At 37.8% G+C, this 72089-nt stretch overlaps 1 long non-coding RNA gene and 1 other non-coding gene across 4 annotated transcripts; both read right to left on the minus strand.

Moving 5' to 3' along the window:
- Positions 1–27093: 27093 nt before the first annotated feature.
- TRNAK-UUU (transfer RNA lysine (anticodon UUU)) lies at positions 27094–27166 on the minus strand. Its single transcript has one exon. It is a non-coding gene; the product is annotated as a tRNA-Lys (tRNA).
- A 3193-nt stretch (positions 27167–30359) lies between these two features.
- Positions 30360–34585, minus strand: LOC142547241 (uncharacterized). 3 transcript variants are annotated; one of them, XR_012820628.1, is made up of 4 exons: positions 34285–34515; positions 32196–34191; positions 30675–30786; positions 30360–30600 (listed from the first exon to the last, which is right to left on the minus strand). It is a non-coding gene; the product is annotated as an uncharacterized LOC142547241 (long non-coding RNA). The 3 variants fall into 3 exon arrangements; XR_012820630.1 differs by lacking the exons at positions 30360–30600; positions 30675–30786 and having other exon boundaries at positions 31971–33112; positions 33172–34191; positions 34285–34585; XR_012820629.1 differs by lacking the exons at positions 30360–30600; positions 30675–30786 and adding an exon at positions 31971–32077.
- Between the last annotated feature and the right edge of the window lie 37504 nt (positions 34586–72089).

A 72089-nucleotide genomic window follows, 5' to 3' on the forward strand; every position in this document is an offset into this window, starting at 1 on the left:
ACAAAGATCGATGTTTAAATACTATAATATGAATTATTTTTTCTAATTTAGGCTAATCAAATTCAAGTGAGATGAGATAAATTAATTGAAGTTAAATTAAAAACTTTAAATAAATTAACTAAAGCAAAGTAGTCCAAACTATTAATTTAGACGGAAAATCAATTTATTTAAAACGATTAAGGCGCACAATGATACCGAGACAAACTTATAATCTACGTGTCAAATTCATATTCAACAAATTAATTATTTATTTCACGAAGAAATTTCCAAAAATTTTTATTAAACGATTTTTCGAATTAATAAACCTAAGTAAATCTAACAGTCCAATTATTTCTAACAGAATTTAATTAGATTCAACTACATTAAATCGCTGTGAAATTTCATATTTTCAACCTAAAGTCGCACACTAAAACCGAATACTATTTTTAGTCAGTTTAATCATGTGTTAGTAAAGCAAATATTAATCTATCACCTTCCGATTTTAGATTAACCAACGAATATTCAATTTAATTGGCCATATTAAAAGAACACATATTAAAACGACATCAATCAATGAATAAAAATAAGTAATAGAATTGAATCAAACTCAAAATATCAAAAATAATTTGTCTCGGCCCTATCATGGCCTTAGTCTATAAAAATCTGCTTCATAAATTTAAAATAAAAGTTCAAACCCATGTTCAAATTCAATGAAGAAAACATAATTAAAAAAAAAATGAATTCTCAGTGATTTGTGGCGTGTATTGTGAAATTCCTCCCGCTTCTGCCTTCTATCTCCATCCATTCAATTATTCTTTCGCTCTCCCCTTACGTCTCTGCCTTCACGACTCATTTTATCCTTCTAAATGGGCATCATCCTTCAAATATTTTAAGCCCATGTCAAGTTAAAAAATGTAGATAATATTGTAGATGTTTTATTTTCAAGTGTGAGGCTTTATCTTTATCAAAATCTACATAGATTTTTACCAAAACTTCAATATTCTCAATAAATATAAGAATATTTAATTTCCTTTCTTTTGGTATTTTTTCTGTTGGAATCATAATTTCGGAGTTTGAAAAATTGAGCATTTGAAGATTACAGAACTGATCAACTCAAATGAACGTAACGTAACTGAAATGACTTGAACTGAAGTTGCCCAACTGATAATTAATGCACTAAACAATCGAAGGCAACTGAAGTGGTTAAAGCTAACTGAAGATGTATAGCGAACTGAACTATCAGTTAAGACTGATCAGTTACACAGTCAGTTCATTGATTCGGCTAGAGTCAACTGATAAATCAGCTTGACACGTCATCAGTTAAGGAGCGTAGCCAACAACTGAAAATTTGTAAAAGAGCAGACTGCAACTTGTAGTGGGAGCCCCGCATATCAGAATGCCACAGTGTACGATTGTCATAAGAATGATGACATGACAGATCAACGGATATATGACATTTAAACACCTTCAATATTACCGTTGGGAGCAAAGCCTATAAATAGCCGAGAAGATCAGCTGAGAAGAGATAATAGAGCAATAGCAAAGAGAAACAGTTATCGAGTTAGCAAGAACAAGAACAAGCAAATCGTTCTCAGTACAAAAAGCTCACGCTTTATCAAATATATTAATAGCTTTGAAGTCTTTGAAAGAGGCAATCAGAATATTCCTCGCCTATGCCTCTTTCAAAAACTTCAAAGTATATCAGATGGATGTCAAGAATGCATTCCTGAATGGTCAGTTGCAGGAAGAAGTGTCAATTGAACAACCACCATGTTTTGTAAATCACTATTTTCTTTATCATGTTTATCACTTGAACAAAGCTTTGTATAGTCTTAAACAAGTTTCCAGAGCATGGTATGAGACTTTATCAAAAAAATTTTAACTGATCATGATTTTACCGTTGCAACTGTGGATAAAACTCTATTCAATTTTTCAACAAAAGACCATATTTTACTTGTGAAAATTTATGTTGATATATTATTTTTGAATCAACTAACCACAAATTATGCAAGAAATTTTCCAAGTTGATGCAGGATAAATTTGAAATGAGCATGATGAATGAACTAATGTTCTTTCTTGGTCTGAAAGTGAAGCAACTGGAAACTGGTGCATTTATCAGTCAAACAAAATATGCGAAGGAACTAAAGAAATTTGGCATTGAGACATGTTCAGTTGCAAATACTCTCATGAGTTCATCGATTAAATTAGATAAAGATGAAGGGAGAATATCAGTTGAGACGGCACTTTACAGAGGTTTAATAGGTTCTTCACTTTACCTAACTGCTAGCCGTCCTGATATTGTATTTGTTGTTTGCATGTATGCTAGATTTCAAGCTGATCCTAAACAATCGTATTATACAGATGCCAAACGAATATTGAAATATCTTAAAGGCACAAAAAATGTGGGCTTATGGTATGCTAATAACTCATCTTTCAATTTATTTGGCTATTCAGATGCAGATTATGCAGGATGTAAACTTGATCGTAAAAGCATTTCTAGGAGACGAACTGATTTCTTGATTCAGCAAGAAGCAAACATCCATAGAAACTTCCACAACTGAAGCAGAATACCTAGCTGCTGGAAGCTGTTGTGCCCAACTGCTCTGAATTCAGCAACAACTGAAAGACTTTGGAGTCATTGCAAAAGAATTACCAATCTTATGTGATAATACAAGTACCATTGCAATTATATACAATCCCATTCTTCATTCAAGGACGAAACATATGATGTCATATATCATTTCATCAGAGATCATGCTCTCAAGAAGGAAATCAGATTGGAGTACATATCAACTGAACAACAAGCAGCTGACATCTTCACCAAGCTACTTCCCGAGACTATCATTTCTTACTTTCGCAATATTCTTGGCTTAATTGATTTGTCTTAATATTATTCGCATTATTATATATTCTTGTTGTTATTCAGTTATTACCAGTTTGAATGCAAAATAGTAAAGCAGTAAAACAATGAACTTCAATGAACATATGAATTTTATTGATAATATCGAGCTGCTATTACACGATTCAGTTCCCTTATCTATAGCATCTTGCCAAAGGGACATCTAACTGGATATCTCATCGGAGGAAGTTCTCTTGAAGCCTTCTGAAAAGGCAATTCTTCCCAGAACTATATGCTCCTTTATGAGCATTAGTTAGTAGAGACATTCATCTGTGGCGAGGTATGAAGTATGAATAATGGAAAGACGCCATTTAAATTTGATTTCAGTTGCCTTTTGTTCATTTGTGGCAACTAGTCCATATCTTCGGATAGACTGGAGCTCCTGAACCTTAGTACAGTTGGACATTGTTTTCATGAAGACATAGTCTTCGATCTCTTTCTTCCAAGATGTCTCGAATGCAAGCTTCTTCTTCTCCGAAGGATTGGGTTGCTTGGAACTGCTAGCTTGATCCATCTGCTCTTGATTAATATTGTTCGCTGAATTATTTTTTCATCTAATGAATTTGATCTTATTTATAGAGAAATTCAAACCGACTGAAAAAACGAACATAATATGGAGAGACTTCAGTCAACCGTCTACATTTAGATTATCCGAGGATGAGATTCTCTTGCTCTATTTTATTTTGTGCATTTATTTAAGGGGAATGTTGGTTTTTAAATTGGTTAACTAATAAAATAATTATCAGTTTGTCTTAAACTGAAATGAATCAGTTTTTAACTGATCAGTTATTGACCTAACTGATCTTACAATGTAGGTTAGCTGATTATCGATAAAATTCTACATTAAATGTTGTGACTGTCAAAATTACGTTGTTAATTATAATTCCTTGTATAGTGATTGACAACGTGGCCCCACATAGTCCAATCGACTCTTTTTACAGTTATACCTCACGTACACGTTTTTCTTTATTCAAATTAATCTTGGACTAACACGTGTCCAAAAATTTGAACAGTCACCAACATAAATAATCGTTCCGCCCTTATTCAGTTTTTCTTCACGTCATTTCTTTTTCTCAGAGCTTCTATTCACTCAGAGCCTTCAAACTTTCAGAATTTTCTTCTTAGCAGAAATTCACAACTCGAGAAAATGGCAAGCCAAACACCAGCTTTCATTCTCAATTCTATGGTTATCGAATTTGAATTTGTTTTATCGATGACATATGAAGCAGTTCGGAGTGTATTTCAGAAACTCGAAGGTGCTGGTTTGAAATAATTTCTTGGGCTAGCCAACTAGGCGATGTACCCAAAGGAGATTCAAGAAATATATGCCAAAAGCACTATCTCTGATGACGGTAAAATCATCTCGACTATCAACAATCATATGCTGATCTTGGATGAAAACTCTTTCATCACCCTCTTCCAACTACCCTCTGACGGTTTATCTCATTTCTCTGAGATAAAATTTGCTTATATTGAGGAAATGCAGACTCTGCTATCTGCTGATGGGAAGAAGATCAAGGTATCTGATCCCAAGAAAGAACTGAAGCTAGAGATACAGTTGCTGGCAGACATAGTTGCCAAATCCGGTGAAAAACTGACATTAGTCGGACTTCGTGCACCACCCATCATTCTTGACAGACCAATTGTTCTACCAGTTGCTCAACCTAAGGGTGTGGCGATTCGAGAAAAGGTGGATGCCACCATCTCAGGCCTGAGCATTTCTCACTCCCTAACTGACCCAAAAGGTAAGGGCAAGTTGATTGAAGAGCCTAGACCGACCAATCCGATTCAAACTCACATCGATCTGATACGAAATGAAATAAATAAGTTTTCTGAATCGAAATTGGAAATTTATGATGAATGTGTCAGATATAGGACTGAAGTGTTTGCCAGGAGTTTGAGGAAGACATCAGTTTTAAACAAGTTCATCGCCCTGGAAACAATAGTCATGAAGACAGTTAAAGCTGTCACCACCGCGCAAGCACTGGACAAGAGAACCTATTTTTTTGATCTTATGCCGGTGAAAAAGCTAGTTGAAATAGCAGCTCAGCTAAGAAAGAATTATGAACCGATCAGTCCAAGTGCCTACAATGACGGAGCAGTTTTTCAACATTGGATTCTGATCTCTTATCATTACAAATGAGGATCAAAGCTTGAGAATTAAATCAACAACTGTACATACCAGTTAATTCCCAAAGCCCAATATCCGCGGAGCAGGCTGAAACATCTTCAGTTCAGTCAGAGCCATCCAAGGAACCAATTGTTGAACAAACTTCTGAACAAGTGATTGTTCCTACTTCTCAGGATGCTCAACCATCATCTTCTTCTGCTTCTACTAAATCTCCTCCAGTTAGTCTTCAGCTGTATACAGATGCTGAGTTGTCACTGGCAAATGTCGACGAAGTAATACAATCAGTTGCCACTTACATCCAGCTGAATCTTATAACTTATCAAATAGTTGAAGACCAGAGCACAATAGTAGAACTAGCCTCAAAGGTTGTGATACAAGAAGCTGAAGAACTAGTTTAGATGACTGCCACGACTGAATGATGCATCATCCATCTTAAATGGCTCAGTTGCACTCAGACCAAATAGAAGATGTGCAAGTGCCAAATGAAGAGACAACCAGCCCAACTGCTGCTCAAACTTCTACCTCTGCACAAGACACTCATCAGGAACCAGTTGAAGAAGCTATCGCTGAAATAGCTAAAGCTGAGACTGAAGCACCACAGTTGGCCATGGTTATTTTCAATGAAGAAGACAAGGACGAAGATATAGATACACCTAAAACCCTGTCTCCTGAGATACCTATGGCTGCTGATATTATGATTGAAGAAATCTAGTCCAGCTTGCACAATCTAATTTCAACTGTTTCTGATATGAAGTCAACCCAACAACTGCATACATTAAAGATTGATTCTATGAAGGAGAATACTATGAAGAGCATACATTAGGTTACTAAATATATTATTTCCTTATTTCTCCTAGTAGATCAGTTGAAGAAGGACAGAGTGACAATGCCAGCTCTTTTCCAAACTCAAGACATGTTTATCAATCGGATTGATTTCATACAAACAAGCATGACAAAGAGAATGGATTTGATGCAGGAACAATTGTTAAATGCTATATCCCAAGTCACTTCAGAAGTCCGCATTTTATTTAAGCGAGTTGGTGGTGTTGACAAAAAGGGGGAAGAAGAGCATCAACAGAAAAAAAGAGTCCAAGTCAACCAACTGATCAAGAACCAGCTGATAAAAGAGCTAAGAAATAAATATCAGTTAGAAGATAGTCTCTATGAATTTGTTCTATGATTTGGCAGAATATCAGTTAGAAGACATTATTTCATTCTTTGTATGAATCTGTACAGTGAAAGATTATTTGCATTCTTTCATTTTTTATTTAATTCTCTGTATGAATCTGTACATAGTGAAAGATTATTTGCAAATGAAATATTATGTTATCTACGAGGTTCAGTTCATATCAGTTCTTGAATTCTAAATTTTGTCAAACCCTAAGAAGGAGGAAATTTTTGGAATTAGAATTTCGGAGTTTGACAAATTGAGAATTGAAGATTACAGAACCGATCAACTCAACTGAACATTACGTAACTGAAATGACTTGAACTGAAGTTGCCCGACTGATAAATAATGCGCTAAACAATTGAAGGCAACTGAACTGATTAAAGCTAATTGAAGCTGTATAGCGAACTGAACTTTTAGTTAAGAATGATTATTTACAGAGTCAATTCATCGAATCAACTATAGATTCAACTGATAAATCATATTGACATGTCATCAGTTAAAGAGCGTAGCCAACAACCGACAATTTTAACAAGATCTGGCTACAACTTGTTGTGGGAGCACCGCATATCAGAATGCCACAGTGTACGATTTTCAAAAGAATGATGACATGACAAATCGACTGATATATGACATTTAAACACATTCGATATTACCGTTAGGAGCAAAGCCTATAAATAGTCGAGAAGATCAGCTGAGAGGAGAGTAATAGAGAAATAGCAAAGAAAAGCAGTTATCGAGTTAGCAAGAACAAGAACAAGCAAATCGTTCTCAGTTACAAAAAGCTCTCGCTATATCGAATATATTCATAGCTTTCAGGATATATTTCGAGCACTAGCACAAGCACTTATTGTTACTATATTCGATCTTTTTAGATCAGTTGTGCTTAGAAAAATATATCAGTTGCGTACGGATAAAATTGTAAAGATACTAAGAGTTTCAGTTTGGAAGTGTTTAAGACCAAACTAAAGTGAGTTATTATAGCTACTGTAACTAATCATTCAGTTTGGAAGTGTTTAAGACCAAACTAAAGTGAGTTATTATAGCTACTGTAACTAATCAAAGTCTTTTAGTGAAATTCATATCATTTAGATAGAAGGGGTGACGTAGGAGTATTTGAAGTCTCCAAACATCCATAAATCTTCGTGTCTCTTATTTCTCAATATTCAATCTGTCTTTCAGACTATTTCCGCACTTTTAGTTAACTGATTGACATTGACAACAAGATTATCGAGTTCAATTTATCACTTAAACTGATTCACCCCATCAAAAAAATTTGAAAATCGTAAAGTGTTTATTCAATCTCCCTTTCTGAACACTTTCACTCACCCAATCAATCCTAACATTTTACTTTGGAGTCTTGTAAATTTATTTTATCTCCCAATTTAAGCATTTTTCTTTTTTATTCAAATCTACAATTATTAACTCAAATAAGCACATAATTAGGGATAAAAATTATAGATAATCACAAATAAAATCCCTAAATATCTATAAGATTTGGGCTTATCAATCTCCCAAAGCCTTTGTTCGTCATCGAGCAAATCAGAGAATAAAAATATAACGAATGAATATTCAATGATTCACCACAAAAATGACATAATCAACAATTTTCAACCTTCCAAATTCCGTCACACTCAATCAATTATCACACTTCAAAAATCATAAAATTCACAATCGTTGCAATTTCAAAACTCAAGCATTCACTAGAAAAGATCAAAATAATGAGACGTGTGTAGTGTGGAAGTCAAAACTCATATTCCTCAAAGATGTTTTAGTTCAACGGGTGTTCATATCTTCTGATTTTTTAGAAACTCTCCATAATCTTATCTTTCATACCTTTCTCCACTAAATGTTGAAGGAATATGACTTGGTCAATAGATCTTTTCAAGCTTATAACGTTTAGGCCACGGCTCACGCCTACAATAAAGGTAGGGAGATTCAAAATGAGAGAAAATAAACAATTTAATCATACAGCTCACTTCTTCATCTCTTATCTTCCTCCTCTTGTTGAATTTCATCATCCTCCATTTAATGCGCTAGAAGGGTTTATTTCTCTCAAAATTAAGGTAGATGAATATTATATGAGCAAAATTTGGGTAGTTGATGTAGGATTTCGAAGGAATACGACTGGGGGATAATTGTATGTCTTTGACACATTTCATTCAATTTTTTGTAGGCTCAAAATATGATACTAGGGATATAAATGATGCATTGTTCGGGAAAAATTTTCAAAAGAGTACCAAAAAAATATTTTTCGGAGCGTTATTGGGCTTGATGAGTTTGTTTTAATGCTTAATGGGCTCAAAACTCTTTTAAATTTTAATTAGGGCCCATTAGTAAATGTTTTATTAACTTAAACATAACATAATCAAACCCTAAACCTAATACACCCCTTGGTCGCCCCCTACCCTCATTCAGCAGCCTCCATCCCCATGTTTTATAGTAGAAATCCAGCAGCAAGCTTCAGTCCCCATAGTTCTTTCAAGCAAGCATCTTCCCCGCCTCTCCGTTTCACGTCCCTCGCGCATATCTTTGAGTATTTGAACTCTTAAACGCTAAGACACGCCATGTATCTTTATTTTTGCATCATTCATACTGTATTTATACTGATATGTGTGCTATATATGTATAATGCTCGGTCCTTGCATGGTTTTATGATTATGCTTTCGATTTGTTCATGAAAACGCATGTTTATGCATTCAACTCACATTTTTATGATTCTTGTACAAGGAGACTGCCGAGTTTGGTTGTTAAGAGGTTTCTTACATTGAAAATTATGGTGTCATAGGGCCGGATTTTGATGAGGGTCAAGATATTTCATAGGCCAAAGGGTGCACCTTGGTTGCTTGAGTTGGAGATGGCTAGATCGGAACATTTGGGTTCGCCGGCTGTGCAAGGATCGTCCCTAGCCCTGGAAGACCCTGTTGGGTCTGATTCATGGCCTAGGGTGGCTCGAACATGGCTGGAGTTAGTGTAGAAGCCGATCGAGGGTGAGTGAGTCAAGTGTGTCGCGGGTAAGGTTTCCTTGGTGGCTCACGACTGTCGGCATGTTGCAGCATGCATGGGGCTATGAGCTTGGGTTAGGTTGGTCCAAGAAGGTCCTAAGGTGGGCTAGGAAGGGTCGGTCCAAGGCTGGTCAGAGCCGGTAGGGCCTAGGGTCGAAAATTTATAAGTTTAGGGTACTAGGGTTTGAAGATGTATTGTGCAGGAAATTCCGGCAACCTTTGGGGATTGTTTTATGTGTCATAAGTGGTCTGGAATAGGTGGTTTAGAGGCTGGTCATTTAGGTTTAAGTTATGGTTGAAGTTGGGAAAAATTTGGTTAAGTTTCGGGTTAATTCAGGTTAAAACCGGGACCCCGGTCCAAGTTTTAAAACGAATCGTATATTTTTTGGAATGGGCTTGAGTTTATGTCTAAGAAATGATTGTTAATTTAAGGAGTTTAGTAAGCTTTGATCGAAATTTTGAGGTCCAAGGGTAAAACAGTCATTTTGGGTTCCCAGGGGCAAAATGATCATTTTGCACTTGGGTCGATTATTTAGCCCTGGCAGCGCAGTAAACATGTTTTGACATGTTTTAAATATTTATGTTATCATGAATATGACTTTTTATGAAAATATGAAAAATAAGTGCATTCTTGATTTTAAGAAAAATTTACGTATATGCATGGTTTTATTAAGTGATGAATATGATGACATGTTTTAAGGATGGGAGTTGGTTGTGACTAAAATGATGACACGATGACACTTAAGGCCAGGGCTCAGTGGACGGGTAATGCTGTCGATGATGTCCCCGCCGTCAGGTACCACGGTTATACGTAAATGGATCCATCGAATGACACGATGATACAATAGTCACAACTAATGAACGAAATTTAAATCAAGAAAAAACGAACACGTATATGCTGATATGATGTGATATTTCATTAAAATATTTATGCTTCGACAGGTTATTGTTATGCATGCGACTTTTACGATCATGAAATGTATTTTCATTACAGTACTTTTTACTGTTGCTTGTTATGTATGTGTACTTGCTATAACGTTACAGGTGTTGAGTCTTTAGAATCACTAGGTGTGAATGATGTAGGTTAGCATTTCGATGAGGAGACGAGGGGGGCTGAAAACTGAGTAAGCGGGGCTGGATGTTCGCACGCTAACCCGAGGACCTTATTTCTTCCGTACATCATGTTTATGATATAGGAATGATTTGGATATTTATTTTTATACGCTATCGTTTTTATATGTTGATGGTTGGCAGAAACTTTACACATATTTTAGATTTGAAACATTTTTAAAATGTAAGCCTTGGGATGGCGATTTGTTATGATTTTTAACTGCAGTATTTTACTTGCTAGTTGATTACGGATATTTTAATAATGTGAATTTTCAGCAGTATTGCATACATGCATTTATATATAAATTACGAGTAGTAGCTTTAAAAAAAATTTCTAGTAGCATATTTTAAACAACAGACGTTTCAGAAACTGAGAGGTTTGGTCATTTCCTTCACACAGCTGGATCAGCTTCTCACAAATTTCTTTGACAGATTTGCATATTTTGATGTTGCTTAAGGTGTTCTTGTCCAGTATCTTGTAGAGAATATCCTTGACAAGATTATCCAGATTTGACTTCCTTTAATCTTCAGTTGTCTACTCATTGCGTACCTTCTCAATGCGATGAGGTGCTCCATCAGTTAGAGCAACTGTGGTATTCGCCTTCATTATTTTCTTTGGTCGGTCAGTTATAACGTACCACATATCATCATCTTGTGCAGCTAGATGAGCCTGCATTCTAATTTTTCAGTCATCAAATTCTTCTATGGAAAATATAGGAATTTTATTAAATGAAGACATGGTTATCAAATGTGAGTGTTTGGAAATGTTCAAGGCATGATTCTAACCGCTTTGATACCACTTGTTAAGATCGGTTAATATAGGTGATGTGTTTAGAAGGAGGTTGTTGAATAAACACTTCTGCTTTATGAAATTTTTTTCAAATATGAATCAATTCTTTAAGGAACTTATCCTGAAATCTTTTAATCTATATCGATAAGCTAACTAATAATAGTAGTGTGGAAAAAAACGGAAAGATAGATTAAATATATTATGGCTAGGATATCGTGATAACTGAATGAATAAAAAAGATGGACACAAAATTTTTTATTGATGTTTAGAGGTTTCAAATGCTTCTATTTCAACCCTTATCTCAAGTATAGGAATTCAAAAGACATTGATTAATTACAATGAAATGTAATAAACCCACATCAGTTGGACTTAAAAAATGCCAAACTGAAACTCTTAGCCTTATTTTTCACTTATCGGTTGATAATTGAATATCTCTAAAGAATAGCATGAATGCTACTAATATATCAATGAAGTATGAGCTAGAATTTGCGATTTTTAAACTGAATAGAATCGAAAGTGAATCACAACTAACTGATTGTTCTCGTTATTATTGTTGTTCGTAATCGCTAACCCTTTTCACAACAGAACTCATCAGTTATATATAGTTTTCGATTCCAACAGTCGTATTGAATGCATTTAATGATTAATATTCGTTGAATTATATTTGAGTCCATGTAAATGACTTTTTTCTGACAGAGGTACGATGTATCAGAATGTTATGCTTCATCTGTTCTGCTTTGGTATGGACTGTCAATTTGTCTGCTGATATTCAAATTGCAACTGATGACGTGACTAACTGATCAGGAGTCAAACTAGTCGACTAATGAGTTAAGCTGGTCTATATCAGTTCTAACTGTTATCCTTTCAGTTTGAGCACTTCAGTTTAGTTTTCGGTTATGCTATACCAGTTCTGCGAATAACACATTCAGTTCTTCAGATCTGGTATCGGTCAGTTTTTCAATCATCGAAATATTAGTTTGAGACTTTATTAATTCCTTTGAGAACTTTAGTTTGTTTACTTCAGTTCTACTTAGTCCATTAAATTTGATAAGTCTTCTTCAGTTTAGTTACGTTCTTTCAGTTCAGGTCTTTTGATCTATTACTGGTCTGTTTTTCAAACTCTGAAACTTATAAATTCCAACACGGTGTGGTAAATCATGCAGAAGTAGGTAATTTCAAAGTATTGTAATTTTCAAGATCTTTTAGTGAAATAATTTCATTGTGAAGAATGGGTAGAAGTATTGAAGTCTCCGAACATCCAGAAACAAATTTATGTCATTTATTTTCAGTTATTATGCCATAACTTTCAATTTGATATTCTAGCTTATCAGACACGCTTAAGCCATATCGTGTTCAAACTTAATCAGTGAGCTTATTTTTACGCAGTGTCAAATTACTGAATTATTGACACCCAACCGACAAGAATTACATTTCAGTGTTGCTAACCCAACCGAATATTTCCAGAATTTTTTTTCATCATCCTCTAAATCAATATCTAATCTTAAAAAACTATAATCGATTAACGCAGCAACATAGACCTTTCAACCTTAGAAATCGAGAGTAGAGCACCTCAGCTCCAATTAAAGATTTGGGAAAAAAGAAGCATGTGAGAGCTGTTGCTACGAAAGAAGATATGTTTCCATCGCGATTGTAGTTCTGGATTCTTTGGAAATGATGACAAAGGTAATGAGTGGATTTAAAAAGTAGCAAAAATGAAGTGTTAAATTAATTCGACAAACGATTTTGGTGATATCCTCATAAGAACCCGGGTCATGGATGACCCAGTATATTAAGTGGATATCCTAAATCAGGGTAAATTTGCAGGAAGAGTTCATCAGAAGCCGGGTAGGTGAATGCGCGAGACATCTTCTTCCCGGGTTATCAGAAACCTGGGCTCTCATACAAGTTCTCAGGAGGCATTCTACCCGAGCTACCTCGAAAATAACACCCCACTCAAGTGCACCAGTATGGGTTACCTTATGCTTGACAATCATTACTGTCAGAACCACAGAGTTTTGGCGTGTCAGAGAAGTTATCAGAGGTAGGGTGTGGACAGCCATCTTACCATAAGTAGCAACTGGGCACTGAAAACAAGGTAATAATGAGATTTCCTCTTATAAATAGCATGTATGCATTTCATTTGAAGGATTCTTGACTTTTAAGCATTCACGTATATTCACTCACATATACATTTTTCTTCTTCATTCTTCACCTGCTAACTTAAGCATCGGAGTGGCTACGTCAGACACCCCTCCGACGCCCATTCACGAGTTCTCTTCCTTGTTTTCAGGTTACAGTTGAAGTCATATTAGAAAAATATATCTTCTCCACAAGATATATCCCCATTATCATTTTTACCTTAACAAAAACTCTTATCAGATCCGGTGGGTGGGAATCTTGAGCTTAAGACGTAGATATGGCTCCTACAAGAAGGACAAATCAAGATACTCCCCGGGTTCTTGGAGATGATGCACTTATCTCTGGACAAGGTGGTACTCCGCCCACAGGACCTCCACCTGTTATTACTTTGTCCCCGGAGGATTTGGCACAGATTATATCCGATGTAGTGGAGAAGGCTGTAGCAATGAGGTCCCCTTATCATCATGCTACACAGCCTGAAGGGGAGCAGGAGCGAGAGCAGGAGGTGAGGGAGGAGGAAGTGAGGATGGAGGAGAGGGATTCTAGTGCCAGTTCTAAGTCTCTTACTGTGGCCGAGGAGTTGGAAGAATTGAGACAGAAGATGAGGGTTCTGGAGGGACAAATGGAAAGTCGGAATCATGCTTGGGTAATCATTAAATGATGCCTTTTTGCGGATGCCATTGTCCGGGAACCTCTGCCCGGGCATTTTAAATCAGAAAATATAAAGACTATGATGGCAGTGCTATTCCGGAGGAGTATTTGGCCCGATTTGAGAACATAGTCATGCTGCATTGCCATGGGGAAAGAATCAAATGCAAAGTGTTTTAACTAATCTGGTGGATTCGGCCCAGAGGTGGTTTGAAGGAATGTCCCCCCAGAGCATTCAATCTTTTGAGGATTTTCAAAAGGTGTTTTTACACCAATTTAGCAGCAGCAAGAAGTACAAAAGAACTGCTTTCAATCTTTTTGAAGTAAAGTAGAGCCCGGAAGAAGGTTTGAGGGCTTACATCCGAAGATTTAATTGTGTTGCTTTGGATGTTCCCTCCTGTGCCCCTGAGGCCAAAACTACTGCATTTACTCAGGGGCTAAGGGAGGGAGAATTTTTTCGATCTTTGACCAAGAAGACGCCCGGGGATTTTGAGGATTTTTTGTCCCAAAATATATTAATATGGAGGAGGCCCATAAGCAGTAGAGAGAAGATTTGAAGAGAGAGAGGCGTGACCGGGTGACCAGACCTGAGGAGAGAGGGCAGAGAAGGGGCAATATCGGGCATTTTTCTCAGCATGTGCCCTTAAAAATTGCCCGGGAACAAGAAGTACAATATGTGGTGCGGAAAGATCGCTAGATCTAAACCATACTCAACAGCTTGCTAAGCCCGAAAACAAGGGATACTGCACCCTTCACAAAGTATGTTTTCATAACACAGAGGATTGTCAGATGCTGAAGAGAGATTATGTCCCGCTTGTTGTCCAAGGATATAATCCACCAAATAAGAGGCCGAGATTGTCACCTCGGACAAATCGGCAGCCAGGACCCAATACCCAGGAAAGCTCAAAAGGTGCTCCTAATGGAAGAAGAGATCAGGAGCCCGGAAGGAAAAGAACTCCACCCCCTGTTTTGGGGGTAATAAAAATGATCTCTGGAGGTTCTACCGATAGTGATTCCAATCGGGCTCGAAAGTATAGGAGTAGGAGATATTGTATGGAAGTTGAGGGAGTAAAAAGGAATGAGGCGGTTATCAGTTTTGGCCCGGAAGACCTCAAGGGTGTTAATCTCCCTCATAATGATGCCCTGGTAATCCAGGCCTGGGTGGCCAATTATGACATCATGAGCGTTTTTGTTGATTCAGACAGTTTTGTAAATGTTATTTTTAAGGAAGCCCTCATCCAGATGGATTTGGAAGGGTACCAGCTGGAGACAGTGGAAACTGCCCTTTTTGGCTTTGCTGGCCACGCTGTCTACCCAGAGGCAGAAATTATCTTGCCTTTGACTCTGGATCCTCAGGAGTTGAGGAAGACTGTCATGACCAATTTCACTGTTGTGAATGCTCCATCATGATATAGTATTATTCGGGGACCATTGGCTATGAATGAGTTGATGGTCGTAGCATCCACATATCATCATAAGATAAAATTCCCAGTGGGAAATCAAGAAGTAGAATTCCGGGGAGATCAGTCTTTCCCCTAGGAGTGTTATGTGGAAGCGGTTCGCGTGGATCAAAGAAAGAGAGGAAGGAGGGAAAGAGGGTGTGCGGAGATAAGGAAGAAGAGAGAGTAGTGGAGAAAGGGGAGGTTCATTTTGTAGCGAAGGAGGGGCAGGAAGTGGTGGAGATTGGACCAGGCAGGAAGATACGAGTGGCTCGAGACCTTGACTCATCTACGCGGGTCAACTTAATAAACTATCTAAAACTAATGTTAATGTTTTTACCTGGTCCCAACAGGAATTGATCGGGATCTCACCCTTGATATCTGAGCATCATCTGAACATCTTTCTGGGATATCAACCTATTAAGTTGAAGAAGTGACACTTTGGTCTTGAAAAATACAAAGTAATTGATGTACAAGTTCGAGATTTTCTGAAGGCCGGCCATATTCGGAAAGTACAATTTCTTATCTGGCTCTCGAATGTGGTGTTCGTATCAAAGGCTGCCGGGAAGTGGATTATGTGTGTTGACTTTAGAGATCTCAGCAAGGCTTGCCCCAAAGACCATTATCCCTTGCCACGGATTGATCAGTTGGTAGATTCCACCTCTAGGTATGAATTACTCAGTTTCATGGATGCTTATCAGGGATATCATCAAATTCTTTTAGCCCAGAGTGGTCAAGATAAGGCCAGCTTCATTACCTCGGGAGGCACATTCTGCTATGTTGTCATGCCTTTTGGGTTAAAGAATGCCGGGGTTACATATCAGCATTTGATGAATAGGGTGTTTGATAAGAAGTTGGTGAGAAATGTAGAGGTGTATGTTGATATTTTGGGCAAGTCTAGAGAGATTTCGTGCTTCATTTCTGATTTGGAGGAGACTTTTGCCACTCTCATGCTTTATTAGATTAAGCTCAAGCTCAATCCAGCCAAGTGTATATTTGGCGTGAAGAGTGATAAGTTTTTGGGTTTTGTGGTTACTGACCGAGGGATCGAGGTAAATCCTGAGAAATTTAAATAAGTGCTAGACATGTCATCCCCTCGATCTGTCCGAGAATTGCAAAAGCTGACCGAGAGAATTGCTTTACTTTCCCGGTTCATATCACGATCTGCACATCAAAGTTATTCATTATTCTAGGTCCTTCAAAAGACACAAAAATTTGGGTGGGACGAGAAGTGTGAGCATGCCTTCAAAGATCTTAAGAGTCACTTGGCATAACTTCCTGTCTTAGTGAAGCCAGAGCCTGGGGAGAAATTGTTTGTGTATTTATCCACTACCGAGTATGCTGCCAGTTCGGTACTTATAAGGGAAGAAGGCTCTAATCAGAAGCCTGTATATTATGTCAGCCATGCTCTCGGAGGACCTGAGCTTCGGTACAGAGAAGTGGAGAAGATAGCTCTGGCATTGGTTGTGACTGCCCGGAAACTACGACCTTATTTTCTGTTACATCAAATTATTGTGCTTACTAATAGTCCTCTCGGGAGGATTATGACTCATTCAGAAGTGTCCGAGAGGATGATAAAGTGGACGGTGGAGTTGGGAGAGTATGACATTGAATACAGGCCCCGAGCTGTCATCAAAGCGCAGGCCCTGTCAGATTTCTTGTCTGAGATGATTCAGCCTTATAAGGAGAAGGTTTGGTGAGTATTTGTGGATGGGGCATCTAGCCTCTCTGGGTGTGGAGTGGGAGTTGTGATAATAGCTCACCCGGGAGAGAAGATTAAATTGGCTTTAAGAATTGACTCCCGGATGACCAATAATGAAGCAGAGCACGAGGCTGTTCTAGCCGGTATACTAGCTACCTGGAAAATTGGAGCTTCACGGATCATTTTATATTCCGATTCACAATTAGTTACCCAACAGATAAAGGGTGTTTACGAGGCTAAGAATGACAGAATGCTTAAATATCTAAAGGTCATAAAAGCCCATGCAGAATCTTTTGTGGGTTAGATTATTGAGCAGATCCCCTGGGATGAGAATGGGGAAGCAGATGCTTTGGCCAAAATGGCCACCTCTCGAGAAGTATTGCAAGTTACCCGGATAATTATTTCCACGGATGAGGAGATATTGTCAGCATCAGAGGATTCCTGGATGATGCCTTTGATCAAGTTCATTACCCGCAATGAATTACCTGAAGATCGAGCTCAGGCTCAAAAGATCAAGAGGCAAGCTCCCAAGTTTGTTCTTTAAATAATATCTTGTACAGAAGATCATACCAGAGACCTCTGTTGAAGTTCTTATCTATGGGAGAGGTGGATTATGTCCACCGGTAAATTCATGAAGGATGTTGTGGATAGCATATCGGAGGAACAGTGTTGGCCCGGAAGGGAATTCTTGCTGGATTTTTGTAAGGACCGTGTATCGTATTATCGTAAATCCTATATGATTATCGATAAGTCATGAATTTGATATGTGATTATGTATTTGATGTATATCGTGACAATGGAATTGAGAAAATGAATATTGAATATGAATTGACGTTGCAAGAGCTCGAGTGGAGAGGCCGGACGCCAATTTAGTACTAACATAAATAATTGTACAGAACGAGTGGCGTCCGGGCGGTAAAAAATGACCGCCCGAGCGCCAAGGTAGAAATTTTGAGTATTCAGGCAGAACACTTCGCGCCCGAGCGGTATGTTGCAACCGCCCGAGCGCGATGCAAGTGATAATCGAACAGGACATGCCGCGCCCGAGCGGTAGTTTTTGACCGCCCGAGCGCAGTGCATGTGAAAGCCGGGGGCAGAATGTCTCGCGCTCGGGCGCGAGAATTCTACCGCCCGAGCGCGTAGGCGGTGAGGATAAAGATTAGATTTTGTTCTTTCTTCCTTCATTTCACCTACCGAGAGTTCGAGAGAATACGAGGGAATTTAAATTTCTTTCGTCCGAATCGACTTCGAAACGCTGTCTAAACGCGAAACAAATTGTATATTTGTGATCGTCGCGTTGAGAGCTTCTGACTGAGGTAATTTTCTTCTAGTTCCAGCAGCTCTAAATATCAAAGTGCTGGAATAACATGTATTTGAAGTTGAATTTCCTATATGTAGTAGAATAACCGACAAGAAACTTATATTCGAAGTCGGAATTGAATTATGATATGATTTTGATTTGATAAGAATTTTTTGAAGTTTCAAATGATATTTGAAACTCATATTAATGATTTTGGAGTATGTTATTGATTGGAATGAGTATGCAATTGATGTAGATAAAGTGTAATATCAATATCTTCAGGCTACATCAACTGAAAACGAAGAATTGAGGTATGTTGCGACCGGGTAACATACGACAGGTATCTGTATTATATGATATATGTCGGATTGATTTGATTGATTGGAATGAGATTATGTGTATATATGCCTTATTTGTTGATTGATGTGGCATACATGACATTGAGATTGAGATATCGATGTATAAAATAAATATTTTGTTAACATACATCATTTTATGCATACATCGATACATGACATGCACGTTGAGCTATGATCCTTGGATACCTTGATATGATTGGATTGAATTCCGAGGTTTGTGAACACAATCGCTATGCCGGTATTATATGACCTGTAAAGCATAGACAATTGTGGCCCCATATGATTGGATGTGAGATTTGGGATTTGATGGCGCTTTGCCGACGCTATCATACGAGTATCCCATATTGGCCGGTGTGCCAGCTCGAGCATTGATTTGATAGCGATTCGTTTGATTCTGACATGTGCTCAGTGGATGGGCATTTGACCTGATACCTCCACGACATACATGCATTGCATACCATATATCATTGGTTAGATATCTGTGGTATATATGATTGATTGTTCCATACGGAGCTTTGCTCACCCCCAAGGGGGGCTGTTGTTGTCTTTGTGTGTGGACAATGGCAGGTACTCCAGGATATCAGGAGACCGGAGAGGGTACTTCTGGAGGGAGCCACATCTTGGGCTGAGGTTTTATGTTTATGTCTTGTTCCCAGTATATATGTATATGTATCTATATACCGGGGCATGTCCCGAAGATATGAGTTGTTTGTATATGATTGGTTTTGATTACGTGTGGGCATGTTTATGACATGAGATAAAACACTATTTTTAGTATTCAAATTATAGAAGAAATATTTTGGGAACATTGTAAAGAAAATTTAAACTCGTTTTCCGCTGTAATTAATTAATTAACCCTAATCAGATTGTGTTGTAATAACGATTAGGAGTTAAGGGCCCCAAAATTTTGGTGGCCGAGTATAAGCCAAGATTCTTCTTGAATGGTCCGGGCGTGTGATGGATGTCAACATCATTATAATTTTCAGCACAGCCCGGCTACTCTTGCGAAGCCCAATTGGGCATCTTTCTCTTTTGATCAGTGGGGGATGGACATTGTTGGTCCCTTTCCAGTTGCCCGGGCTCTGAAGAAATTTCTCTTTGTAGCAGTCGACTATTTTTCCAAATGGGTAGAAGCTGAGCCCTTGGCGAGGATTAATGAGAAGGAAGTGTTGAATTTTTTGTGGAAGAACATCGTATGCTGGTTTGGAGTTCCTAGGAGACTAATTTCAGATAATAGAAGGCAGTTTCAGGGAAAAGAGATCACGTCCTAGTGTCAAGAAATGAAGATCAATCAGTCTTTCATTTCTGTTGCTTACCCTCAAGCAAATGGTCAAACAGAGGTCATAAATAGAATTATTTTGCAGGCCTTGAAAACTAGGCTGCAGGGCAAAAGAAAAGTCTGGGTGGAGGAGCTGTCTAGTGTTCTCTGGGCATACAGGACTATTCCTCGAACACTTACTTAAGAAACTCCCTTCAATCAGGTGTATGATTTTGAAGCAGTTCTTCCTGTCGAGATTGGGCAATCTTTTGCCTGGGTAGAATCTTACCCGGATGATAATGATCAAAGTAGGGCGATGGAATTTGATCCGGTGGAAGATAATAGAAAGCGGGCTATGATTCGAATGGAAGCTTACCGAGGTCGGGTTATGAAATCATATATCAAGCGAGTCCGAATCTGAGACTTTAAAATAAGTGATCTGGTGATGAAAAAAGTCAATCCAGTTGGGGATGTTGGTAAATTGAAATCTCGGTGGGAAGGATCTTTTAAGATAATCTGGAGAGTTAGCTCGGGAGCTTTTTATCTGGAGGACGCTCAAGGACGCTCTCTCAAGCGACCTTGGAATGTATTTCATTTGCAAAAGTATTATAATTAAGATGTAATTATTATTTGGTGATATAATGAAGTCATTTTATTCTCAGAAAGTGCATTAAATATATCTAAACACGTGAGGTACAAAGCCCCAGTTAATCTATAAGTCTCGGGATATAAATTCCGGCCCAGGGCTCCGCACCCTGGTTATTCATTAAGCCCAGGGCTCTGCGTCCTGGCTCGGGGCTCCGTACCTCGACCACTCCAAGTCTCAGGATCTACTCCCCGGCCCAGGGCTCCGTAACATGGTTATTCATTAAGCCCAGGGCTCTGTGGCTCGGAACTCCGCACCTCAACCACTCCAAGTCCCGGGATCTACTCCCCGGCCCAGGGCTCCGTGCCCTAGTTATTCATTAAGCCCAGGGCTCTGCACCCTCGCTCGAGGATCCGCACCTCGACCACTCCAAGTCCCGGGATCTACTCCCCGGCCCAGGGCTGCGTACCCGGGTTATTCATTAAGCCCAGGGATCTGCACCATGGCTCGGGGCTCCGCACCTTGACCACTCCAAGTCCCGGGACCAGTTCCCCAGCCCAGGGATCCGTACACTTGTTCTTTATCAAGTCCACGGCTTTTTACCCTAGCTTGGAGGCTCTGCACCTCGATCGTTTACTAAGTACAGGGATTCATACATGTCTCAGGGCTCAACATACCGATTAGTTATTGAAACTATCGACTGTTTTACAACACTTCGAAAAATTCAGAGATTCAACATTCACAAGCAGTTTATGATTAAGAAGAATAGCCGGATTATTATGACTTAGAGAAGATAGTTAAGAAAGAATATTTCATTGATAAAAGCCCAAAGGCAAAGATTACAAGAAAAAGAAAAATATTTACAATCATATTCTACATCTACGGGACTTGTCTCTGGCTGCTCTTCTTCTTTAGCATCCTCTTTCTCCTCTCCAGCATCCTTGGGAAGGGATGCTATGGCTCGCTCAAAATCAGGGACGTCTTCCCTATCCTTAGGTAGGAGCCCGACCTCTGCAAATTGCTCCTGGCATTTGTCAAAGCCGGTCTTGAAAAGAGGATAGGAGCGATCTTCAACTGCCGCCTTGAATTCTGGAGACTGGAGGAAGGAGGCATGCCACTTTTCTCTGCTATATTCAGCCGCAGCCAGGGAACTCTCGGCTCTTTCTGCTCGGGATTGCTGTAACTCTACCTGCTCGGATAGAGAAATATTTCTCGACTCCAAGACAGATACAGTACCTCGTAAAGTTTCCTCCCGGACGAGGCCCTCATCAGCATCATCTCTGGCCTTCACCAGATCTGCTTGGGCCGCTAAGAGTTGCTGATTGGCCTTATCTAAAGCAGCACGGAGGCCGGCCATTTCTTCAGCATGGGCGGATCGGGCACGGGACAATTCCCCTTGCAATTGTTCTTGAAGATCTTGGGATGTCCGGGCTCAATTATTTGCAATGGTGGCCGCTGCAGCTACCTCTTCAAAGGCCGATACTAGCATTTGAACACCCTTTTCCATAAGGAGTTAGTAAAAAAAGGGAGTTCAAGAAGTACACTTACAGAGAAAATCCGGTTCGAAAATAGTTTGGGGGTCGGGAAGGAGCTCTTCAAATGTGCCTCCTCGACAGGAAGCAACATCTGTTTGAGGAGCAGGAGTCCAGTTGGAGTAGCTCCCTCCGAGAAGATGTTTGCCCTAGTAGGCGGGTTGGACTGAATGAGCTCTCGGAGTGCTTGAGTTTGGAGAGGAGGAGATGAGTGGGAGGCTCGGGAGGTGCCCTGCTCTCCATCTTGATTATTCCCGAGGAGGACTTGCTCTGGGCTGGTCAATGCTTTTCTTTTCCTCTGGACGAGATGAACGTGATCTTCAAATTCTTCTTGGAAGCTTGCTTGAGTTGCCTCCTAGTATGGTTGAGTTTCTTCCGGACAGACTCATGTAGCCGGGCGCCTCCTCCTCATCCTTTTTCTTCTTCTCGACAGCCACTTTCCGGGCTGCCAATTTCCTCTCTTTTGTCGTCTTCTCGGCTGACCACTTCCTTGCAAATGCTTCTTGCATCTCTGAATTATCTGCACAAGGAAAAGAAAAGTGTTCAATATGATTACAGAATGATACAGAACAAGATAGAAAGGGGAAAAGTTCGGAATAGGAAGTTACCAGGGTGAGGGCCCCAGCCAGCTACTTCATCAACTACCCGGTCTATAGGGTCTTCAACCCGGGAACTCAACCCGTAGATAACTAATTTTTCCTCGGATATGAGGGTAGAAGAAGAAAATTTCTGACCCTCCACCAACTCTTGGCTTCGGGTGTATGGATCCTCAAATTTATATGATCAGGGAAGAGCGAGTTGTGTAGGAAGATAAGGGAGAAACCCGGTCAAGCAAGAGACGGGAGCCGGGAGTTGTATGTAAAAATAACGTCCTTTCCATCCCTTCTGGGAAGAAAGAATATCATCAAGGAATCGAGATTTTAGTCGGGCAGATAATGAGAAGGCATTATCTCTCATCAGACAGACAAAAAAGTAATGAAGAATGATAAGGGTGATGAGAAGGTCATGCATTTTAAAAAATATATAGGCCAAGGCCATAATCCAAAAAGAATTGGGGTGGAGTTGGTTGATGAGTACCCCAAAAAACTTGGCAGTTTCAATGTAAAAAGAAGGAATGGGGAATCGAAGGCCATTCTTCACTTGGTCTCGGAAGAAAATATTGAAACCCGGTGGAGGGTGGTCAGCCTTATCAGAGGGACTGGGGAACAGGATAGGAAAAGAAAGAGGAATAGATCCGAGAGTTCTAAGCTCCTCATCCGCTCCAGAGCGCAGTGTGCTTCTCATTAAAGCGAACCAGGGAGCTCCCGGGATCTTAGATGGAGGAGGGGAAGAAGCCCGAGATTTTCCCTTGCCCTTGCGCTTTTTCAGGGCTCGGGAGGAACCAACAGAAGAGGGTTTTGGTTTTTTGGTTGGGGGTTTTGAAGAAGATTGAGTAAAAGAGTGTTTTGGTGGAGACGAGGGTGAATCGGAGTGCATCGCAGTGGACTCGTAACTAGGCGAGCCTCGCGCATTTGCCCCAGAGGTGGATGAAGTTGAAACAGACATTTTGAAGGAAAATATGTAAAGGAGACCTCACGAGGTTAATAGGAAGAAGGGTCCGTTGACTGGGATCATCGGAATGGAGGAGCGCCGCACGATGGAAAAGCTGAGGAAACTTGGGAGAAATTTTGAATTTGTAAAAGTGACAAATTAAGGGGGTGTGTTGTTTTATATAAGCGAGAGAATAATAATCTCAACCGTTGATCTAAAGGCGAATCGGACGGATATGATGCATCTTGGAAATTGTGAGGGCAGATGAAAAGACGTGCATGAAAATCGAGTTATGTCAGACTGATCACGTGCTCGGAATACGAAACGTTTCGAACCGTTCAAATTCCGGGGCATACGTCATCATTATATCCTCCCTATTACCCGAGAATACTAAACGACAAAATATTCTCAAGTCCAAGAGACATGAGGCCCCGGCATCTTATCTCAAGTCCGGGAGACATGAGGCCCCGATATCTTATCTCAAGCCCAGGAGACGTGAGGCCCCGACTCTCATCCCTTCCCTGGGAGAAATAAAGCCCCTGATGTCTTTATAGCTAGAATTAATCATCTCTATGTCGAAGTCCAAGACTGACTGATCGGGACAGCGAGCAAGACTCTAGCCCGACTATTTAAAGGAAGGGTGGTGATATCCCCATAAGAGCCTGGGTCATGAATGACCCGGTATATTAAATGGATAGCCCAAATCAAGGTAAATTTGCAGGAAGTGTTCATCAGAAGCCGGGCAGATGAATGTCCGAAACATCTTCTTCCCAGGTTATCAATCGGGCTCTCATACAAGTTCTCGGGAGGCATTCTACCCAGGCTACCTCGAAAATAGCACATCACTCAAGTGCACCAATATGGGTTACCTTATGCTTGACAATCATTACTGTCAGAACCACAGGAGTTTGACGTGTCAGAGAAGTTATCAGAGGTAGGGTATGGGTAGCCATCTTATCATAAGTAGAAAGTGGGTACTGAAAACGAGGTAATCATGAAATTTCCTCTTATGAATAGCATGTATGCATTTCATTTGAAGGATTCTGAACTTTTGAGCATTCACGTGTATTCACTCACATACAAATTTTTCTTCTTCATTCTTCACCTGCTAACTTAACCATTGAAGAATCTACGCCAGACACCCATCCGATGCCCATTCACGAGTTCTCTTCCTTCTTTGCAGGTTACAGTTGAATCCATATTAGAAAGATATATCTTCTTCACAAGATATACCCCCTTGCTCATTTTTCCCTTAACAAAAACTTTTATCAGATCTGGTAGATTGTCCCGATCTTGCTCACCCAATTCACCCGGATCGCATCAGGTTTGATTTTAAATTCTCAAGTCCATTGGACTGCCAAGCAAGTGTAGAAAGGATTTGGGCTGATTCCCAAGCGGACTCATGTGTTTGGTTGTTTGAGAAATAAGGTTTGGATTCAGACGTAGAATTGGATTTTAAAGTCAAGGATTTAAAATTTTTATTTGGTGTTTGGTTTGAAATTTACAAATGCTATTTAGAAATTCATTTTTTGTTTGAGAAAATTGGATTTAAATTTAGAAATTTAAAATTTTGCTAAAATAACATTTGATCTTTACATAAATAATTTTTTAGATCATATTATTCACAATTTTAAAAATTTAAAAACTTAAAATTAATCTTATCATATATTTTCATACAAAATTTCAATTATATATTTGTTATACAAACTACATGTAATAAATTAATTATTATTAGCGAAAAGAAAATAAATTATTAAAATAAAATTATCAAACATCACATCTAAGTTTTCGAATTTAAATTCAGTTAAATAAATTATTTCAAAATTAAATATTCAATCAAATCTTAATTTTGTAAATAGAAAAAAAAAATTTATTGAATTAATAATTGTTCAATCTTCATGACAACTATGAGAACAGATAGAATTCGAGTTGATTGATCACATATATATGCATCTAAACATTTATTATCAAAACAAATATTGAACTTTTAGGATATATGTAAGCATCCAAATACAAGATAGAGGAACCTTGGTCAATCTGAATTATGTCGGTGGTTTAAGGTAAAAGAGTGACTCCCAAACGCTGTTAGTGTGTGAGGATAGGATATTAATGTTGTGGTTGCTCAAAAAAGAAGGTGAATGGAAGAAAAGTGACAAATGATTCATTGAAATCCAAATCCTACCAAATTTTCTTAAATCGGTAGAGATTTGAGCAAACAGAATAAAATCATTGCAAATCCCATAGAATATTTAAAAATCGATTCCTTTTTTAAATTCCATGAGACCAAAGAGTGAAAACAGGATTCACAAATCCAAATCCCATCAAATCCAAACTTCGAAACAATGTGTAAAGGATTTTATGATATTCCATTCTTTTTTTTTTTTTTTTGCCAGATTATTTTAGCCAATAATCGGCTACGTCTCTTTTTTGTTAGAGGGCCACGGCCCATCTTCGAGAAGAAAAACCCATGTATTAATTATTATAATACATATTTCAGTAGCATATACACAAATATATCTTACAATATATATATATATATATATATATATATATATATATGTGTGTGTGTGTGTGTGTGTGTAGAGAAAAATAAACACAAGAAGTAGAAAAACAAACATAAAATAAATAATATTTTTACCATATTAGCTAGCAAAAAGAGGATATGTAAGAGGGAATAGATCCTAAATTGGGAAAAAAAACATTTTTTATCTTTCATGACAACTTCACAAAATTGATTGTTCGAGTCGCCTTTGTCCATGAATTTTCACAATATATAAAGTTTTAGATGAGAAAAGAAAATTGAAAGCTACACTGTGAAAGGAGGGACATTCTCTGTAGCTAATAGTTTCAAAATTTGTGCATATGCATTATTAATTATCATTTTTTAAAAAACCTGTACATATACATTAATAAAACCATGGAAAATTGGAAAAAAACCATGGACACAAACAAAAATATGGAACATGCCTTTGTAATAACACATAAAAATTACTGATCAATAATTACTATATTAATTCATTTCACTTTGAATGACATTTTCTGCTAATCAATCTTTTCATGAATTGCTTACAATTACAGAAATGAATCCTTGTGCTAAACTTCTAATGTTCAAAGGAAACCAAATTCATATTGGGTTGTCTATGTAAAAAAAAGAAAGAAGAAAACAACCATTCAACCTGTCGAAAGATTAAGTATGCTCGAAGATCTCGAAGAATGCAGGCTTGAGAATAATTTTGTTTCTATAAAAATGATCGGGATTTCTTTCAAAAAATCCTACATATTTGTAGTTAAATCTATCCATGAAATTATTTGACTAGGCAACAATGTATGTATAATCTCTATAAATTAGAATCTACATGCTTTTGAAATTTATATATATCTAACTAAATTAATGAATTTTTAATCGGATTCAAACTTCAAACAACATATTCGGTTGTATTTATAATATACAAAAATAAATAAATATATTAATTTGTATCAAGATTTTCTGAAATGAAATTGAAAAAACTGTAGTGAAACGCCGTCTGTGGGAATCGAACCCACGACCACATGGTTAAAAGCCATGCGCTCTACCAGCTGAGCTAAGACGGCTTAGTTAAGGCTGAGAAAGTTATTATTATTAAATTTAAATTTAGAAATGCGCATTTAATTCGATCATTCATATAAACAGAACTATTTTGTATTCTTCGATTATGTGGTACATACAAAATACACAAAGAAAAGATAGATACAGTAGTAGTTTGTTTAATTTTTCACTCCTTTTTTTTCCTTGTTTTAGGATAACGTTTATTTCTGTATATGTGTAGACTGACTACAAAACCAGTTCACTCTAAAGTGTTGCAAGGAGGATCTCATCCAGCAATCCATTCATCATGTACCTCTCCACATCCTTTATGACATCTTCCTTTTCAGGGAACATGTACATCATCTTGTTCCATTCAAAATCCCATGCGCTGTTCACGTCCGGTGCCTCATTATGGATGTCTTTGTTCGGCATGTCATATAAGGTAGCCTGCTTCATCAGTTTCACTGGCCCGATTCCCACCGTAAAGCTTTAGAATTTCTAAATCTTGGCACAGTATCTTGACCAAATCATCCAAGGACTTTGGCATAGCCTACTTCGTGTAGGGATGATATGTTACTTGATACCTCCTTGCTTTTATGTTCATTACTTCATATCCACATTCCATTATACGAGCCTCTTCTTCGCGGCTTCGTCACTTGGATCCCCAGCATGAAGAAAGCTGAAAGGTATGTTTAACTTGAACAGTGCCTCTGCAGCATTAAGGAACAGCTGACTTTTTATTAGTATCTCCTTCAGATCATTTTCACTCATCAGAGTTAATGTGTTCTGCATGTTCTGTTTTTGGCAGTCCTCTTCCCCCGAACTGCTTAGTGTTGCCGTCTGATCAGCTTCCTTTCGTAACTTGTGCAACTGATTTGATGAGTCTGTGTTCAAGTCCTTTGGCCCATGCATCATAGTGTCTACTTCTCTGACCTGGGTACCCATTTGATTCTCCAATTTCTTGGTGCTGCTACTTTTTTTCTGCACGTGCTGTTTCAAATCTTGCAACAAGTTAGCTGACTTTTTCAGTGACCTTGGCAATGTCAGAGTAGTTGTCTAACGAGCCAACTTGTGATTTGGACTTTATTGACCCTAATGTAAAATTGATCTTTATTTTAATAATATTTTATAGTTTCATCTAATTATGATTTATATATATATGCACATGCAAGCTGCATAGATAAAGTTTTTGAATATATAATAGATATCATGAGGTATGTCTCTCAATGTAAGATCACGAAACTCCTTAGGAAGCATACCATATATTCTAAATAAGTTCCTGGTTGAATCAGCCGCCTAAAATTAGGATAAAGGTCGCTCGAGTTTGAGACTAACATCTGTTATGTAAACGTCATGTTTTATTGGTATAACATAGAGATGTCCATTCATACAGATAGATGATCATTTGATGATTCACTAAACAACCTTCCATCGAACTGTCCAAGTGTTTATCATTTATCGAGTGGAATAGTACACGGTTACGATTGAACATCATTAGTCTTTTAACCCGAGACAACATAGAGGTTATATGTACTAGCATGTACTTTGATCTGTTTACCGACTCTATTGAGGGGTCATCAGGTGACAAGGTTGGGTGGAGTTTTGAAATGCGTAGGAGCAAATGCATTGTAGTCGGGGATTCACTGTTTGTCCACGGGTGAAGATATCTTATGTGATCTGATGAATTAATAATACAAGAAAATCATGGCCAGAGTAATACATGTTTATTTTGGAAAGATGTTTCCTCAGTTGCACATATCATGTAACTATTATTACTCAAAGCTATATCACATTGTTATCGAATTGATATGCAACTCTCAATATATCAATAGTTGAATATTCGATCGAGATATATGAGTTAAAAAACCGTACTGTATGCTTACTATAACTTAAGGTTAATGCAGAAACTATCAGTGATACCTAGGGGATCATGGAACGATGCTACTAGATTCTCTTACCATGATCTTATTGGTGTAATCAGACTTGAGTTCTGACATTTTTTATCAAAGGGTTGATGAAAAGAATGTGGCAAATTAGGGTAAGCCCGAATAAGAATAAATGTTATTCTGAATCACATGGAGATGTAAACCTGCAGCTAGAAGTATCCCTTAACCATTGATGATCATATTAGTATCGGATTCTACATTCTCATTGAGATAGTCAAAGTTCAAGAAATTGAATTTGGTGAATATAATTTGATGAAGATCAAACAAAATGCTTATAAATGAGTTTATAAGTTGATTGCATATGATGAAACAAGTGAAAGTAAGCTTAACTGCTAATTGAGTAAGGAGATGAGAATTACGTGTTTTGATGAGGAAGTTTACAAAACTGACAGCTGCCAGAAATGGATTAGTAGAAATTTTGATCTTCGAAATTTTTTATTTTGGTTATATGAACAAGATTTGTATCATTGATATATCAGTGTTGTCAGATCGTCGATCGTAATTATAGTTCACAATATATATATATATATATATATTATGTTGACATATAAAGAGGTGTATATAGATATATCATTCATTATCAAAAGTTTATTAATTTATGATATAATTAGTATGAGAATTTAATTAATGAAAATTAAGAGTCCTAAGGACACTAGGATTATGAATTCTAGTTACATAAGACTTGTGTATTTTAATAAATATGTTATCAAATTTTGATAACATAACATAAAACCCAAGACACAAAATACGAACATCTCTCATCCATCTCAATTCTCAATACAACTTTGGGCCATCACATATTTAGAAGAAAAAAAAATTTAGACTGAAAATGCTTCCTCAGCCGCCACCTCATTGTCGCCGTATCGACTCCGAATTTAAAATTTAGACCGACGATGCTTCCTTAGCCACCACCTTATGTCGTCGTATCGACTCCGAATTTTTGATATTCGTGTGCCCTAGTCTCAATGCAGAAAAAATGTTTGAAATCTCTATTGCGATCCAAACAAAGAACAAAGTTTTTGATCGTGAACTTAATTTGATGATCAAATGAAGAAGATAAAATATGATAAAATATTTTCTAAAACTCGAAAATAGCTTTTACTAAAATATGATAAAATATCTTCTAAAACTCGAAAATAGTGTTTCTATAATTAATTTGCGTCAAAATTCCGAATTTTTAAACTTCTGGCCGAGGGGTACACGCTTGGGCATGCAACAATCCCCTCTGGGGTGCACAGGACATGCTAGGGCGAGTGTAAACAGCAGCTGGGGCGTCTGTTTCGACCAGGGCGTGCTAGGGCGGGTGGAAACAGTCTTTGGGACGCGCTTGTCTCGGCCTGAGCATGCTTAGGCAGGTGGAAACAGCCACTGGTGCGTGCTTGCCTCGGCTTGGCAGTCAACGATCACCATAGCCCTTGGACTGGATATTCACTACCAATCATAAGATACTCATAAGATAAATTGGAAAGTTCCTCGGACACGTTCTCCGTCTTCCAGACCCGTACATGCATAATCTGGTCGCAAGATAACTTACATAACTCAAAAATAATATTTTTGCACGTTATATTTATTTAAGAACGTTGTGGACCTCATTGGATCGAGTCGATGACAGCTTGCACTCCGCTTACTCATCGTGGGACCAGACCACTTCCGACCCTTCAACGACTGATAAATAACATCCCAGACGATCCATACGACGCCTACGCAACAAAAACTCACGAACTCTAGAAGGATCTTGCGCAGAAAAATTTCAACATACAAATATATGTTTTGATTCAAATCTTTCATATATATATTTTATTTCATGCATAAATATCATCAAATAGCAGTATATAACCAGATTGACACGTAAAGAAAGATTTAGAACATGTCTCTACGTATAAAAGCTCAAATAACGAATATCGGTGCAAAAAAACGTGAAAGATGAATAGGCAACGATCACAATGCTTTTCCTTGACAAAACTTCTAAAAAAAACTCACTGAAGTATGGATGTAGAAGAGGAGAAGTGGTGGTGGCAACTAAGAAGCCAAAAACCCTAGGTTTTTTTTTTTTTTTTGTGCACGCGCACAAGTGTTTATCATTTTTAAAAAAAAAACCTTTACAAATTTAATTAAATGCTAACATAATAATTTAATTAAAACACAAAATAATTAATAAAATATTAAACATCATGCTCAAAAATTAAATCTCTTAATTTTTAAATTTGCTAATAAGATTCTCTAAAATATTTTAATTCACTTCAAATTTTAAACTTGACTTTAAAGTACTAAAGTTTATAAATCATTTAAATTAAATAATTTCTTGGCTTAAAATAAAAAAAATAATATTTAATTTTAGCACATCAATCATCTCGATCTCCTATTCCCGACCAAACACTCAATAGTCACTTGACAAACTCAACTCAAAAAATAAAATTAAATCCCATAAAATAAATATATAAATATTTTAAATAATTTAAACATGTTAACTGCACCATTTAATTCATTTAAATTAATTAACTTATTAAATACATATATTGACATTTAGACCCTATAAGAAACAATTTCCAAATATCAATGCAAAAAAAAAAAAAAAAAACCAAGAAATATGATTTAAAAGCAGAAACGAGCAGGAAAAAATTTCAAAACCGAAAACAAGAAACCGGGATCGATGAGTAAGAAAAATGAATTTGTCGTTCCTTTTTAAATTTTAAAGGACCCTCGAACTAAAAGTTCACAAAAAGAAAAATTGGCTGTCACAATATAATATACGATTATATAACATAAAGTCTGTTTAATATTGTATCATATAATATAATTTAATTTAAATAATAATTATTGCATTTTTACATATGAATTTCGTTATATTATCCATCTGCTAACCATTTATGAATGCGTTATTCAGTTTCTCTCTTGAGCTAAAACCCAATAATACTTGAACATGAAAAGTGACAAAAACTCCAAATAAAACAGAATTTCGGAGGATCATTCGAGCCCTAGGTCTTGATGTACCTAAAAATTTCAGGCAACTTAATAAAAACGGAAATATTCCGAATAATGAATAGCCAAAACAAAAGGACACGGCCACATAAATCGAAACATCGAATCATATATCAAGAAGCATATTCACCTCCAAGAACCTTGTGACGATAGCCCTGTCCACCACACCGTAAAATAACCTAAAAATAATGGCGCTTCCTCAGATCGTTTGACGACAAATTTCTGCATCATATGCAACTAGTCTAAATAATATCTTCACAAATTTCAACAGATGAACCAAGTTCTTTCTTCAAGTAGCAAACTAATATTCACCAAATATCTTTCTTTGCTCAATGGATGAGGCTGACAGTTTGAATCAGGGTAGAGAAGCAATTCAAATTCTGATCTTCCAACAACCACAACAAAAAAATCTCATAATAAACATGCACGGGTAACAGCAATTCCACCAGTACAACAACGTGAAAGCAATTCATGGCCAGGCTCCAGCAGTCAATTGGCAAGCCACGGAGTGATGATTGCTGATCTATTACAATTGACAGATGCCTCCGAAACTTTCAAGACAAAGCTTTCCTCTAATATATTCTACATTACAACATATTGACCATTGATAGCTCAGAGTGCAACAAAAGTTTCAGTGGCTTAATTGATTAGCTTAATTGATATAGCTTCTAATGTACAAAAGAAAATTCGCAGAACTTGGAAATGTATGACGAAATGTATAAACTATGATACGCAATGCCAAACATCAGAAGCATAATGTAAACACCGATGCCTATGTGTAAATCACGGACTAGTTAATCGAACAAAATTAGTTGTGGAACGGACGATGACCAACAAACACAGTTGATGTGATTACTGCAAGAAGAAAGTGTAGCAGAACTGTTTGGATTGCATGATTAACATTTACCCCATCAGGATGCCTGTAGATGGAAAACCTCATATTCCAATTTTACAGCTGAAATGGTATAAAGAAAATTTTCAAGAACTGAGAAAGTCCCACCACATTGTGATGGCTGTAACCGTACAACATCCTTCATAAATAATACTCTCATTGTTCTGAATTTGATAATAATAAGTTAAACATATCCTTCATAAATAAAGAATACTTCATTGTTCTGAATTTGATAATAATAAGTCAAACATACAAAAAGTTTCGTTTTTGTAAATCCAATTATCATAAATTTATTAGACAAAATGATTTGTGAAAATTGCAAAAAAAATTAGATGTGAACATTTTGGGCGATATATCCAACAAGATACGAAGGAAAGCTGATATATACCTTTGAATTCGTTGATACTTTGGGTGATAGAATCCTTGTTTGCTTTCTTACTTCTTTCCTCGCAAAAATTGAGATTCAGTTTGGTAATGAAAGGATTGGAATAGAGTTTGATTAGTTGTAATCAGTATCCCATTCAAGGCCAAACTGCGGTATAGATTGCCGGATACGCACCAACATCATGGAAGGAAACAAAAGCAAATGGCAAGAACAGAGAGAGAGAGAGAGAGAGAGAGAGAGAGAGAGACAACGCGCACGAGAGAGGAGAGTCGGGCAATTTCCCGTACCATCTCCCCTCCAAAACAAAAAAACATTTTTTATTGAAATCGCGACCTGCCATGCGAGCGCACCCATCATGGCAAAGGTCAAAATCGACAAGCGATCGCCTCATCTTTCTAGCAACACATAAACCACCATGTTACACGACTATTTCCTCACCATTCTTTCACAACAAATCACACAACGATGCTATTGAAGCAATAACATGCAATTAAACACAATTATTTGTTAAAAACTTTCTCAAACCGCATGGTATTCGCTATTCCACTGCATAAATCCTCCACGCAACGATTGTTTCTGAGACGGGAGAAAAAGGCTGAATCCTGTGAGAGAAGTACTGTTCAAAAACCTTGTCGTCGAACAAAGATCACCTAAGGATTTAAGATCAATCAAAACACGAAGAAAATAAGATCACGGACGTAAACTATATCAAAAAGGCAAAAATAAGATTCAAACAATCAAAAATCAAGAAATTCCGAAATGAAAACTCGCCAGAGGCCATAGACACACGATTCTGACGAATACGGCCTTTGCGGCATAAACCTTCATCAATTCAGCCATAGATAATCTCTACATAGGGTAAAAAGATATTACAAAATACAAAACAGTCATAATATACCTCCATCAAAGACCATGGATACTACGAGTAGATTCGTAAACTACCTTCATCGATCAATCGAAATCCTCCACAAATCTCCTGAGCATGATCGATCGAAATCAAGAACGGAACCGAAAGAAAGGTCCGAGAAACGGATAAAATCGTAGAAAACCATTAGTTTCAAATCCACGATCGAAACTCAGATCGTCGCACGATGCAACAGAATATGAAGAGAAATTTTCACCACAAAGAATCAACGAAGCGAAAATCTAAGAAAAAAGAGCGAGCTAAATAGCTGGTGAGGGCTTCATGACGAGGCGGCGATAATAGAAGATTGCAAGGCAGCTGATTGGGTGGTGAAAAGGACAGTATTTATTGAACGGTGCGGATAGGTTATATAGATTAATCGACGGCTGGAATTAGATCTCGGAAATTTCTAGATGCGAGTATTTGACGGGGATGAGAATTGGAAATATATAAACATATTTGCATTGTGGAAATTCCGTAAGTTTATAAAAATCATCAAATTCAAAATTTTGATGTTTTTTAATGATTTTTTCAAATGATAAATTTTTATGGATTTGATAGATTTTTATTCAATTTTACAGAATCTCACAGATTTATAAACAGAATTTTGATGACTTTTAATGATTTTTTCAAATGATAAATTTTTATGGATTTGATAGATTTTTATTCACTTTTACATAATCTCACATATTTATAAACAGATTTATGTAGATTTATGTAGGCTTTTTTGCAAGATTTTTATAGACTTTTGTGCACTTTTTTTATAAAATTTTATAAATTTTATACTTAATTATAACATATTATTTTTTATTAATTTCTTTGAATCAATAATTAATTAACATATATAACATATTCAGTTTGAAATTATTTTCAATATTTATATTAATAAATAAATTTACTTAATTAAAAGTTAAATCATTTAATCCTTATATTTGTATATATGTGGGTTTGTATACATGTTGGTAATTTTTTTAAAATACATCAATTGATCATGTATCCTTGTTTTAAAATTGATAATATACATGTGAAAATAATATTATTTAGTATTGTGTGAATATAATTTTGTATAAAAATATCATTGCTTACATACTAATTGAAAATGCTAAAATGAATTTTAAAAATCATGGTTGTTACGAGACTATTCAATTATTAAGAATTAAGCGACAGAGAGAAAATAAATAGCTTATGTATGAGTTAGAAGTTTTAAAAATTCATCCAAATCTTTGGGTTGAACCAAATAAATTTTTTACAATTTATAGTTGTACTTTAGGCTTTTTTAAGGGTATGATATTTTTAGTTTTCTATATTTTGGTTGTGTAATTATCATTTTTTATCAATATTTTCATGTTATAATCATGATAAAAAAATATTATGGTTTAAATCATTATTAACGTAAATATTAATATTAAATGTTGTTATTATTTTTGCTACATTAAAAGACTAATCTCATAATATTTATCTTAACACATTATTAAAAAAATAAAATTAAATCATTATAGGATACATAAAAAAAATTGATTATTATATGCACTGTGAATTAGAATCAATAAAAAAATATGTTGAGATCATATTAGAATTTAAAATAAGGTGAATAAACTCTTATAAAAAAAATTTAAATTTTGTGCCGTTCTTGAGAGTTTTTAGAATATTAAGAAATATTCTTGAACGACTAAATTAGATAGACCATTAAAAGGTGGGTAAGTGCAGAATGGTCTTGTTTAACTAGTAATGAACTATATTTGACAATTTAACAAGAAACAATTTCAATTTGATTTGCAAAAAAGTAAAGTGCGTAACAAAAAAAACAAAGTATTTTTATGGATATCTAGAGATAAAACTCCAACGCAACCCCTTATTTCACTTAAGAAGATTCTAATAAAAGACTTTGGTTTCACAACGTGTTAGAACATTTTATGATTCGAAATCTTGATTTTGATGCTAACAAAACTTATTATTTTGTTTTTAACTAGTTTATGTAGTGCGTAGAAAAGCTGAAACTGATCAGTTCTCGAGCTAAAAATGAAGCTATCAAGACGCCAATTGATTGCCAAAACTGAACAAGTCCAACTGATTTATCGAAAACCAATTCAACTGATTGTCCAGCTAATAGGTGGTTCAGTAGAAGACCGGCCAGCTGATGAAAAGTTCAACTGATGAAGGACTCAGCTAAACAAAACAACTGTTACGGCCAAATCAGTCCAAACGGATTTCATCAGACCAGTTCAGAGCATCAGTTGTTACTGATCAATTCACATATCACGACATGACTATCAAATGGAATCCAGCTAAGCACGAATATACAAGGTACAAGCTACAAGTTACTTCACAGACGAATGTGGTACAACAATGGATGTTGCAGCAGAGCTAAAAGAGAAAAGTTTCCAGAACAATTGTCAGAATGAAGAGACATGTCATAAGGAAGCATGCAAATACAACGGACATTATTATTGAGTCTTCATGTACGGTTAGCTAAGCGACTATAAATACCATATCAAGACCACTGAAGAATCAGCGGAACAACAACAAAATACTACTATGTGAAGAAAACAGAGGGCACGCTCATTTCGTATAAGCTTACTAGAAACAGTTAGCCCAGTTGTGTGAGAACACTTTCGTGTTATATTGATTAGACCAGTTCTCACAATTTCACACACAATCACTCACATATACAGAGAGCTGAGCTTATTGTTTAGCTGAGTGAGTCTTCACACAAAGACATTAAACATTGTGTTTGTAGTCTTGACATAAGAGACGTTAAACATAACGTGGATTTTCAGGTGCTACCTGCAATCTTGAGTGCTACGAGTTCTAGTTGGGTGCTGCCCTACTGAATTGATACAAGCCCGAACTGATCCTCTTTATTTCAGTTATTCAGTTTACACAAGCTAAAAGCTTTAAACTGTTCAGTTTTCTTAAAGAATCATTATTTCGAGTGTCTTCCAGTTGGTTTGAAAACCAAACTCGATTTAATTCGTCGGTGTATTCATTCTTAGAACACAAGCTATTGCAGCTTATGGAGAATATTGTGTTTGAAGCACTTTCAAGGGTGTCAAAACCGATCCTTCACAACGTCTTGTAACAACCCACTTCAGTTATGATTTTTCACTGCCTAGACTGAAACTTTTAGTTATCACTTTACAAATCTGGATGTTTAAGAACATATGTTCACCGGACAATACAAAAAAATCCAACGTTTGGTTTTGACAGCTTAGTTTGTTGGTGTATCATGATATGAACATTGATGATCTAATATAAATTGATAAGAATATGCTAAGTGAGCGTGTGAAGGCCCTCGAACTACTTGCTTGAAAATTTGCGGAAAATTAAAAATTTTCTTTTTAAAAGAACTTAAATGGCCTCATTCATAAAATCACTGGTGAATCAAGTTCAATATTTCAAAATATTGCAGCGGAAGAAAATCAAAGTTTGCCAACAACAACGATTTAAAAATATCCAACAACTGATAAAAATTGTTTGCGAAGAAAATAACAACTGCTGCTCTGAGGTCCTCGGGTGCCACTACTGCCGACCCAAGCTGGCTCACGGGTCCCCGCCCTCGGCCCTGGCCTCATCAGTACCTACAACAATCAAGTCTAGTGAGCCTAAAGACTCAGCATGCATAAATCGCAGGTAACGAGTAAAAATCTGAATTTAAAATATGCATGAGATAAAATATCCTGTCCTGAGGCATACTGAAAATAATCTGTACTGAGCAATTATAATACGTGCATAACTGAACTGGAAGTCACTGTAAAAATATTTGCTCCTTGGAGCCTGTACTGAAATATCTGGTAAAATTTTCTGTTGAGATTATGTTTTACGCCTGTGGCCAATGCACTAAGCTGAACTGATCGGTAACTGGCTACCGGGGAGGCTGAAACTGATCTGAGCTGGCCGGTCACTGGCGACCGGGTGGTACCATACTGAACTGATCGGTCACTGGCGACCGTATAAAATAACACTCCCACATAGTGAATGAACCACAAGACATATCGCATAAATCTCAAAAATAATTATTTTCTATTTAATGCACGTAAAATAATTAACTGGCATAATGAAAATTCCTGTAATTTTACCAACTGGATTGGATTGGATCGTTCCCAGGCTCGCTGCAACCTAACTGTGCCATGAAAAATATGCAATAGCTTAAACTTAACCAACTATGCAATTTACGTTCAAAAGATGCGACTATGACGCCTAATGACTTCGCATTTAATCATGACTCCGAGCCAACCTGAACCGACACTGAACCGACGTATAGTCATGATTAAAATACGCTGAAAAAAATCATAAAATAATGTTCCTAAAATGATAGGGTCGAAATCTAGGTGAAATGGAGGCCAAAACACGAAACGCTCTTTCGAGAGTCAATTTGGCACATTGCACCGTAAATTCTCGTACGACCTCAAAAATGATCCAAATGACGAACGGTCGAAAACATGACCTTCCCAACTCAATGAGGCACTGTCCAGTCCAAGGCCATGGGCTAAAAGCCAACCAAGAACTCAAACGACGCTTCTGAACAGCAGCATACTTGCTGTCAAAAAATACAGCAGCTGCGCACTACAAGACTTGCATTGGTTTCGAGACTATCGGCCATTAGGGGCGTGAACCACCGACCAGAGACTCTTACCAACATCCCAAGGAATGATTTGAACCATGGCTAAGGGCCCTAGGCCAGCCACAATCCGCATCACACCAAATCTTAACCGAAGGGTCCAACCGAGAGCAACGTGCATGCGTGTGTAGTGTTTATGCTATGATCGATGTCTTGCGTCGTTCCAGTGGCCATTTGATTGACCATGGCACGATCTAGACATCTAGGAGCATGATATGAACCGTGGCTAAGGGCCATAGGCCAACCAAGATCCACACCAAGCCACAAAAGAAACGAACCATATGCTGAAAAATGGAAGGGTCGAATGGGGAAAGGGGCTGTTCTTGTTGATTATTTAAAAACCGATGAGCCATGGACCAAGCCACCAAAAGGGCGACTTAGTCACGTCTTAGACATGCTAGGGAAGTGATCCAACCATGGCTATAGGCCCTTGGGGCAGCCAAGATCAGATCCAACCCCTTGACAAGAAACTGAATTTTCGAACCACATTTTTCTGCACCTAAGGGACTTGCTGTCATTCTGAATTTCCAGCAAGCATGGGGCTGGTTTGAATGGACAAACATGGTCCTAATGCATCCTACTACATGTATACAAGCCGCCTTGGGAGCCTGGAATCGAACCAATCACCTGAAACCACAAAACTCAGAAAAAACGTGAAGCTTGTCATGAAAGGGCCGAAATTCTGCATGTGTGTTCCAAAAATATTTTGACATGTATCTCGGTTTTTGCTTGCTAAAACATGATCATGTACTGAAAAATAAATGATAATATGACTTGATTGAGGTTTGAAAGAAATCTAGACATGCCTGGTTTCGTTTCGAAAGAAAACGAAAAGAAGAGACGAGACGGCGCGAAGGAGACGGAGTGGCTTGCTTCTCTACCTTTCTTGGCTCTCGATTTTTCTCCCTTTCTCCCTAGCTGCTATCCAAGTTTTTTCTACTGAAAAGGGGTCTTATTTTCGGTGGAGGTGGAGGGGGGAGTGATGGTTATGAAGGTGAGGAGAAGGGTGCACAAAAATAGGATTATATCAAGACCAAGTCCACTCCCCTTTTGAATTTGAATTTTGAATTGATATCAAATGAGTTGGTGGATGCTTCTAGGAGGTAGTGGCCGAAATTTTTCTTATTTTCTAGTCTAGGATATGTCCATTAATTAATTAAATTGTGCTCCCAAAAATCCTAGAATTATCCTACTAATTACATGCAAAAAATTGGTCAAAGTTGATGAGTTGGAAAATGAATCTTCTAGCACTAAGGGTGGCCGAAAAATGCATGATAAAATAAAGGGAAATGTTGATTATCTAGTCAACTAATAATCCTTGAAAGCCTTACTAATCCTTTAAATAATTTTAGTGAGCTAACCCCTTAATTAAATAACTTAAATGAGTTCATTTCTTAATCACCTCAAATAATTAAATTAAATCCTCAAACCTCCCTTTCTAACTTAAATGAACTTGGTTGCTAGCTAAATTAACTTCTGGAAATATTTCTCGAATCTTAAATTCTATCTCAAAACTCCAACTCCGGTCCGGCCTCACTGAAATAACTGAAATGCTAAAAATCAAACTACTGAACTGAAATAATAAAATAATTAACTTCAAACAAATGCATTTAAAATAATCATGCAATGAAGTCAATTAAATTTAAAAATCTAGAATTATGCATGGCTTATACGTCTACTGATATACGGGTTCTACAATCCTTCCCTCCTTAAATAAATTTCGTCCTCGAAATTAGAACTCACCGAATAACTCAGGGTATCGACTTCTCATCTCCGGCTCAGAATCCCACGTAGCTTCCTCCTCTGAATGGTTGAGCCATTTGACTTTGACTCGCTTAACCAACTTGTTCCGAAGTTTCTTCTCCTGTCTGTCTAAGATCTGCACGGGTCTCTCCTCATAAGATAAGTTCGGAGTAAGCTGCAACGGCTCTAAATTCAGCACATGCGAAGGATTTGCCATATACTTCCTCAGCATGGAGACGTGAAAGACATTGTGTACTCCGGCCAGATTTGGCGGAAGAGCCACACGATACGCTAGCGTCCCAACTCTGTCGAGGATCTCAAACGGTCCAATGAATCTCGGACTGAGCTTCCCTTTCTTGCCAAATCTCATGACACCCTTCATAGGTGCCACTTTCACGAAGACATGATCGCCCACTGCAAACTCTAACTCTCTCCTCCGCTGATCGGCATAACTCTTCTGTCGGCTCTGAGCAGTCCTCATCCTATCACGGATCTTGACTACTACATCTGCTGCCTGCTGAACAATCTCTGGACCCAACTCTGCTCTCTCTCCTACTTCATCCCAATGAACAGGAGATCTACACTTGCGACCATACAGCGCTTCATACGGAGCCATACCTATGGACGACTGGAAACTGTTGTTATAGGTGAACTCTACCAATGGTAAGTTCGACTCCCAACTCCCAGAGAAATCAATGACGCAAGCACGGAGAAGATCCTCTAAGATCTGAATAACTCGCTCCGACTGTCCATCTGTCTGCGGATGGAAAGCTGTGCTAAACAGCAACTTCGTACCCAAAGTCGAATGCAAACTCTTCCAAAACGAGGAAGTGAATCTGGGATCTCTGTCGGATACGATAGAAACTGGAATACCGTGGAGTCGGACTATCTCTCGGATATACAGCTCTGCATACTGAACCATGGTGAAAGTCGTCTTAATAGGCAAGAAGTGCGCTGATTTGGTAAGACGATCTACAATCACCCAGATAGCATTCGATCCTCTGGCTGACCTCGGCAATCCGGTCACAAAGTCCATGGTAATGTTCTCCCACTTCCACTCGGGAATAGGAAGAGGCTTGAGCAAACCTGCTGGTCTCTGATGCTCGGCCTTCACTAACTGGCAAGTCAGGCACTCGGATACAAAACGCCTGATGTCCTTCTTCATTCCTGGCCACCAATACAATAGCTGCAGATCTTTGTACATCTTCGTACTCCCAGGGTGAATAGAGTACGGGGACGTATGGGCCTCTGATAAGATGTCTGCTCGGATAGAATCACTGCTAGGAACCCATATCCTATCTCGGTATCTCAAAATACCGTCGCTGACTGAATACAAAACACTGCCCTTAGCTTCATCTCTCTTCTTCCACTGTGCCAACTGCTCATCTGCTGCCTGACCGCTGCGAATACGGTCAATAAGAGAGGACTGGATAGTCAAGGTAGATAAACGAGGAACTCTACCTCGAGGGTAAGTCTCAAGATCAAACCTCTGCATCTCAATCTGAAGAGGTTTCTGCATCGTCAAATGAGCCATCACTGCGACTTTCCTGCTCAAAGCATCCGCAACTACATTAGCTTTACCCGGGTGGTAGCTAAAGTCACAATCGTAGTCTTTCACAAGCTCCAACCAACGTCTCTGACGCATGTTCAGCTCCTTCTGCGTAAAGAAATACTTGAGGCTCTTATGGTCGGTAAAGATCTGACACTTCTCTCCATACAGATAGTGCCTCCAAATCTTCAAAGCAAAAACTACGGCCGCTAACTCCAGATCATGGGTAGGGTAATTCTTCTCATGAATTTTCAGCTGTCGAGAAGCATACGCTATCACTCTCCCATGCTGCATCAAAACTGCACCTAAACCAAGCTTCGAAGCATCGGTATAAAGAACAAACTCGCCGGACCCTGATGGCATGGCCAAAACTGGTGCTGAAATAAGAGCTTGCTTCAAAGTATCAAAGCTCTTCTGACACTCCTCGCTCCACACAAACTTCACATTTTTCTTTGTCAGTGCTGTGAGTGGAACGGCAATAGAGGAAAATCCTTGGATGAATTTTCTGTAATATCCTGCTAGCCCAAGGAAACTGCGGATCTCGGATGCATTCTGAGGCACAACCCAATCTCTGACTGCTACAACTTTTGCGGGGTCTACCTCAATACCACTGCTAGAAACAATGTGGCCCAAGAACGCCACCTTCTCTAACCAGAATTCGCACTTACTGAACTTTGCGAATAATTTGTGCTTCTGCAATGTCTGCAACACTGTGGTCAGATGCCTGCTGTGCTCCTCCCGATTCTTGGAGTAGACGAGAATGTCATCTATGAACACTATCACAAACTGGTCGAGGTACGGCTGAAATACGCGATTCATTAGATCCATGAAGATCGCTGGCGCATTCGTCAGACCGAACGGCATCACTAGGAACTCGTAGTGGCCATAACGAGTCCTGAAAGCTGTCTTCGAGACATCAGCATCTCTCACCCTCAACTGGTGATAACCGGAACGCAGATCTATCTTGGAGAAAATCGAAGCTCCCTGCAACTGGTCAAACAGATCCTCAATCCTCGGCAGTGGGTATTTATTCTTCACTGTAACCCTGTTCAACTCCCGGTAGTCAATGCAAAGCCTCATCGAGCCATCCTTCTTTTTCACGAATAAGACTGGCGCGCCCCATGGAGAAAAGCTCGGGCGAATGAACTCCTTGTCAAGAAGTTCTTGGATCTGCTTCTTAAGCTCTGCCATCTCTGTCGGTGCTAGACGGTACGGTGCTTTGGATATCGGAGCCGTACCTGGCATAAGCTCAACGGAAAACTCCACCTCTCTCTCTGGTGGCATACCAGAGACGTCTTCGGGAAAAACGTCTAAGAAATCTCTAACAATCGGAACATCTGAGGCTGACTGGCTGGGTTCCTCGGGGACAGATAAAAGGGTTGCTAGAAATGCCCGACACCCTCTATGCATGAGCTTCCTAGCCTGAACATAAGGAATAATGCGCGGTAAAGGAAAGTACCTGTCCGGCTCAAATAAGAACTGCTCCATTCCAGGCGGTCGGACAAGAACGGATCTCCGCTGGAAGTCTATCAACACTCTGTTCCTCAATAGCCAGTCCATCCCTAGGATGATGTCAAATTCCGGCATCGGTAGCACAATCAGATCCGCATAAACAAGATTACCGTGCAGCTCAAGGTCTATATCTCGGATAACATTGGTGGCTGCCATCTCCTCGCCTGACGGCAACACTACTGAAAAGGCTGTATCTAGCCCAATGGTCTGGATCTTGAGAAAGTTTGCAAAGACCTCCGAAATAAATGAGTGAGTGGCCCCTGAATCTATCAAGGCCTTGGTAGCGGAACCAGATATAAAAATTCTCCCTGAAAGAGCGGAGCTCTAAGTTGAATCCCACTACAAGATCTAAACTTATAGACACGCAAAGGTCTAGGTTCCTCTAGCTTAATTTCCCCGAAATAAATCTGAGTAGAGCATGCAATCCTATAACAGTTCTAAGTTCAAAATCTAAATCCCGATTCCCAAAATGTTGAAAGTCGAAGAATAACTTAAAGTTTAAAGGTACCTGTCAACAACATAGTCTCCGGGTTGGCTTCCGCGGCATGGAGAGCAAAAACTCTGCCTTGGGTAGGCAGATTCCTCTGAGGGCACTGCAGCAACATGTGGTCTGGACTGCCACACTTAAAACACTTTCCTGAGCCAGCCATACATGCTCCAGGATGGCGACGTGAGCACCTGGGACAGACTGGGTGCTCCTGAGTCCTCGGGGCTGGGCGTCCCCGCTGCTGCTGCTGCTGCTGCTGGCCTCGGTTCCTGGGCGGTCCATGAAAAGGCCTCTTATTCTGCTGCTGATGCTGATGAGGAGGAGGGCGGTGCGGTGCCTGGATTGGGCGCTTGCCCTGGCGATCCCTCTCGATATCCCGCAGATCCTGCTCTGCGGCTAAGGCCTTGGAGACGGCAACCTCATAAGTAGCAGGGTCAGATACCCTAACATCCCGGCGCAAGATCGGCCGTAAACCCACCAGGAAGTGCATCAGCTTGGCTCTGGCATCATTCGCTATCAGGGGCACAAAGTGACAGCCCCTCTCGAACTTACGGATAAACTCCGTAACCGACATATCCCCCTGTCTCAGACTCATGAACTCGGTGGTCAGCCTGGTGCGAACCTCCTCAGCAAAATACTTGGAGTAGAAAACCTCCGTAAAGCGGGTCCAAGAAAGTGTAGCCAATGTCAGGGCTACCGAAGCTCCTTCCCACCATAAGCGGGCGTCTCCAGTGAACAGGTAGGTGGCACATCGGACTCGGTCTGCGTCCCCCAGCTCTATAAAATCGAAGATCACCTCGAGGGATTTGATCCATCCCTCGGCAACCATGGGGTCAGATGCCCCAGAGAATTCCTTCGGGCGCATCTTCATGAATCGCTCATACACTGCCTCGGGCCCTGTCGGCCTGGCTGCGGCTGCGGCTACGGCTGCGGCATTGCCCCCCGCAAACTATGCGAAGAACTGTGCCATCCCAGCTAACATCTGGGCACTCATGTCCGGTGGTGGCGGTGGAGGGGGTGGTAGGTCTCCCTCCGGTCTATGCTCCTCTCTGTCCTCTCGGCGAGGCTCCACCTCTCTGTTGCGCTCTAAAATGCGTCTAGGGGGCATACTGTTTCAACATAACCCATACGTAACTAACATGCATAATTCCATAATTCATTTTGAATGAACTCTGAAATACTGAAAATCTGGAAGCATGCTGACAAAATAATTCATGCTATAACTGAAATGCTGAACAAAATGCTGAACTGAAAAAAAACTTACAGACCAAAGGCGTGGCTTCGTGAGCTTCTCGCGGTCAGTAGTAGTGAAACCCTATACAGAACCACCGCTCTGATACCAACTGTGAAGGCCCTCGAACTACTTGCTTGAAAATTTGCGGAAAATTAAAAATTTTCTTTTTAAAAGAACTTAAATGGCCTCATTCATAAAATCACTGGTGAATCAAGTTCAATATTTCAAAATATTGCAGCGGAAGAAAATCAAAGTTTGCCAACAACAACGATTTAAAAATATCCAACAACTGATAAAAATTGTTTGCGAAGAAAATAACAACTGCTGCTCTGAGGTCCTCGGGTGCCACTACTGCCGACCCAAGCTGGCTCACGGGTCCCCGCCCTCGGCCCTGGCCTCATCAGTACCTACAACAATCAAGTCTAGTGAGCCTAAAGACTCAGCATGCATAAATCGCAGGTAACGAGTAAAAATCTGAATTTAAAATATGCATGAGATAAAATATCCTGTCCTGAGGCATACTGAAAATAATCTGTACTGAGCAATTATAATACGTGCATAACTGAACTGGAAGTCACTGTAAAAATATTTGCTCCTTGGAGCCTGTACTGAAATATCTGGTAAAATTTTCTGTTGAGATTATGTTTTACGTCTGTGGCCAATGCACTAAGCTGAACTGATCGGTAACTGGCTACCGGGGAGGCTGAAACTGATCTGAGCTGGCCGGTCACTGGCGACCGGGTGGTACCATACTGAACTGATCGGTCACTGGCGACCGTATAAAATAACACTCCCACATAGTGAATGAACCACAAGCCATATCGCATAAATCTCAAAAATAATTATTTTCTATTTAATGCACGTAAAATAATTAACTGGCATAATGAAAATTCCTGTAATTTTACCAACTGGATTGGATTGGATCGTTCCCAGGCTCGCTGTAACCTAACTGTGCCATGAAAAATATGCAATAGCTTAAACTTAACCAACTATGCAATTTACGTTCAAAAGATGCGACTATGACGCCTAATGACTTCGCATTTAATCATGACTCCGAGCCAACCTGAACCGACACTGAACCGACGTATAGTCATGATTAAAATACGCTGAAAAAAATCATAAAATAATGTTCCTAAAATGATAGGGTCGAAATCTAGGTGAAATGGAGGCCAAAACACGAAACGCTCTTTCGAGAGTCAATTTGGCACATTGCACCGTAAATTCTCGTACGACCTCAAAAATGATCCAAATGACGAACGGTCGAAAACATGACCTTCCCAACTCAATGAGGCACTGTCCAGTCCAAGGCCATGGGCTAAAAGCCAACCAAGAACTCAAACGACGCTTCTGAACAGCAGCATACTTGCTGTCAAAAAATACAGCAGCTGCGCACTACAAGACTTGCATTGGTTTCGAGACTATCGGCCATTAGGGGCGTGAACCACCGACCAGAGACTCTTACCAACATCCCAAGGAATGATTTGAACCATGGCTAAGGGCCCTAGGCCAGCCACAATCCGCATCACACCAAATCTTAACCGAAGGGTCCAACCGAGAGCAACGTGCATGCGTGTGTAGTGTTTATGCTATGATCGATGTCTTGCGTCGTTCCAGTGGCCATTTGATTGACCATGGCACGATCTAGACATCTAGGAGCATGATATGAACCGTGGCTAAGGGCCATAGGCCAACCAAGATCCACACCAAGCCACAAAAGAAACGAACCATATGCTGAAAAATGGAAGGGCCGAATGGGGAAAGGGGCTGTTCTTGTTGATTATTTAAAAACCGATGAGCCATGGACCAAGCCACCAAAAGGGCGACTTAGTCACGTCTTAGACATGCTAGGGAAGTGATCCAACCATGGCTATAGGCCCTTGGGGCAGCCAAGATCAGATCCAACCCCTTGACAAGAAACTGAATTTTCGAACCACATTTTTCTGCACCTAAGGGACTTGCTGTCATTCTGAATTTCCAGCAAGCATGGGGCTGGTTTGAATGGACCAACATGGTCCTAATGCATCCTACTACATGTATACAAGCCGCCTTGGGAGCCTGGAATCGAACCAATCACCTGAAACCACAAAACTCAGAAAAAACGTGAAGCTTGTCATGAAAGGGCCGAAATTCTGCATGTGTGTTCCAAAAATATTTTGACATGTATCTCGGTTTTTGCTTGCTAAAACATGATCATGTACTGAAAAATAAATGATAATATGACTTGATTGAGGTTTGAAAGAAATCTAGACATGCCTGGTTTCGTTTCGAAAGAAAACGAAAAGAAGAGACGAGACGGCGCGAAGGAGACGGAGTGGCTTGCTTCTCTACCTTTCTTGGCTCTCGATTTTTCTCCCTTTCTCCCTAGCTGCTATCCAAGTTTTTTCTACTGAAAAGGGGTCTTATTTTCGGTGGAGGTGGAGGGGGGAGTGATGGTTATGAAGGTGAGGAGAAGGGTGCACAAAAATAGGATTATATCAAGACCAAGTCCACTCCCCTTTTGAATTTGAATTTTGAATTGATATCAAATGAGTTGGTGGATGCTTCTAGGAGGTAGTGGCCGAAATTTTTCTTATTTTCTAGTCTAGGATATGTCCATTAATTAATTAAATTGTGCTCCCAAAAATCCTAGAATTATCCTACTAATTACATGCAAAAAATTGGTCAAAGTTGATGAGTTGGAAAATGAATCTTCTAGCACTAAGGGTGGCCGAAAAATGCATGATAAAATAAAGGGAAATGTTGATTATCTAGTCAACTAATAATCCTTGAAAGCCTTACTAATCCTTTAAATAATTTTAGTGAGCTAACCCCTTAATTAAATAACTTAAATGAGTTCATTTCTTAATCACCTCAAATAATTAAATTAAATCCTCAAACCTCCCTTTCTAACTTAAATGAACTTGGTTGCTAGCTAAATTAACTTCTGGAAATATTTCTCGAATCTTAAATTCTATCTCAAAACTCCAACTCCGGTCCGGCCTCACTGAAATAACTGAAATGCTAAAAATCAAACTACTGAACTGAAATAATAAAATAATTAACTTCAAACAAATGCATTTAAAATAATCATGCAATGAAGTCAATTAAATTTAAAAATCTAGAATTATGCATGGCTTATACGTCTACTGATATACGGGTTCTACAGAGCGTCTTGATATCGAAAGATTAAGTATGCTCAAAGATCTCGAAGAATGCAGGCTTGAGAATAATTTTGTTTCTATAAAAATGATCGGGATTTATTTCAAAAAATTCTACATATTTGTAGTTGAAAAATATCTAACGGTCGAATTTGCCTTTTCAATGATAATTTGTATTATCATTCGGCATATTGGATATTTCACTTTCAATCATTGTATGTATCATGAAATGCTCATTTAACGTTCCTTGAACTTTTGCGACTTTAAGTTCTTGTTTTGCATAAAGCTTACACATCATGTCCGAAAACAATATCTTTCTGTCATTCGGGAGTTGGTAGGATACTTGTATGATCATTCTAAATTGAGAAGATGTTGAACGGTTTGACTCCCAATATCTTATTTGAAATGACTCATTTCTCACCGGTGGCAGTGCGGTTGGATCTTCAATGATTAGAACATGTGTACTGCTAGTCAATTTGACAGATGATATCTTGCAGATAGAGGTAAAACATTCTGCGGCTCGACTTCTTGCCAAAACGACTTGATCTTCTAATGCACTTGTCTAAACGCTTGAACTGATCTAGAGGTCTAAAATCCTAAAAATGCAATTAAGGAGTGGCTGGACATGAAACAGCTCGATCTTGTTATTTTTCAATCACCAAAACTTAGACTTAGGGTAATAGAAATATTCTTACAATTTTTCTCCTTTTGGTAATGACAAAACCAGACTGCAAAATTATACAAAAATTTACATTAAGCATAATAAGTTAAATGAATTGTCACTTGTACAAGTGCAAGAAAAATAATTCCTAATAAACCTACAAAAGAATGTAATAAAATACTATTTATCTCTTGTGGCTAGCACCTTCACTGTCGTCACCTCCTCTTCTTCTGTCATTATTTTCCTTCCTTCTATTTTCATCTAAACTCTTAGACTCTTCATATTTTGCACTTTCAGATCGACTTTTTTACTCTTCTATTTTCTTGTAATACACCACCATTACCCTCTTTTGGAATCACCTTATTGTATATACTCAATAATTTCTTGCAACTAGCCGCTTATAGTGTCGAATCGCTCGTCCATATGTTTTCTAACATGACCAACTTGAGCTTTCATTTCAGTCTCCATATGATACTGACTTCAAGATATCTGAGTTAAAAGTTCAGTGTTCATGGAAACGGTTTGACTTTTGATTTGAGTCCGATCAACCATGGTCAGTCGGAAATGATACTCAATGGCAGAAATATTATTGCTACTTGAGCCTTGAAACCATCGAGCTGCACTCTATGAGAAAAGTTTATTATTGCTATGTCATTTATGGCTTGAGAGAACGATACCAGTTGAGCAATAAGACGATCGAATGGAGTTTTGGTCGGAGAGTGGTCTTTCATATAAGAAATCATCTAGAGGAGAAGAGGACGGACCTGCTTTATGTTCCAAATCACCACTGGCTGGACTGAAGATGATGGCACTGGCATTGGCAGCTTGAACTTGTTCTGGATGCTGATCAGCTTTTTCTTCAATGTGTACCCTCCCAGCCTCTTTTACAAAAATGGTCAGACATATTTTTAGGTGAAGAACTGGGATCTTCAGTTTTTTGTTCACCGACTAGAATGATTGGCAGTAATTCCAAGTTCAGATCTTTATTAGGATAATTTCTTCCTTCCTCATAAGTAAAGTCTTCTATCATGGGAGAAGAGGGATCCATATTGCTTTGATCGAAGTCGAACTAGGAGAGAGATCTGACCACTTCGTCCACAAAGATAAGAGGAATCACTGAGAGATTTTCAGACTCCATTTTATGGGAAGGGGATGATGGAGCTTCTTCCTCCAAAGGTTCAGACCGGTCCTCTTGACCTCCAGTTTGAATAGAAGAATCAGTAGTATTTGGAATGTGATGGAGTTTTTCCACAGGAGTGGGTATCTCAACCTCTTGATTAATTATCAGCAACATCTTGATCTTGAGGAGCTTTATATTGAAAACTTTTGGGTTGTTTCTCATTCTAACTTTCTCCTAATCAAATATGGCTTCATCTGTCATGCCCTTAGTGGGTGGAAGCTCAATCTATTCTCTCATTACTTTAACTTTCATTGACAGATAAATAACATCCATCTCCAATTGGCTTATCACTGTTGCATCATATTTGGCAATTTCTCTTCTGCTGAGGAGTCGTTACCCTGAGTTATTCGGTAAGTTTTAATTTCGAGGACGAAATTGCATTTAAGGGAGGGAGGAATTGTAAGGTCCAAAATGCGATAACATAATCCAACTACATAAAAATCTAGGGAAAATGGAAAAATTCATAATTAAATTATTTTAATTGCACTAATTAAATGTGGTGGTCATGTTTATATGTTTAAAATATGGTTTTCTATTAGAATGCATAAAATAGTGTTTTTAAGGGTTATTCAAGACGCGATCGAGGAACGGAGACCGGTGTTTAATTATTTGATATATGTTATATTAAAGTTGTAATTTTCGAAAATGGTGTCTTTTGAGATGTTTTTACACGTCGAATCGTATTTCAAACAGGTAAACGATTTTTGATGAAAATAAGAACTTTTTGGATGCTCGATTAATATTTTCGAAAACATTCCTAAACGAGATATTTTTCCTACATTCTAATGGACTTAATGAACTTGTTATACTAAAGTTATTGGACCCAATTGTCTACCTTATTATTTATATCTAAAGGTTGTTTTTACAAGCCCTAAAACTCTTCAAACACACGCTTCCTACACTAGAATCCTAGGTTTTTCTCTCCTTAGCACACACGAACACACACCACACGCCTCCTAGCAATTCACATTGGTTTTGAAAGAAAAACGCAGCAAATATCTTCCTGACTCTCCGGCAACATTTCCTCGCATCTAGAATTGTTTATTCGTGCGTGAAACACGCAAAAGCATGCCTTATTTCTTCTTTTCTCATCATTCATATCAAATTATGTGTGACTATAATTGTTGCATGAAAAATCTGATGTCACTTCTTATATTTTCATTTTTGTGGCATACATGGAAAACTTGCATTCTTTTGACACGAAACTCATTGTATTGATGATGCACAAGGGGCTACCAGGTTAGGGATGTTATGCGCTTGATTTAAGGGTGGCTTAGGAGCCCTAGATGAGGCTGTACAAGGGCTGGACATGAAGGAAAAGGGTTGAACGAAAATTTGGTTCATGAGGGTTAGGGCACAATTTTGGAAGAAATAAATGAGGAGGCCGTGCGGGTTGATTTATAGGCAAGGGGCTGGGCTCATGAGGGTCCTAGAATCGAGCCTTGGTGGTCCACGTACTAGAGGGTCAAGGAAGGGTAGGCGCATGGCTAAGGCTCAATCTAGCCTTGTGCAGGTGCGTTGGAATCGCACCCTGCACATCCTCGTGCATGGCATATTAGTCCTGGTCCATCAGCGTCCCTAGGGTTCAGTCTTGGTTCTAGGATGGTTGGTTAGGGTTTGCTCTCGTTGGTTTGGGGCTAGTATCTAAGGAGCTTGGGATTTGTTGGGCCAGGGTTTTGGTTCGAAAATGCAAAAATTTCCAGTAGGTCTCTAGGATTTTCCAAGGGTTCTAAACGGCCTGATTTGGGTTGAAAAAGGGTTGGTTAGGAACTATGGTGAAAGTTTGGTAAAATCTGGTTAAGTTTCGGGTTGATTCGGGTTAAAATCGGGACTTCAATTCAAGTTTTAAAACGAATTACAAATTTAGTCGAGATGCCTAAGTTTACATATAAGAAATGTTCATAGGTGTGTTTTAAGGTATAATGGTAAGTTTGGATGGATTCAGGTCGAAGTTTTAAGGTCCAGGGGTAAAATGAGAAAGTTAGGGTTTCAGAGGCAAAACAGTCATTTTACACCTGAAAAATGTTAGGAGCCCTGGTAGTGTCCTGAATGTTAAAATGTTTATTTTGAAAGGATATGAAATTTTATAATGGAAAACATTAAATGCTAAAAAAACGTGTTGCATGCTTGGTTTAAAAGAAAATGATTTATATGCATGTATTTTTATAAAGTGATGGAAATGCTGAAAATGTTTTGAATGAAGTGACTTAATTGTGACGGTAAGAAAATGGGGATTCGAGAGGGACTAAGCCCCAGTGGAACCCATTTACGGCACTAAGCCTCGTGGGAACCCAATACCGAATTTTCATAGGCCAAGACCCAGTAATGGAAAAGTGGTTGCTGGTGTCCCCGCCAACTGTAGGCTAAGGCACATAGCAGAAAAGTGGTTATTGTTGCCCCGTCACCTGGTACCATGGTTACATCTGAGATTGATCAATCGACCGAAATATAAAAGATGGTCACAATTAGTGAAATAATTTCACCCCAAAAGGAAATATATATATATGATGAAAGGAAAAGTATAGGATGAAAGAAAAGGTTTAAGTTTATGCATGTCATGATAAAGCTATTTTATTAAAAGTATTTTTCACTGTTTCATGTGGATGTATACGTATTACTTGTTATTATGGTTAAGGCTTGCTGAGTCAATAGTTCACTAGGTGTGAATGATGGCTTGGACGGATGGTGCACTAACCTCAGGACCTTTGCTAGTTTTTTCGCACAGTTATACTTTTTGGCACTTTGATTCACTCTCTCAACTTTGAGGTTTATAGCGGCTTGAACATTGGACAGCTTGGGCTCGATCACAAGAAATTTCTTTCCTTTGGCCTTCAGATCAATAATTGGCATACCAGAATGGTGAGAAATTTGGTCTGGTTCCACAATTGAAATTTCCTTAAGGTTGGATATTGGATAGTCAAAATTGGGGCAGGACGGAGAGATTCAAACACGTGATTAACCAGATTGATTCTATTTATTTTGAGCTTCTTCGTCCACTTCTTCTCCAAGAAGACTTAGTTGAGAGGAACCTTCTCTCTAGCATCTTTATAGTCTGAAGAGAGAGTCAGTTTCCTCTTAGTCTCCTTGACTGGTGACTTGGCCTCGCCTCGTCGGTCTGCTTCTTCTTCTCTTTCAAACTTAACCTCCAACAATTCAAATGTGGTTGGAATCTGCTTCTTATTATAGCTTTCAACACTTGGTCGGTTCAGTAACTTGGCCTTGTGAATCTTAACCACATTCACTAGCTTAATCTTCATTTGGTCCAACAGAAAACAGAGAGGAATTGAAAATCTACGCGATTGAGATTTTTTTTTTCACCAAGAAAGGTGAAGTTCTTGAACAAAATGACTGATCAATTGACAATTATTTTGGAGACAATATTCACCATAACCAGGAATTTTATTCTTGTGATTTTGTCGAAGGCCCCAGCCTTGGCCAACAACTGCTTGGTAACAATGTTATGCTATCAACTACTACTCCACCTTCACATCTTTCTTTTGGGCGGTGGGTGTAGCAAGTGGAGATCCCAACAGAGAGAAATTGGTCCTCCAGTAAGCAGAATTTCCTTCTGACAATTTGGCGAAGGAGCTAAGTCTGACCATTGGTAGGTCAAATGTTTCAGCAAACAACTTTTGGTTATTCAGATGTTGATTCCTTGGACCATCCACAAGATGCATCCATGATCCATCCTTGAAGTGTCGAATAGTTCATCCAGAATAGACTCTGAGTACTGAAAGCTACAGCCCATAAACTTCTTTAGGCTTGAAGCCTCGAACGTCTTGAACATTGGCACCATTACCTTGTCTGTCATGGGCAAAAAAGAGTCGAAGTTGATGTAAAGAGTGGTGTTAAAGTAGCTTGTCATTGTGAAAGATTTTGAATGAAGGAATTGTCGAATAATTTATGCAATGAACGGTTAGAGTGCCATGAAACTAGTTATTCTTGAAGAATACATAAAGATGCAAAATAATCAGAAAGAATGAAAGGCAATTAACATTGAATATATATACGATCTGATTTGATAGACGTGGCATTCCATTCCATGTGTCTATATATCACTAATATTATTTTAAAATTTTGAAAAGTAAAAAAAAATGACTTTTTGCGGTTCATATATCCGATTAAAAATATTACATTTGAAATACGGATAATAATCGTAAAATCAATAAATTTTTCATTTAAAATAATTCAAAATTAAAATTTGATTGTTCAAATAAGATTATTTTATTTATGAGAGAATCGGTTAGAGCATTTGATAAGATTAAACTTCCACAAACTTCAGTAGTTGAGGTCAGAGTTTTGTATTAATACATTGTTTTATAGACTCAAAATTTGTTCTCCCTTAATTCATGCATTAATTTTAATCAAGTAAACCAAGTATATTTCGAAAGTAAGATAACTTGGCATCTGGAAATGGTTTACTGAATATGTCAGCGGCTTTATTGTATGTTGAAATGTATTATAGCCTGATATCTTTTTTCATTACATGATCTCAAATTAAATGATGCATGATGTCAATTTTTCTCCAAAAATGCAAGACATGATTGTAGGTGATTGCTATGAAACTTGTATTATAATAGAAGATTGGGGATTCAGCGGCTAGAATTCCATAATCTCGTAATTTTTGCTGAATCCACAGTAATTTTGCACAGCAACTCCCAGCAGTTAGATACTCAACGTGACAATCCGATGTTTGCTTCTGTTGAACCAGGAGATCAGTATGTCCCCTAAGAACTGACATGATCCACTGGTTCTCTTCAGATCTATCTTGCAACATGTATAATCTGCATATGAATATTCAATAAGATTAAAACTTGACTTTTTAGGATACCAAAGACCCACACATTGAGTTCCTTTAAGATTTTTAAGTATGCATGTAGCTGCAATATAATGAGATTGCTTGAGATTAGCTTGAAAACAAGAACACAAACAAATTGCAAACATTATATCTGGCCAGCTGGCAGTCATATACAAAAGAGATATAATTAATCCTCTGTACATTGTTGCTTTACTTGCAAGCCATGGAAGAATGTTAATTCTTCTATCATACTCATCTCAAACTATTTTTTCATAATCTAAGAAAATCTCTCACACAGGTTTAAGGTTAGTGGAACCAAATATGATGTCATCAACATATATTTGAACAAACAAAAAATGATCACCTTTAGTGAGTCTAAACATTGTTTTATCTACGATTCCAATGACAATGTCATGCTCAAGCAAGAATTTAGTTAATATATCATACCATGCACGAGGAGCTTACTTACTACCATACAATGCTTTGTCAAGTATATATACATAATCTGGATGAATGTGACTAACAAAGTCAGGAGGATATTCAACATGAACTTCTTCATTTAACAAATCATTAAGGAATGCCGACTTAACATTCATTTGATATATTTTAAAGTCTTTAAAAGAAAAAAATGCAAGAAATATTCTATTGACCTCAATTCTAGCTACATGAGCAAATGGTTCATCAAAATCTTTGTTTTCTTCCTATCTATAACCTTGAGCTGCAAGTATAGCTTTATTTCATACAATTGATCCCGCATTGCATCTATGCAGTTAGAATCTCCTAAGGTCACATCAATTGTAACACACTTCTTCTATACTTGATAAGATTAATTATACTTATACTCATAGTCAAAATAGGGTTTGAATGATATACATATATTATGAAGTAATTCAAAAAAGGGGTATCCAATTGACGGTTTATAAAATATTTAGCATGATATCCCTACATTTTGTAAAAGCCAAAATCACAAGCAGCAACATCTATATACATACATATAATCATATTTTCATATACAAACATATGCCATATCGTTATACATATGGTCATAAACGTCATGAAACTTGTTTCAAACCCTGCCTTAAAATCCATTATAATACATATGCGGAAGCTATACAATAAGACGTCTAGGTTCTTGACGAGGTAAGGCATGTCACAAGCATCCATTGGCGAACCGGCATCCTATGTATCTTCATTATCTGATCATGTAATACATGAGCTACGTGAGTTTATAAAACTAAATAAGTTGGCACTTATACGTATCAATATGCATCGAAGAATTATACATATCAAGTCGTGATCAACAATGGATCTTTAAACCTTGTCATACCATAGAATATATTCATGTTCATTTCGGTACTTGAGCCTCATTAGTTTACATGTACTACCGTGCTTGCTTTGTTATATAGCTACTACTATGTTGAACGTCAGGGTGCCCTGTGACAACCCCACGCCCCATGAACATATATTGACCAATAGATTTGGTGGACCTAAAACCACCCATGATGTCAACAAGATCATATATCATTTAAAAATCAGTCATTTTCCTTTTCTTTCATGTTCATGACATAGTACCTATCTTCAATATTCATGAATTCTTTTCATATTTAATATATAACAATGGAATATGGTGCTATGTTTTCATCAATAAACATATTAACATTGTACATATAGCAATAATCAATGGAAAACATTTGAAATTCATAATATTACTCATGTATTACTTCAAAAATATGCCAACTTACAGTCCAAGCGTAAGAATTCTGGTTTGAGACGATGTCTCTCGCTTCTATACTGTCAATTATATCAATAATCCAATCACTATGTTTATACCAGATGAAAGTCACCCCTACATATATAACAATCAAAAGAGATGAAAACTTACAGCCCTAGGATGTTTTTGTGATGGAGAACTAAATTCTAACTTCAAAATGATGAAGAAGAGGAAGAAAAATCACTTGGAGGAAGAGTTTGTTGTGTGCTCTCGAGTTTTTGCTATGAAGGAAGTTGAGGAAATGGAGGAGATGCTTAGAAAATTCGAAACTTATCCTTTTCTATACTAAGTGGCGCTCGGGTGATAAGATCTTACCGCTCGAGCACGAAACATTCTGCCAAAGTACTGAATTTCTGGTGTAGGGGCGCTCGGGCGCCGAACCTTCTGTCCCTGCACACAGTTTCATCAAAGAGTGCTCCAGAAACATCTCTTCCTTTCATAATCTGAAAAGGTGATAAACATGAAAGTTGTAGCCCTATGTCTTGGCTTGCATCTCCGATTGGTTTCATGTCCTTTGGAGGTCTGAGTAAAAAGTTACGCTCAATCTACCAAAATATGTCATTGTAGGAATGACGATAGTCGGGCGCTTTTGGCTTGTCTTCCACAATGATTTGGACAAAACTCAAAACATAAAAATTGTAACATTATATCTTAGGTTTCTAATGGCTGTAGCCTCACACAATTTGGATCAATACCCAAATCATTATGCTAACACCCGTAAGAACTGTCATATTTTTCATCTCAATTCCTGCATTTTATACCAACTTCCATTACACTACTTTGTCTACACATCTTACTATCACTATTTAGACATATATTCATTCTCAATACACCATGTACAATATATAAATCATATTCAATCTCACTATCGATACCTCAATCAACATGTGAAATATAATGAGTCAAATAACCACAAACTAAATTACATAAACACATTAATAATCATTTGTACGAGTAACCGGGCATTACATCAATCTTCTTAGTTTCAAGTTGAGATAAAAAGACACAATGCAAAAACTCTTCTATCATTTGTTTTCAAGTTCTAATAGGAGCGATCATATTAAAGACCAGCTCAAGTAGATGATTCTTATTCCACTGAGACTTGGTTCAAATGGATTTGGATCTTGCTGTTGAACTATTGGATATTATTTATTAGTTTCAGCTTCATCCTTCTCTTGAAGTATTTGGGGTTTGTGATCAATCAGTGGCTTGAATTTTTCAGTAGTCTGATTTTGTGCATGTTCTTCATGGGTGCTAGACCTGCTTCAGGGATGATTCCAGCCGTTCTTTTTAGATCTATTTCATGATCCCTACTAGAATCAAGGTTTATTAGCAACCAATCTATTTCTGGAATCATGTAAGTTGTTGCTACTATTATTATCATGATAGATAGAAGATTCATAAAAAACGATATGCATAGATTTTTCAATGGTTAAAGTTCTGTAATTATTAAATCTATAAGTTGTACTAATATAATAATCTAAGAACATGCAAGCATCAAATTTATCATAAAAAGCGGTCATATGTGTTCTACTATTATTGTGAATGAAACATTACAACCAATATGCAGAAATATGATATTTATGGTTGTTGTCTGTCCAAATCTCATATGGAATTTTTCCATGATTCTTGTTAATCATTGATCTCTTCTGTGTGTAGCATGCACTGTTGTCATCTTTTGCCCAAAATCTTTTAGAGATACCTTATTCAGCAAGCATGGTTCGAGTATCCTCTTTAAGTGTTTTGTTTCTTCTCTACACAACACCATTTTGTTTAGCTGATCTTACAGCTGAAAGATTAAGCCTAATCTCATTGTCTTCCAGATAGGTTGAAAGCAGTCTATCAGTGAACTCAGTGCCTCTATCATTCCTTGTCATATCCACCATTGTGGTTCTCTCAGTTTGTAATCTTCTCAAAAGCTTGATGAGTTGGGCATCAGTCTGATCTTTAGAACTCAGGAAGATCACTCATGTAAATCGTGAGAAATCATCAATAATCACCAAGGTGTGTTTCTTTCTCCTTAAGCTTATTACGAGTATAGGAAAAAATAGATCCATGTTTACAAGTTTCAGAATTCGAGCCGTTGAAGTAATTCATTTGTTCTTGAAAGTTGATCTCACATGTTTATCTAACTGACATGCATAATAAACTTCATATTTGGTAAACTCAATGTTAAGCAACCCTGAGACCAGTTATTGTTTGCTAAGATTAAAAATATATTTGAAAATCAAATGATTGAGTCATTTATGCCAAGATAATTCTTATTTCTATTCAATGCAACAAAACATTAGGAGCATTTAAATTATCATCATTCCAGATAACTTTATAGATGTTTTTGTTTTCTTAACCTTTTTAGCATAATATCATCATTTGAATATTTAACTTTGCAAATGTGCTTGTGAAATTCAACAAAAAATTCATCGTCACAAAGTTGATTTATGTTAATCAATTTATAGCAAAGAGTTTCAACTAATAAAATATCTTTAATAATGATATTGACATGAATAATCTTATCATTACCCACAACCTTACACTTGGAGTTGTCACCAAAGGTAATTATTGGACCTTTGTGGTCAATTACCACCAATAATAGTTTGATATCATCGGTCATGTGTCTGGAGTATCTACTATCTAGAAACTAGGTATATTATTTATGAATCTTCTTCTTTAATACTTGCAATCATCGAAATAATATTTTGGTAAACTAGGTGGGTCCTGAACGGATTAACCCTTTCGGGACCCATACATGAATTAGTCATACCAAATTACTAGTGTGTGTATCCCAAAGATTACGAGCTTGTGCATAGACCGATGAGATTGTGTGATATGTTATCTCTTTCGGCGAATGTTGTTTGGGTTGTTCATATTTCCCATTCAGTTTGTCTATCTTTTGAACATGTCTAAGTTGTTGTAACATCTTGACTTTCCCATCATATATTAATTTCTGGTTGGAACTAGTTTTCTGTGAGACCAGTTCGAGTCGTTGTGACCGGCTTGATTTTGTCTGTTTTTTAACCATGTTCAGTTAGACTTAGAACTTTCCAATTTGATAAGCCTAGACCACGATTTTTGCCCCTGTTCACAAATTTTATATTTTGTCTGGGTTGAATTTTGGGATGATCGTGTTCATATACCATGCTAGACCTGACAAAATTTATCATTCTAGATTTGCCTTTTTTCTACACACGATTGAGTTTTAATCTTACAAATACTACATTCATTGTTGCAAACCCTAGCCTAGTTCTATCACTGGCTGGTTTCTACAATTCGTGCATCTCCTCGATCGAGGCAGTAGATGTTGGAACATTTCATGTTCATAATCTTGATTTTGATGTTAACAAAACTTGTTAATTTGTTACTAATGATTTACCTAAGCGCACGGGAAGCTGAAACTAATAAGGCCTCGAACTGATCAGTACTAAGGCCTAAACCGAAGCTATCAAAGACGTAAACTAAAAAGCAAACTGATTGCGTGAAAATGAACCAGCTCAACTGATATATCGTGAACCAGTTCAACTGATTGTCCAGCTGATAGGTGGTTCAGCAGAAGTCCTTCAGAAGCCCGGCCAGCTGATGAAGAGCCCAGCTGACCAGTTCAACTGAAAAAAAGTTAAATCAGTTCAACTGACGAGTCAACTGATTTAACCAGATCAACTGAAGCCAGTTTAACTGACCAGTCAAAGCATCAGTTTGGAATCAATCAGTTTGCAGAACACGACAAGCTTATCAAAGGTGGAATCCAGCTGCACACATTAAGGAAAAGCAAATTTATTATCAATAATACAATAATAGACGTTGCATCAAATTTTAAAGACAAAATGTTCAAGAATGGCTGTCGGAAAAGTCGAGACACAAACTTCAAGGAACGCATTCAAACTAAAATGATCACATGTGATGAGTCTTGATGTACGGTCACATTACTGCTATAAATACAGATCAGGACCATCAAAAACGAGTGTGAAAAAACAAGAGAGAAAATAAAGGGCACGCTTATTGCATACTATCTTACAAAGAAGCAATCAGCCCAGTCGACGGAACACTTCAAGTTATATCAGCTTAGTGTAGAAGCTTATTTCCCTAAGCGTGCAAGAACACCTTTCGGGTTGTTTTCAGATATCAGTTCTCACACACACACACCACCACTCAAATACCGTCTTGCACAAAGACGTAAAACTTATGTATGTAGTCTTTGACACACAGACGTTAAACAAGTGTTTGCTGGAAGGTGATACCTTCAGTCTAGACTAGGAGTTCAGTTAGGCAGTGGGTAAGTCCTAAGCTGGGTGGATTTTTACAAGGCATTCTATAATTCAAAGTCTTCTAGTAAATCCTACCGAGGTGCTAGAAGGGGTTACATAGGAGTAGTTGAAGTCTCTGAACATCTATAAACATATATTGTGTATTAACTGCTTAAATGTGTTTTAAACTGACTTGAACAGTTCAACTGATATCAGTTCAGTTCTAATCATAGCTCAACTGATAGAAGCCAAAACTGATTCCCGGTATTTCAGTCTATCAGTTTACACAAGTCATTAGTGTTTAAAATCTTTCAGTTTTTCTTGATGAAGAATTACTTTGAGTGTTTTCTGCTTGGTTTGAAACCAAACTCGTCTACATTCTTAGAACACGAGCTATTGCAGCTCATTGAGAATATTGTATTTGAATCACGCTCGCAGGTGCCCGAACCGATCCATCGATAGACTAGTTCCAAGAGTTTACTAGACGCATCAACCGTTTATTTTTGTTTAAATTTACTTGAAAACTCTTCGTGTATTGTATTTTTTAGCCGCTAGAAGTTGGTAGACTTATATGTTAACTTTTTGATTTCCATCTTGGCTTCGTCAAATGATTAAAATAGTATTTTAAACTCATCATTCATGTCATGCAGTTCCGTGACAAGATCTTCTTGTGTGAATTCATTTTAGTCAAAAATTAAATATCATGTTATCGGCAGTTTCGGGCTCGATTTCTGTGGACTCCGTCCTGATATATGCCATGAGACGCTGGACCTTTTGATTATTTCTTTTGCTAATAGAAGTCTTTGAACTTGATCGCTCTGAGTCTGAGACGGCTGATATTTTATTTGATTCCTTAACAAGTACTTTATATATATATATCTTTTTCTTAAAAGATCTCTTGTCATCTTTGGACGTTTCTTCTCAAATGGTTTCTATCGTCTTTCTTTGACATGTTGCAATCTACAACAAAATGACTTTGCTTTCCGCAATCAAAATAAGCTTGATTATCATTAGCTAGGTCTTTTTTATGATAAAAATTAAATTTAGATCGATTTTTTCATAAACCAAATTTCTTCACAAATAAAGACATAGCATCATCGCTTATCTGGTCAGCAGATTTCCAGGTAGAAGCTTCTTCATTGGAGGTTGGAATTTGATTTGTGGCAGCTAGGGCTTTGGTTAGTTGTGAATTGGGTGAATTCTCTTCTGTCTGAATCCCCAGATCAAACTCATAGGCTTTAAGATCAGCAAACAAGCCATGCGAATTGAATTTGTTGATATCCTTGGACTTTCTAATAGCCATTGTCTTTACATATCATTCTGTGGGAAGTGATCTCATAACCTTCAAGGAAATCTCACGATTAGAATATTATGTAGGACCGAGCTTTTGCCGCTTTACCAAAAATTATAGCTAGTGGTAATGGTGCAACTCAAATATTTTAAACCGCACAATAGCTCAAGCACCACGTTTCGATTGCTCTACAAAGCAAGGACAATTATTGCATCCAAAAATTTCACTCCCAATAATTGCACTCCTTCCAATCAATGGGAATAGAACCTGTGACCTTGGCTCTGATACCAATTGTAGGACCGAGCGCTTACCACTAAGCCAAAAGCTATACCAAGCATCACAGTTCGATTGTTCTACCAAGCAGAGACAATTATTGCACCCAACATATTATTACCAAGAGAAGTTAATAATGTCACTACTTAAATCTTTTAAACCGCACAGCAACTCAAGCACCACAGATTCTCCTAGTTTTTTTGGCACTTGTACAGGTATTTACCTTACTGAACACGTTATAGTTCAGAGTTTTGTAAATAATGTCTTTGGCCACATTGTCAAGGTTTGATTTATTCTTGTCATCAACAATGAACTCTGACTAGTGTTTCTCGACTATCTATGGAGCATGATTAAATGATTATATGACATGATTTTGTGAAATTGAAAGATTTTACCTGAATATTCGAAAATAGGCGGGGGAAAGGAGACCGGGGACGACCAAGACAAGAATATTTATTTTTCATTAAATAATTGCAAGGCTCCCTAATATGATTAAAAATTATTTAATTTTCCTAAAAAATGTTAAGAGTTCAAATTATTTTACAAGTCGAGCTCGATTTTTCCCGGGAAGCCAATTTTGGGTGAACAATGAGTTTTTAAAAGATCAAAAATATTATTTTTGGTAAATTAATTTTATAACCTTTTATGTTCTAATTAAATAAGAGTTATTGGACCCAATTTAATTAAATTAAATAGGCCCCATTACTCATATACTTGAGGCTCAAAACCAAAGCCCATTAGCATGTTAATTAAATTATAAATAAGTAAACCTAGCCTTTTTTCACCCCATAATCAGCCATATGGCAGCCGAAATACACACACCAGCACACACAATAATGTTGAAAATACCAAGGAAGAAAAGCTAGGATTCTTCATCGTCCGGTCGTCCAACTTCGCACCCTCGCCAACGATCGTTTATTCGAGCATTATAAACGCAAAGACACATTTTATAAAATCTTTTGAACATCATTCAAATCATAACATGCATGATTTAATTGTTTATGCATGAAAAATATAGGTGTTTGATAACTTTTACGGTAGAACGTTTATTTTCAAAAATACGATGTTTTTACGCTAATATGAAAAACGTTATGAATCCAATGAGTATGCTACCAACGTAAGATGAAATATGATTAAAATGAAGAGAAAACAAGCTGGAAAACCGTATGGAAAAACCAGGAGATAAGCCAAGGGTTTATGGGTTCTGCATTGATTCAATGGGCTCGGCTAGGGTGCATGGGGTGTTGGGGTTCGACCAGGTCTTTAGGACGGTTCGTTCGGGATGTGGTTAGGTCTTAGGAAGGGTCCTAGCAGGGTTAGGACTCGCGCTAAGTGGCTGGAGAAGAGTCCTTGCGTGAAAGGACACTTCCCATGCATGATCAAGGGTGGCCGAGAGGTTGTAGCGGGAGGTTTGGGAGAGGGCTGGGCTAGGTCATCTAGGCTATGGCTCAGGGTGGTCCAGAGAGGGTCAGGAGAGTTTGGGCTTGAGAGAGGCTCGAGCATAGGGGTCCTTGTCGAGTAGGAACGAATAGGCGCTTTTTAAGTGGTTACACGCGGCTCTTGTTCTAGGGAGGGTTGCTGCGTGGTTCAGGGCTTGGTATGGGTTCGGCAGGGTCTGAGCCTTGTCCAGGGTTAGTGAGGGTTTGAGGTGATCACTGGTTAAGGGTCTAGAGGAATCTTGGTTCGATTAAGAGTCCTAAGGGGAAGAGCACCTCGCGCGGCTGCTGGTGCAACAGACTTGTAGCCCTTCGTGCGTGGGTTTAGGGGTCTATGCTGGGCTTGATTGGGTCTGAGCGTGGTCCGAGGTCTGTAAGGGTCAGGTAAGATCGGTGGTGGTTCGAGTAGAAGAGTCCTAGGTTGGCTAGGAGTCTATTAACGTGAGTAGCATCTAGTGCGCAGTCAATGGTCTTATGTCCATGTGTGTTTGCTTGAGTTAGCGGCCGGTTCCTTGGTTCAGGGTTGGTTAGTAGGGTGCCTAGATGGGTTGGCTCGGGTTTGGCTTGAGGTGTCTCGACCGTGGCTCGAGTAAATAGGGAGATGACTTGTTGTGTTTAGCTAAGGGTCTAATTTCGAGATTTAATGAACAAAAAATTGGAACCATGGGTCCAAGGGTGTCGTTCATGGCTCACAAGGGTAGATTAGGTATTAAAAAGGTTATGTTTAAAATTTGAGAAGAAAATATTAAGTTTTGAATTTATTCGAGAATTAAACGCCTCACGAACAGTTAATTAAAGAATTAGTCGAAAAGTCTCGAATTAAGATAAATAAAATTATGAAATATTAGATTTAAGCTTAAATAATTATTTGGGATTAGCTCATGTCATTAAAAGTAAGAAAAAGATTAAATCGAGAAATTATAAGTCTTGGGGCAAAACGGTCATTTTACTCTTGAGTAATACGTAAAAGCTTGGCAGCGTCCCGAAAGATCATAATGCATGTTAAATGATATTTTATGATTTAAAATTATTATTTTGGCGAAAATATGATATTTTATGATTTATGATAAAGCTGTGCATTTTTCACTGTTAAAATGCTATTTTTGAAAAGTTATGATATTTTACGCTTTTAAAGGAAAAATGAAAAATATTTTGAGGGATGTGAATTGACTGTGACAAATTATATATGATATGTGGGAGATTCGTTTTAAGAAGAAACGGTGAACTTATGATTTTGTGGGGATATCGTGAGGGACAAGGCCTTAGAGGGACCCCGTGTACGGAACAAGGCCCAGAGGGAGCCCAACGATCGTATTTTTATGGTAGAGCCTAGTGCCCACCCCCATGGGTCATGTGGAGCTGAAAACTGATCATTCGACCAAAGGATAAAAGCTAGTCACTTTCAAGGATCAAACTTCACCCAAAATGATAAAGGATTGAAAGCTTTACGATTAAATGATCTTTACGATTATGATTTATTTATGTTTAAAAGCTATTTTAAATAAAATATGATTTTTTAATTCATGTGAATGTGTATGTATTATTTGTTATTCATGTTTAGAACGTGCTGAGTCGTTAGACTCACTAGATTTGAATGATGCAGTATTTGATGATTTGAGGTGGCGCTGACGCTTGAATGGATCGAGTGCTGCAGTACACTCCCGAGTGACCTTTATTTTCTGCACTATCTTGTTAGATAAAAGATTTAAAGGATTATTGTTAATGATTTATTAGAGATATTTTTATGCTTTATTTTATGTTAGTTGATCTTTTTAAAGGTTGACGTAGGATTTTTGGTTAATTGATGATTTAGGGATATTTTTATACACTTGAGATTCAAATGTTAAATCATTATGATTTATGAAAATGTTAGTATTTTAATTAGTATTTTCGAGTTTAAGATTTTAAAAAAAATGTTGAGGTCGTTTCAGTTGGTATCAGAGCCAAGGTTTTTCCCTAAGGGTTGTGTACTGTCACTCCGAGAAGCTCAAGAAGTCACGCCTCAAATATGTAAGTTTTACTGCTTTATATTTTATATGCTAAAATTCTTTTAAATGTTTATATGATACATAATATAGATATTAGCTGCATGCTTCATTTAAAAATGTTAAATGCATGTTGGGTAGTGGAATTGATTGGGCTAATGAAGAACTTAGAGGAAAATAGGGTGCATGCACTACTTGAGCTGGATTTAGGAGACGACATTGGGAACTTTTTGGATAGAAATACAATTTTTAAGATTGCGAGGACCGAAATGAAGAGTATGAATTAAGCTAATAGGGTTAAGAGGGAAATGATTATGGGAGCCAAGCTTTTAAATTATCAAAACAAGGAAAATTTCGAGGATGAAATTCTATCTAAGGGGGGAGAGATTTGTAACGTCCGAAAAACCAACCTACGTAAATCATATGCATGCAAATTACTTGAATTGCTTAATTGTTTTATTTAATTGATTTTTTTATGCTTGCATGATATTTATTAAATGATTAAAGGTATGATTGCATGATTAAATGATTATATGACATGATTTCATGAAATTGAAGGATTTTACCCGAATATTCAATAATAGGTAGGAGAAAGGAGATAAGGGACGACCAAGACAAGAATAATTATTTTTCATTAAATAATTGCAAGAGTTCCTAATATGATTAAAAATGATTTAATTTTCTTAAAAATGTTAGAGTTCGAATTATTTTACGAGTCGAGCTCGATTTTTTCCCGGGAAATCGGTTTTGGGCAAACAAGGAGTTTTTAAAAGATCAAAAATATTATTTTTGGGAAACTAATTTTATAAACTTTTATGTTCTAATTAAATAAGAGTTATTGGGGCTAATTTAATTAAATTAAATAGGCTCAATTACTCCTATACTTGAGGCTCAAAACCAACGTCCATTAACATGTTAATTAAATTATAAATAAATAAACCTAGCCTTTTTTCACCCCATAATCAGACATATAGAAGCCGAAATACACACACCAACACACACAATAATTTCGAAAATACCAAGGAAGATAAGCTAGGATTCTTCGTCGTCCCGTCGTCCAACTTCGCACCCTCGCCAAAGATTGTTTATTCGAGCATTATAAACGCAAAGACACGTTTTCTAAACACTTTTAATCATCATTCAAATCATGATATGCATGATTTAATTGTTTATGCATGAACAATATAGGTGTTTGATAACTTTTACGGTAGAACGTTTATTTTAAAAAATACGATGTTTTTGCGCTAATATGAAAAACTTTATGAATCCAACGAGTACGCTGTCAACGTAAGATGAAATATTAATTAAATATGATTAACTTGAAGAGAAAACAAGCTGGAAAACCGAAGGGAAAAACCAGGAGAGAAGCCAAGGGTTTATGGGTTTTGCATTGATTCAATGGGCTCGGCTAGGGTGCATGGGGTGTTGGGGTTCGACCAGGTCTTGAGGAGGGTTCGTTCGGGATGTGGTTAGGTCTTAGGAAGGGACATAGCAGGGTTAGGACTCGCGCTAAGTGGCTGGAGAAGAGTCCTTGCGTGGAAGGACTCTTCCCATGCATGATAAAGGGTGGTCGAGAGGTTGCAGCGGGAGGTTTGGGAGAGGGCTGGGCTAGGTCGTCTAGCTATGGCTCAGGGTGGTCCAGAGAGGGTCAAGGGAATTCGGGCTTTTGGGAGGCTCGAACATCGAGTAGGAATGCATAGGCGCTTTTTAAGTGGTTACGCGTGGCTCTTATTATAGGGAGAGTTGCTGCGTGGTTCAGGGCTTGGGCTGGATTTGGCGGAGTCTGGGCCTTGTCCGGGGTTAGTGATGTTCTGAGGTGATCGCTGGTTAAGGGGCTAGAGGAGTCTTGGTTCGATTAAGAGTCCTAAGGGGAGGAGCACCTTGCGCGACTGCTGGTGCAGCAGGCTTGTAGCGCTTCTTGCGTGGGTTCAGGGATCTGGGCTGGGCTTGGTTGGGTCTGGGCGTGGTCCAGGATTGGTAAAAGTCAGGTGGGCTCGGTGGTGGCTCGAGTAGAAGAGTCCTAGGTTGGCTAGGAGTCTATTAGTGTGAGTAGCATCTTGTGCGCAGCCAAGGGTCTTCTGTCCAGGAGTGTTTCCATGAGTTAGGGGCTGGTTCGTTGAGTCAGGGTTGGTCAGTAGGGTGCCTAGATGGGTTGGCTCGGGTTTGGCTCGAGCTGGCTCGAGTATGGGTCGAGTAAATAGGGAGATGGCTCGGTGTGTTTAGCTAAGGGTCTAATTTCGGGATTTAATTAACAAAAAATCAGAACCATGGGTGCACGGGTGTGGTTCATGGCTCACAAGGGTAGATTAGGTATTAAAAAGGTTATGTTTAAAATTTGGGAAGAAAATATTAAGTTTTGAATTTATTCGGAAATTAAACGCATCACGAATAGTTAATTAAAGAATTAATCGAAAAGTCTCAAATTAAGATAAATAAAATTATGAAAAATTAGATTTAAGATTAAATAATTATTAAAAATAAGAAAAGATAAAATTGGGAAATTATACTTCTAGGGGCAAAACAATCATTTTACTCTTGGGTAAAACGTAAATGCTTAGCAGCGTCCCGAAGGATTATAATGCATGTTAATTGATATTTTATGATTAAAATGATGATTTGATGAAAATATGATATTTTATGATTCATGATAAAGATGTGCAATTTTCATTGTTAAAATGCTATTTTTGGAAAGTTTGATATTTTACGCTTTTAAAGGAAAAATTAAAAATATTTTGAAGGGTGTGAATTGACTGTGACAATGATATATGACATGTGGGGCATCTGTTTTAAAAAGGAACGGTGAACTTATGATTTTGTGAGGATATCGTGAGGGACAAGGGGCCCAGAGGGACCCCGTATACGGGACAAGGCTCCAGAGGAACCCCGACGATCGTATTTTCATGGTATAGCCTAGCACACACGCCCATGGGCAATGTGGAGTTGAAGACTGATCAGTCAACCAAATGATAGAAGCTAGTCACTTTCAAGGATTAAACTTTACTCAAACTGATAAAGGATAGAAAGCTTTACGATTAAATAATTTTTATGATTTACGATTTATTTATGTTTAAAAGTTATTTTAAATAAAAATATGATTTTTTTAATGCATGTGAAAGTATTTATTTGCTATTCATGTTTAGAACATGCTGAGTCGTTAGACTCACTAGGTTTGAATGATGCATGATTTGTTGATTTGAGTGGATCGAATGCTGCAGTACACTCCCGAGTGACCTTTATTTTTCGTACTAGATTGTTAGATAAAATATTTAAAGGATTATTGTTAATGATTTATTAGAGATATTTTATGCTTTAATTTATGTTAGTTGATCTTTTTAAAGGTCGGCGTAGGATTTATGGTTAATTAATGATTTAGGGATATTTTTATACACTTGAAATTCAAATGTTAAAACATTATGATTTATGAAAATGTTAGTATTTTAATTAGTATTTTCGAGTTTAAGATTTTAAAAAAAACGTCGAGGTCATTTCAGATCATAAGTTCTTCTGAGGTGTTGTGTTGTCGGAAGAAGTGGTCACATTTGTTGAACAGGTAAGGGGCTCCTTCTTGATATAAAAAAATCGAAAAATCCATCCTCGGAAATCTGGGTGTGGGAAAAAAGAAATTTCTTTATTGTCATTCTGAGTGCAGCCATTGTGACGATTTTCATGCGAGCCTTTCTGCTGCATTCCCCTTCTCAATCACCCGTCAGAACATTGTTGGATTGGGTCAGTGAGCGATAGGTCTTCGAACCGCGTCTGTTGGTGAAGTTTTGCTGCCACCTGGTCGTTTCGGTGCATGGCCATCAGAGCCTCTGTTTTTTTATGCTGTTTAGTTCTCTCTTAGCCCCTGCAGGCTGTGGTACTAGCTTATCACGGCTACGATAAATGGATTGGGCTATGGGCCGTTACACTAGAAAATCCTCAAGGCTCATGTTTCGATTATTTTGAATTTTACGCCCTTGTTTTCCTATTTTGATTGTATTGAATTGAGGTTTGTTGAAGAGAACCTCACGATCTTTGGAACAAGTAAATATATTGAAATGAACCTTGTTTATCGAATTCATTCGATGGAATACTTGTACATGAGTTTACCGTATCTTGATAGCAAGATAACAAGATAAACGATAAAACCCCTAAAAGATAACTTATTTAGAAATTGAAAATGACCACCTAAGGACTGGATAGGAAGTTTACCGCTGGTTGGTGGTGTGTCATCCTCATAGATCATTTAGCCGAATTTTCTCCTGCAAAGTTGAATTGAAAATTGAAACTAACTTCATTCAGATAAAGTTGTATTGAAAATTCTTATGTAAAATTAATCTTTATCTTAATAATATTTTATAATTTTATCCAATTTTGATATTTATTTTGTCTGTTTACACATGAAAGCTGTATAGATAAAGTATTTGAATATATTATAAGTATCATGAGGTCCACGAGCCTAGTGGATCATGAAATTAACCTGGAAATGTACTGTATATTTTAAATATGTTCCTAGTTGATTGAGCTGCCTAAAACAAGGATAAATTTCGATCAAGCTTGACACTAACATCTGTGATGAAAATGCCAAATTTCAGTGGTAAGGACATGAGGATGTCCATTTATATAGATGGGCAATCATTTGATGAAACACTGGAAAACCCTCCCTCGGACTTTTTAGTGGTTATCACTTATCGAGTGGATTAGTATGTAGTTATGATTGTACACCATTAATCCTTTGATCCAGGACAATACGAAGGCTCTGTGTACTAACATGCACTTTGATCTGTTTACCGACTACATTGAGGGTCATTAGGTGGCGAGGTTGGGTGTAGTTTCTAAATACGTTGGATTCAATACATTGTATTTGATTTTTCACCCATTGTATTCGGGGTTTCACCGGTCGCCTACGGATGAAGATATCATGTGTGATCTAATGAGTTCATAGTGCATGTAATATCTGCCAAAGAAGACATGTGCTTTAAGAAAAGATAATTTCTTAGTTGCACATACGATGTCACAATTATTACTCAAATATACATTACATCGTTATCAAATTCATTTGCAACTCTCGATATACCAATGGTTGCAGATTCGATCGGGATATATGAGTTGAAGGGACCGTACTATATGCTAATCATAACTTACAGATTCTCGCAGGTAATATTAGTGATACTGTAAGGTCCTAGTACTGTTTTATCGTAAACCGCAATTTTATTCTCGACAATTCGTGATTAAATTATATTTGTCATATCATTGAGTATATTAGGTATATAATTGAAAAATAAAGTGGAAAAGATTTTATGATGAAGGATTTGATTATTATTTGATTGATATTTGAAAAGTATGTTGAACCGCAATTGAGAAGTGACACATTTATGATTTCTAGCACAATAATATGTGTAATGGTTCAAACAGATGAAATCAATTTAATTAGAAAGATAATATATAGCACTAAAATTTTTATGTTTTGAGTTTTGTCCAAATTCATATGGAAATAGACGTAAAATCACCTCAAAATGTGTCATGTGTATTGAAATTCTTAAACTGACATATTTTAGTATAATGGACCTAACTTCCATGTCCGATGTTCAAATTGAGTAAGATCAACGGCAAATGAAAGCTAAGATATATATTTGTAATTTTCATGTTGACAATTGCTAATTCAAAGTGCAATATAGAGTTTCGGATAGAAAAAACGTATACCTAGGCAGTGAAAACCCTCGCCACGCTCCAAACTCTGTCGACACCTTCTTGGTAGCAACAGGTCGAATGCCAAAAATTACACACATGCGACCATCGCCTTACCTGCGCAAATTTTAAGTATGATAAGCACATATTTTAGGCAATTTTTTCCTTCCCTTTTCTCTCCATCTGCGAAGAACATAAGAACTAACATTATATTATCTGAATCTACCTTGAAACTTTGTCGAAATTCAAAAAATTTATAT

This window comes from Primulina tabacum, chromosome 5 (genome assembly GCF_025594145.1).
Source record: "Primulina tabacum isolate GXHZ01 chromosome 5, ASM2559414v2, whole genome shotgun sequence".
Classification (NCBI taxonomy): domain Eukaryota; kingdom Viridiplantae; phylum Streptophyta; class Magnoliopsida; order Lamiales; family Gesneriaceae; genus Primulina; species Primulina tabacum.